Genomic DNA, 72,089 nt, shown 5'->3' on the forward strand with positions numbered 1-72,089 from the left:
TTATGTGACATTATATGCTAGCTTGAAAAATGGGTGTCTGATTATTTCTGGCTGGGTACCATGCTGACATAATCTAATGTTTTGCTTTCGTTGTAAAGCCTTTTTGAAATCGGACAGTGTGGTTAGATTAACGAGAGTCTTGTCTTTAAAATGGTGTAAAATAGTCATATGTTTGAAAAATTGAAGCTTTGAGCATTTTTGAAGTTTTTGAATAACGCGCCACGGGATTACACTGGCTGTTACGTAGGTGGGACGATTTGGTGCCACCTACCCTAGAGAGGTTAACCTGTTGGGGGTAGGGGGCAGTATTGACACGGCCGGATAAAAAACGTACCCGATTTAATCTGGTTACTACTCCTGCCCAGTAACTAGAATATGCATATAATTATTGGCTTTGGATAGAAAACACCCTAAAGTTTCTAAAACTGTTTGAATGGTGTCTGTGAGTATAACAGAACTCATATGGCAGGCCAAAACCTGAGAAGATTCCATGCAGGAAGTGGCCTGTCTGACAATTTCTTCCCCTTTTTGATTATCTCTATCCATTACAGAGGATCTCTGCTGTTACGTGACACTTCCTACGGCTCCCATGGGCTCTCAGAAGGCGGCAGAAAGCTGAATCGTGGCTTTGCAGGCTCTGGTTGAAAAAAAGTAGCGCGTTTGGATAGTGGCTGGTTACAGTACTGTGAGACTCAGGCGCGTACCCACGTCGACCGAATGCTTTGTTTTCTTTCCTCTGTTTACCTAAACGCAGATTCCCGGTCGGAATATTATCGCTTTTTTACGAGAAAAATTGCATAAAAATGGATTTTAAACAGCGGTTGACATGCTTCGAAGTACGGTAATGGAATATTTAGAATTTTTTTGTCACGAATTGCGCCATGCTCGTGACCCTTATTTATACTTCGGATAGTGTCTTGAACGCACGAACAAAACGCCGCTATTTGGATATAACGATGGATTATTTTGGACCAAACCAACATTTGTTATTGAAGTAGCAGTCCTGGGAGTGCATTCTGACGAAGAACATCAAAGGTAATCAAACTTTTGTAATAGTAAATCGGAGTTTGGTCAGGGCTAAACTTGGTGGGTGTCTAAATGGCTAGCCGTGATGGCTGGGCTATCTACTCAGAATATTGCAAAATGTGCTTTCACCGAAAAGCTATTTTAAAATCGGACACCTCGATTGCACAAAGGAGTTCTGTATCTATAATTCTTAAAATAATTGTTATGCTTTTTGTGAACGTTTATCGTGAGTAATTTAGTAAATTCACCGGAGGTTTGCGGGGGGTATGCTAGTTCTGAACGTCACATGCTAATGTAAAAAGCTGTTTTTTGATATAAATATGAACTTGATTGAACAAAACATGCATGTATTGTATAACATAATGTCCTAGGTGTGTCATCTGATGAAGATCATCAAAGGTTAGTGCTGCATTTAGCTGTCTTCTGTGTTTTTGTGACATTATATGCATGCTTGAAAAATGGGTGTCTGATTATTTCTGGCTTGGTACTCTGCTGACATAATCTAATGTTTTGCTTTCGTTGTAAAGCCTTTTTGAAATCGGACAGTGTGGTTAGATTAACGAGAGTCTTGTCTTTAAAATGGTGTAAAATAGTCATATGTTTGAGAAATTGAAGTAATAGCATTTCTAAGGTATTTGAAAATCGCGCCACGGGATTACACTGGCTGTTGCGTAGGTGGGACGATTTCGTCCCGCCTAGCCCAGAGAGGTTAAAGTTCAAATTTCTCCCGCTCTCATTCAAGACCCTATCCAGGGCCTGCTTGATCAAGAAACAAGCCCCCGGGCTTTGTCTGTAGACTCTGATACAAAAGTTGCGAAGAAAAAGGTCAAACGCTTCGTTAAAGCCAAGCCCACTCAAAATCGGAAAAGTCAATCTGCTTCCACCTTGAACAGAAAGGGCACATCACGTCGTTGCGAACGACCACTCCACTTTGTGGGGAATATGTCCACTAACCACGAATCTAAATGGCCATACCTGGAAACAGTCCTGGAGGACTGCTTAACTTGTCATGCGCTAATTGATTCGGGTGCGACAATATCACTTATCTCTCAAACATTGTTTGATGATCTCAAAAGGGCTTTGAAGCCAACTAAACGTTGGTTAAAAGTGGAACGATGCGAAACTACACTTCGAGGGGTCACTCAGACTACCTCGCCTCTCACATTGAGAGTCATGCTGAAACTACAGTTCAAGGACGTATCACTCGTTCACCCTGTGTATGTTACCAGCCTCGAAACTGTACCCCTGCTACTTGGAGCAGACTTGATGGATCGATTACTCCCATTGATGGATTGGAAAACCAATCAGGCCACAGTGCCTTCTCCACTGACCACACTGTCTTCCCCTAACGCTAACTGCAACGCAGTCATTCACGAGGGGTATCTGTCGAAAGCACCCCTTGGGAAAAAGACGTTTAGAAACCTCTTGGTGCAGAATCCGATCCAAGGAGATATTACGATATCTCGACACATTCCATCAGCCAATCTGATTGACCATTCTTTTCATGATTTCGAGCCAGCTGTCTCTGTGAATGAGCAACTTCCCTTCTCCTTGCAGTCGTGCAATACGGTAGTTGAGATGAACTTCTCTTGCCCTTCGGACACTTCCGCAAGCACTGCGGCCGTCTCAGCAAGAAAAACATTGATGCGCAGAGTATACTCTGCTTCCGATGATACACCTTCTGCTTTGTTGGGGACTGTCACCCCTTACAATGACACTAATGGCGTCAGTCCAGCAACTGACCCGATGACTCCCACTGGTGAAACACTTTGCGATATCACAGACCGATATCCTCGCCTCAGTTTGCAGGTACTGAAGAGGTTGCCACATGCGGACGTGGTGGTGACTGACATTCCTCGACAGCCACTGAGTGCTTTGAAGCACAAACGCCAGGAGATTTGGTTGAAAGGTTACAGCCATTCTCATAATAACGCGGTCACTGACAACTCGTACATAGGGTCTGAACTTTTCGTTTGCGCCTCGGACACCAACACCACCCGCTGGTGGGGGGGTCCCGAGACACAAAGGGGGGGAATAGTAGCCCAGACCCATGATGAGCCTCATCGAGGCCGGTGGGGGGGTCGAGACTACGGACAACACCGTACGAGGCCGCCAGAGCATAAATCAAATCTAGTTGTAAACTCCCCTATGAGAACAGTGAGGAGCAGACAGGCCCCTAGACAGGGATTATCTTAGAACACACCTAAGATAGTACTGAGGTGTACCCCACTGGTCGTAAAGGAAGTCCAATGGACTTGTCCACCTCCAAAACAAATGGCAACAATAATCATTCCTTGCCATGTGTAGGTTCAACTACAATACAACTAGTAATATGCTCCAATCATGTGTTCTGGTAGATAATATTTCAGAATAAATCGGTAGGACAACTGGACCCCTTGAATACCAGTACCAATACCACAGTCAGTCCAGCAACACTCAGTAAGAGGATTAGTAACCTCACAAGTTAAATTGCTATTGATAATAGCGACATAGGAGTCACTCAGAGTGCAACACGGGGAAGGGAATCTCCATTGCACTCTTCCAATGGTTAACACATGCCACTAATAAATAGAACCCTCCGTTCAGGAGAAAAGTTATTAGAAGTCACGAACCATGATCACACCACGTACGACTGGTCTAATACTTAGAGTACTTCCGTCGTGAGGTTAGCTCCTCCGTGGATAACATAGCTATGAAATAGACTTCATACCTACCGCCACTACAATAGTGGAAGACACCGTGACTTGTAAAAAACTACTACAGACTCCCTTGACACCAATTCTGACTGACCTCCAGGCATTGACCTGAAAATTACCTGACTACGTCAGACTCATTCTGAACAAGTTGTAATCTGCCAGGATACTTGGTTTTCTTCCCTTGACATGCGCGATTGTGTAAGCATAAACGCACATGCGCAACGGAACATCCAATTAGGATTTATGCTAGGATCACTTAAGGGTCCAAGCAAAATACCAGCCTTAGTAAAGTTGAACATTTACTTCTAGGCCTTTGACTCTACAGCACTCACCAGTTTTCTAACCAGAAGTCCATAGGTCATCCCTGTAGACTGCCCAAAACTAGTGCCTTACAGCTGTAGACTTATCATATAGTTGTCAACTTAGGATAGTACCCTTAGCGCCACCCCGCAAATTAGGAAAGGCCTAAATATGACATTAGACAATGCCATGATAGGGTCATTTTGCCAAGACCATGGACATAGATAGAATACAGTCCAATTAGATGATTAAGGTGGCATAACTATATTTTGTTTGTTTATGCTTTCATTCTTTTTGTTTCATTTTCTTCGGCACATAGAAAGTGATAAAGCCATAAACAACTCCCCCATACAACCATCAGTTAGTGCCACAACGCCGCTCATTTGGGAGGAAATGTAATGATATATTTCATGAGTGTGTGTGCGTTGTTAACATCTGCCTAAGTTACTGCCCAGATATTCCAGTCTGGACGACCAGACGACGGGTTCGGAACGGCGATCCCAATCCGGACATCCGCTGCCGAGCCATGGAACGGACTTCTTCATTTGCAGAGACCCTACCCGGGTCGACCACCAGAGGGGGGACTGAAATAGCAACCACCAACTGGACATCTGCTGCCCAGCCTTGGAGCGTACTTCTTCATTTGCAGACACCCTACCCGGGTCGACCGCCAGATGGGGACCACAACGATGATCCACAACCAGGACAACCCACATTCATTTTTATGTTGGTTTACAACATGCAGGTTAATCGCAAGATTGAACCCAACATGGGGGGACTGTCATGACGTTGGCCTGTGGGTAAGGTTTATGACCCCCCATAAATACCTTTCTCCCTTCCCCTCTCTTTTTGACCCTACTTAAGGACTTGAATAGCCTGTGTTAAATATAGAGAGTCTGGGAACATCAAACAAATGGGGAAAAGGAACCATATTTTGGTAATAAAACCAGTTGGAAATATGCTTGGGAACGTAATGAGTATGGATGTCAGTTCGGTTGTCATCTGAGACATTATGACTGATGACAGGACGACATAAACTGTACCTGAGAAAGTATACACCCTCTAGTTATCAGAGTAACATGGAATTGTTATGCAATTGAAATGTTTGATATTGAAATTGTTTGTTAGGAGATTAAATGTAATTTTAGCTTCCAAATGAGAGAATTGGGTTTTCATAAGGAAAGTGCCCTGCTTGATCAGTGGCCCACCCCTGTGAAGAGACAGGGGTTATAAACGATGAAACACATCCTTCCCCCTCTCCACTATATAAGCCTTTGACGAAAAGATAACCACATGTTCCAGTACGTGAGGTCTGCAGCCTCTACGTTAGAAGGACACACGTCAAGTACAGAACTAAGCCAACCTCGGCGTGAGCTTTAGTGGCGAATGGTATGAACTTTGAGCTTATTCACTACAGAAGTGATACTTCCTAGCCGTTGAGTTAGCAGCGGCCGCTGTAGATGGGGGCTAGGAAAGGACGGACGACGGATCCAGTCTAACAGACAGACGAAGATACCACCACGTATCCAATTTACCACCAGAGCCATTCTTCCAAGGACAGGAAGATCTGTTGGCCAACCCGGCCAGCATCTACGACCAATCTACCGAAGCGCAGCTCAGAGTAAATATGTATTGCATTTTCCTTTTCCAAATGGCCGGTAATTTAGAATGCATAAGATAATGTATTTACGATAGCATAGCTGCTGTTTCTTTATTCCTAAGTCTTCCCGCTCTTTCACTCAAGCCCAATCCCCTTTCCTTTGTGTAACCAGCCATCATGTATGACATCATTTGTATTCTGTGTATTTGTAATTCTGTGTGATCTGTTTAGGTATTTAGTAAATAAATAATTAAACCCAATTTTGTATTGCTGATTCAACTTGTTAGCCAGGGTTCGTGAAGATAGCCAAGAATTTACAACTTTCATTATGAGACTGAAAATAAGATAAGGGGTAATATTGACTGCTATCGATGTAAAATATTACTAAGTATTTTAAGAATTCATTCGGAAGATAACGGCTCTATAAACGTTCTTCCGTGGTGCCCCGACTTTCTAGTTAATTACATTTACATGATTAGCTCAATCAGGTAATATTAATTACAGAGAAAGGATTTTATAGGTTAGCATGTCATATCACTTAATCCGGCATAGCCAAAGACACGACAATGGGGCACTCTGTTTACAATGTTGACATCAGCAAACCGCTCACCCACACGACGCCATACTTGCTGTTTGCCATCTGCACGGTACAATTGAAACTGGGATTAATCTGTGACGAGCATACTAGCCTGCCAGGCATACTAGCCTGCCAGCATACTAGCCTGCCAGTGACCATTGAAGTGAGCATTTTCCCATTGAAGTTAGTTAGAACGCTGAACTGCAGTCAGGTTAAGACCCTGGTGAGGATGGCGAGCACGCTGATGAGCTTCCCTGAGGTGGTTTCTGAAAGTGAAAGTGCAGAAATTCTTTGGTTGTGCACAGCCTCAGTTTCATCAGCTGCATGCAAATTGCACACTCCCTCAACTTGAGACATCTGTTGCTTGTGTTGTGACAAAATTGCACATTTTAGAATGGCCTTTTTATTGTCCCCAGCACAAGGTGCACCTGTGTAATCGTCATACTGTTTAATCAGCTTCTTGATATGCCACACCTGTCAGGTGGATGGATTATCTTGGCAAAGGAGGAATGCTCACTAACAGGGATGTAAAGAAATTAGCTTTTTCTGCATATGGAGAATTGATGGGATATTTTATTTCAGCTCATAAAACATGGGACCAAGACTGTATATTTTTATTCAGTGTACAATCCATAGATGGCCGTTCCCATTCAAGCCAGGACTGGCATCCACCCATGAGTTTAACAGTCAAATTGCCAGGGTAAGAGATTCCAAATCCCTTCTGTGGATTATATACCTATGGCCACAATGCAACAATCTGTATATTTGACATGCATTCTGCCCAAATTGCAGCCTTCCCAACTGTAGGCAACCGGTAACTGCCAAAATAAAGGAAACACTTGAGTAAATGAGGGCTACAAATAATGTCATGGTGTGGGGTGCATTTTCCTGGCATGGTTTAGGTCCACAAGTAGAATCTATGCCAAGGAGCATTGAATCTGTTCTGGCAGCTTGTGGTGGCCAAACACCTGTAAGACACTACAGTGCATTCGGAAAGTATTCAGACCCCTTCACTTTTTCCACATTTTGTTACATTACAGCCTTATTCTAAAAATTAACCTAACAAAATGTGGAAAAAGTCAAGGGGTCTGAATCAAGGGGACAACCATTACATTTACATTTAAGTCATTTAGCAGACGCTCTAATCCAGAGCGACTTACAAATTGGTGCATTCACCTTATGATATCCAGTGGAACAACCACTTTACAATAGTGCATCTAAATATTTTAGGGGGGGGGGGGGTTAGAAGGATTACTTTATTTTATCCTAGGTATTCCTTAAAGAGGTGGGGTTTCAGGTGTCTCCGGAAGGTGGTGATTGACTCCGCTGTCCTGGCGTCGTGAGGGAGCTTGTTCCACCATAGGGGTGCCAGAGCAGCGAACAGTTTTGACTGGGCTGAGCGGGAACTGTGCTTCCTCAGAGGTAGGGGGGCCAGCAGGCCAGAGGTGGATGAACGCAGTGCCCTTGTTTGGGTGTAGGGCCTGATCAGAGCCTGAAGGTACAGGAGGTGCCGTTCCCCTCACAGCTCCGTAGGCAAGCACCATGGTCTTGTAGCGGATGCGAGCTTCAACTGGAAGCCAGTGGAGAGAGCGGAGGAGCGGGGTGACGTGAGAGAACTTGGGAAGGTTGAACACCAGACGGGCTGCGGCGTTCTGGATGAGTTGTAGGGGTTTAATGGCACAGGCAGGGAGCCCAGCCAACAGCGAGTTGCAGTAATCCAGACGGGAGATGACAAGTGCCTGGATTAGGACCTGCGCCGCTTCCTGTGTGAGGCAGGGTCATACTCTGTGAATGTTGAAGAGCATGAACCTACAGGATCGGGTCACCGCCTTGATGTTAGTGGAGAACGACAGGGTGTTGTCCAGGGTCACGCCAAGGTTCTTAGCACTCTGGGAGGAGGACACAATGGAGTTGTCAACCGTGATGGCGAGATCATAGAACGGGCAGTCCTTCCCCGGGAGGAAGAGCAGCTCCGTCTTGCCGAGGTTCAGCTTGAGGTGGTGATCCGTCATCCACACTGATATGTCTGCCAGACATGCAGAGATGCGATTCGCCACCTGGTTATCAGAAGGGGGAAAGGAGAAGATTAATTGGGTGTCATCTGCATAGCAATGATAGGAGAGACCATGTGAGGATATGACAGAGCCAAATGACTTGGTGTATAGCGAGAATAGGAGAGGGCCTAGAACAGAGCCCTGGGGGACACCAGTGGTGAGAGCACGTTGTGCGGAGACAGATTCTCGCCACGCCACCTGGTAGGAACGACCTGTCAGGTAGGATGCAATCCAAGCGTGGGCCGCCCCGGAGATGCCCAACTCGGAGAGGGTGGAGAGGAGGATCTGATGGTTCACAGTATCAAAGACAGCAGATAGGTCTAGAAGGATGAGAGCAGAGGAGAGAGAGTTAGCTTTAGCAGTGCGGAGAGCCTCCGTGACACAGAGAAGAGCAGTCTCAGTTGAATGACCAGTCTTGAAACCTGACTGATTTGGATCAAGAAGGTCATTCTGAGAGAGATAGTAGGAGAGCTGGCCAAGGACGGCACGTTCAAGAGTTTTGAAAAGAAAAGAAAGAAGGGATACTGGTCTGTAGTTGTTGACATCGGAGGGATCGAGTGTAGGTTTTTTCAGAAGGGGTCTCGCTCTCTTGAAGACGGAAGGGGCGTAGCCAGCGGTCAAGGATGAGTTGATGAGCGAGGTGAGGTAAGGGAGAAGGTCTCCGGAAATGGTCTGGAGAAGAGAGGAAGGGATAGGGTCAAGCGGGCATGTTGTTGGGCGGCCGGCCGTCACAAGACGCGAGATTTCATCTGGAGAGAGAGGGGAGGAAGAGGTCAAAGCACAGGGTAGGGCTGTGTGAGCAGGACCAGCGGTGTCGTTTGACTTAGCAAATGAGGATCGGATGTTGTCGACCTTCTTTTCAAAATGGTTGACGAAGTCATCCGCAGAGAGGGAGGGGGGGAGGGGGAGGAGGATTCAGGAGGGAGGAGAAGGTGGCAAAGAGCTTCCTAGGGTTAGAGGCAGATGCTTGGAATTTAGAGTGGTAGAAAGTGGCTTTAGCAGCAGAGACAGAAGAGGAAAATGTAGAGAGGAGGGAGTGAAAGGATGCCAGGTCCGCAGGGAGGCGAGTTTTCCTCCATTTCCGCTCTGCTGCCCGGAGCCCTGTTCTGTGAGCTCGCAATGAGTCGTCGAGCCACGGAGCAGGAGGGGAGGACCGAGCCGGCCTGGAGGATAGGGGACATAGAGAGTCAAAGGATGCAGAAAGGGAGGAGAGGAGGGTTGAGTAGGCAGAATAAGGAGATAGGTTGGAGAAGGTTTGAGCAGAGGGAAGAGATGATAGGATGGAAGAGGAGAGAGTAGCGGGAGAGAGAGAGAGCGAAGGTTGTGACGGCGCAATACCATCCGAGTAGGGGCAGAGTGAGAAGTGTTGGATGAGAGCGAGAGGGAAAAGGATACAAGGTAGTGGTCGGAGACTTGGAGGGGAGTTGCAATGAGATTAGTGGAAGAACAGCATCTAGTAAAGATGAGGTCAAGCATATTGCCTGCCTTGTGAGTGGGGGGGGGGGGGGGGAAGGTGAGAGGGTGAGGTCAAAAGAGGAGAGGAGTGGAAAGAAGGAGGCAGAGAGGAATGAGTCAAAGGTAGACGTGGGGAGGTTAAAGTCACCCAGAACTGTGAGAGGTGAGCCATCTTCACGAAAGGAACTTATCAAGGCGTCAAGCTCATTGATGAACTCTCCAAGGGAACCTGGAGGGCGATAAATGATAAGGATGTTAAGCTTTAACCTCTTACATCTAGACGTTCCGCTAGCGGAACACCTGCTCCAATATCCAATGATAGGCGTGGCGCGAATGACAAATTCCTCAAAAATACAAAAACTTCAATTTTTCAAACATATGACTATTTCACAGCATTTTAAAGACAAGACTCTCCTTTATCTAACCACACTGTCCGATTTCAAAAAGGCTTTACAGCGAAAGCAAAACATTAGATTATGTCAGCAGAGTACCAAGCCAGAAATAATCAGACACCCATTTTTCAAGCTAGCATATAATGTCACAAAAACCCAGAAGACAGCTAAATGCAGCACTAACCTTTGATGATCTTCATCAGATGACACACCTAGGACATTATGTTATACAATACATGCATGTTTTGTTCAATCAAGTTCATATTTATATCAAAAAACAGCTTTTTACATTAGCATGTGACGTTCAGAACTAGCATACCCCCCGCAAACTTCTGGTGAATTTGCTAACAATTTACTAAATTACTCATGATAAACGTTCACAAAAAGCATAACAATTATTTTAAGAATTATAGATACAGAACTCCTCTATGCACTCGATATGTCCGATTTTAAAATAGCTTTTTGGTGAAAGCACATTTTGCAATATTCTAAGTACATAGCCCAGGCCTCACGGGCTAGCTATTTAGACACCCGGCAAGTTTAGCACTCACGAATATCAGATTTACTATTATAAAAGTTTGATTACCTTTTGTTGTGTTCGTCAGAATGTACTCCCAGGACTGCTACTTCAATAACAAATGTTGGTTTGGTCCAAAATAATCCATCGTTATATCCGAATAGCGGCGTTTTGTTCGTGCGTCCCAGACACTATCCGAATGGTAAAGAAGGGTCGTGCGCATGGCGCAATTCGTGACAAAAAAATCTAAATATTCCATTACCGTACTTCGAAGCATGTCAACCGCTGTTTAAAATCCATTTTTATGCCATTTTTCTCGTAAAAAAGCGATAATATTCCGACCGGGAATGTCCATTTAGCTAAACAGAGGAAAGAAAACAAAGCTTTCGGTCGACGCGGGCACGAGCCTGAGTCTCACAGTACTGTAACCAGCCACTACCCAAACGCGCTACTTTGTTTCAGCCAGAGCCTGCAAAGCCACGATTCAGCGTTTTGCGCCTTCTGAGAACCTATGGCAGCCGTAGGAAGTGTCACGGGACAGCTGAGATCCTCACTCTTCAATAAACAGAGACAAGAACAACGACACCTTGTCAGACAGGCCACTTCCTGCATGAAATCTTCTCAGGTTTTTGCCTGCCATATGAGTTCTGTTATACTCACAGACACCATTCAAACAGTTTTAGAAACTTTAGGGTGTTTTCTATCCAAAGCCAATAATTATATGCATATTCTAGTTACTGGCCAGGACTAGTAACCAGATTAAATCGGGTACGTTTTTTATCCAGCCGTGAAAATACTGCCCCCTAGCCATAACAGGTTAAAGGGCTGGTAACTGTGACAGCATGGAATTCAAAGGAGGCGATAGACAGATGGGTCAGGGGAGAAAGAGAGAATGTCCACTTGGGAGAGATGAGGATTCCAGTGCCACCACCCCGCTGGCCAGATGCTCTCGGGGTATGCGAGAACACGTGGGCAGACGAGGAGAGAGCAGTAGGAGTAGCAGTGTTATCTGTGGTAATCCATGTTTCCGTCAGCGCCAAGAAGTCAAGGGACTGGAGGGTAGCATAGGCTGAGATGAACTCTGCCTTGTTGGCCGCAGACCGGCAGTTCCAGAGGCTGCCGGAGACCTGGAACTCCACGTGGGTTGTGCGCGCTGGGACCACCAGGTTAGAGTGGCAGTGGCCACGCGGTGTGAAGCGTTTGTATGGCCTGTGCAGAGGGGAGAGAACAGGGATAGACAGACACATAGTTGACAGGCTACAGAAGAGGCTACGCTAATGCAAAGGAGATTGGAATGACAAGTGGACTACACGTCTCGAATGTTCAGAAAGTTAAGCTTACGTTGCAAAAATCTTATTGACTAAAATGACTAAAATGATACAGTACTGCTGGCTGGTGAAGTAGGCTAGCTAGCAGTGGCTGCGTTGTTGACTTTGTTTGAAAGTGTAGCTGGCTAGGTAACCTCGATAGTTTCAGTACTACACCTTATCATGATACAAAGGCAACTATGTAGCTAGCTAACATAACACTAATCAAGACATTCCTTTGTAATGTATTTAGTTTCTACAATGCTGCTCATCGGTAATAGTGGGATAGGTTTGGAAAATGGCGTCGCGGGGGACGAAAATAGCTGGCTAGCTAACCTCGATAATTACTCTAAACTACACAATTATCAAACTATGACAAAGACAACTATGTAGCTAGCTAACACTACACTAATCAAATCGTTCCGTTGTAATGTATTAGTTTCTACAGTGCTGCTAGTCGGTAAAGGTTGGCTAGCTAGCAGGGGGTTTGATGTTGACAAGGTGTGTTGACTAAGTTAGAATGGCGGCGCGGCGGACGAAAATAGCTGGCTAGCTAACCTCGATAATTACTCTAAACTACACAATTATCTTTGATACAAAGACAGCTATGTAGCTAGCTAAAAAATTGCTCAGATCAAACAAATCAAACCGTTGTAATGTAATGAAATGTAATATTACCTGCGGAGCGAAGTGTAGCACGACTATTCGCACCAAACCCGGAATCTCTGCAGCACTCCACCAATCAGGCCTTTATGGTAGAGTGGAATCTCCGATGAAATCAAGAACTGAACTCTTTGGCCTGAATTCCAAGTGTCACGTCTGGAGGAAACCTGGCACCATCCCTACGGTGAAGCATGGTGGTGGCGGCATCATGCTGTGTAAAATCCAGTGATTGAAAGTTGTTGAGATTTATATTTTAAGCCTTATCCAAACCTTTTTCCTTACCTTAACCTTTTGTAGGTCATGCCTAAACTAAACCCTAACATAAAATTCAGAGTTAATGCCTAAACTTAACTTTTTGACGTTTGCAACAACTTTGAAATTTGACGTTTGAGAAACATGGATGAAAGTCTAATTCTGATGTGAGACTGTGAGAGAGAGTTCTATATTTAGCAATGAATCCGCCAATCGGAACATGGCTGAAACACGTCCAATGGCTCTATCAAACAAGGACAACCATGTCTACACCCACAAAAATATATAGTGTGATCAGTATAACATAGAGCCTTATAGTGTGATAAGTATAACTGTCACGGTTGTCGTCGGAAGGAGCAGACCAAAGTGCAGCGTGTGTGTCGTTCCACATTTTATTTTCACTGTGAAACTATGCAATACATATAAATAAACTGAATAACAACCCAAACCGTGACGCAGAGGTGAAACATACACTAACTCTGTAACGGCTGTCTTCATAAATGGACCAAGGCGCAGCAGGTATATGAATACTCATATTTAATTACAAATAAGGAGTAAAGCATCCACTTAACACAATAAAGGTGACAACAGCAACAGTTCTGCAGGCTAGAAACGCAGTGCAAAAACAACCACCCACAACCCCAAAGAAAAACACACACACCTATATAGGACTTCCAATCAAAGGCAACTCAACACACCTGCCTTCAATTGGAAGTCCCAATCAACAATACAAACATTCCCATACACAAAACTGTCACATCCTGACCCCAAAACTAAAACAATAGCTCCATCTGCTGGTCAGGACGTGACAGTACCCCCCCTCAAGGTGCAGACCCCGGAATGCACCTACCAACAGAAAACACCAACAAAAAACCCATAAACAATAACCCCTAAACAATAAGGGAGGGAAGGGAGGGTGGCTGCCGTCACCGACGGCACTGTGCTACACCCTCCCTCCCCGACCCACCTATCCTGGAGGTGGCTCAGGTGCAGGACGTGGACCTTGCTCCACCTTCGGCGTCGCCCACTTTGGTGGCGCCGATAGCTGCGCCGGGCAGACGGACCACTCGGGCTGACCCTGGCAGACGGACCACTCGGGCTGGGCCGGAGGGCAGGAGGGCCACTCGGGCTGGGCCGGAGGGCAGGAGGACCACTCGGGCTGGGCCGGAGGGCAGGAGGGCCACTCGGGCTGGGCCGGAGGGCAGGAGGGCCACTCGGGCTGGGCCGGAGGGCAGGAGGGCCACTCGGGCTGGGCCGGAGGGCAGGAGGGCCACTCGGGCTGGGCCGGAGGGCAGGAGGGCCACTCGGGCTGGACCGGAGGACAGGAGGGCCACTCGGGCTGGACCGGAGGACAGGAGGGACACTCGGGCTGGACCGGAGGACAGGAGGGCCACTCGGGCTGGACCGGCGGACAGGAGGGCCACTCGGGCTGGACCGGAGGACAGGAGGGCCACTCTGGCAGAACCGGGCAGTCTGGCCACTCTGGCGGAACCGGGCAGTCTGGCCACTCTGGCGGAACCGGGCAGTCTGGCCACTCTGGCGGAACCGGGCAGTCTGGCCACTCTGGCAGAACCGGGCAGTCTGGCCACTCTGGCAGAACCGGGCAGTCTGGCCACTCTGGCAGAACCGGGCAGTCTGGCCACTCTGGCAGAACCGGGCAGTCTGGCCACTCTGGCAGAACCGGGCAGTCTGGCCACTCTGGCAGAACCGGGCAGTCTGGCCACTCTGGCAGCTTCTGACTAGCGGGCAGCTCTGGTGACTTGACTGGCGGGCAGCTCTGGTGACTGTTGACTGGCGGGCAGCTCTGGTGACTGTTGACTGGCGGGCAGCTCTGGTGACTGTTGACTGGCGGGCAGCTCTGGTGACTGTTGACTGGCGGGCAGCTCTGGTGACTGTTGACTGGCGGGCAGCTCTGGTGACTGTTGACTGGCGAGGCTGGGCTGACACACTAGACTCCTGATGCGTGGGGCTGGTATTGGACGTGCCAGCCTGGAGACACGCACCTCCATGCTAGTGCGTCTAGCTGGAAACACCGGACCGAAAGGGCGCACTGGCGGTCTTGAGTGCTGGGTTGGCATCACCCCTTCCGGCTCGATGCTCACCTTGCCCTGGCACCTGCGGGGCGCTGGTACTGGGCGGACTGGGCTGTGCGTCCGTATAGGCGAGATGGTGCGTACCTCAGCGTAACATGGCGCCCTCCACCTCATACGCACCTCCCTGTAGTCACGGGTAGCTGGCTTACGGCTCTTCCCTGGCCTGGCCAAGCTACCCGTGTGCCCCCCCCCAAAAAATTCTTGGGGGTGCCTCTCGGGTTTCCTACCCAACCGTGTTCCAGCATAACGTTCCCGTTGGTTCCTCTGTCCAGCTGCCTCCACTCTCCTGAGTGCCTCCACCTGTTCCCATGGGAGGCGATCCCTTCCGGCCAGGATCTCTTCCCAGGTGCAGGCTCCCTTGCCGTCCAGGACGTCCTCCCATGTCCATTCCCAACCCTTTTTTTCTCCTGTGGCTTCCTCCTCTTCTGCTGCTTGGTCCTGGTTTGGTGGGTGGTTCTGTAACGGCTGTCTTCATAAATGGACCAAGGCGCAGCAGGTATGTGAATACTCATATTTAATTACAAATAAGGAGTAAAGCATCCACTTAACAACACAATAAAGGTGACAACAGCAACAGTTCTGCAGGCTATAAACGCAGTGCAAAAACAAACACCCACAACCCCAAAGAAAAATACACACACCTATTTAGGACTTCCAATCAAAGGCAACTCAACACACCTGCCTTCAATTGGAAGTCCCAATCAACAATACAAACATTCCAATACACAAAACTGCCACGTCCTGACCCCAAAACTAAAACAATAGCTCCATCTGCTGGTCAGGACGTGACAAACTCAAAGACAATCTCCCACAAACCCAGGTGGAAAAACACCTACCTAAGTATGATCTCCAATTAGAGACAACGAGTACCAGCTGCCTCTAATTGGAGATCATCCCAAACAAAACCCAACATAGAAATACAAAACTAGAACATAGCAACATAGAAAAACTAAACTAGAAACCCCCCGTCACGCCCTGACCTACTCTACCATAGAAAATAACAGCTTTCTATGGTCAGGACGTGACAATAACATTATAGTGTGATCAGTTTAACTTAGAGCCTTATAGTGTGATCGGTATAACATAGAGCCTTATAGTGTGATTGGTATAACATAGAGCCTTATAGTGTGATCGGTATAACTGTAACGCCCTGGCCATAGAGAGGGGTTTTTTGTTCTTTATTTTGGTTAGGCCAGGGTGTTACATTGGGTGGGCATTCTATGTTCGTTTTCTAGGTTTTTTGTATTTCTTTGTTTTGGGCCGTGTGTGTGGCTCCCAATCAGGCACAGCTGAAGTTCGTTGTTGCCGATTGGGAGTCACACATAAGGAGCATGTTTTTCCTTTGGGTTTTGTGGGTAATTGTTTCTGTTGAGTGTTTTGCACCTGACAGGACTGTTTGGCTGTCAGTTTTCTCGTTTTGGTTTGTGTAGTGTTCTTTATTAAATTAAAATCATGATGAACACTAACTCCGCTGCACCTTGGTCTACTCTCTCTTCCGACAGCCGTTACAATATCACAGAGCCTTATAGTGTGATCGGTATAACAGAGCCTTATAGTGTGATCGGTATAACATAGAGCCTTAGCGAAATGCCACAAAACAGGACTACATGCACTTTTAGATCTCACTAGCCTGTGGTGATTTTAGTTCGAGACGTGGCGACGCAGTCATGGGTGAACAGGGAGTACAGGAGGGGGCTGAGCATGCTGAGTGGCGATTTTAGCATATAAATGTTGGTGGGGAAACTCAAACACTTTTTAATGCATGCCAGCAAAACCAATAAACAACACAACACTAAACAATACATGAATTGTGTTATATTGGTGACAAATGGTTCCCACAAACTGTTAGGGCCTACATAAAGCTGTCCCAACAGCAGAGCTTTCTATTCAGCACCATGGAGGGAATCCTTACCACTGCTGAACCTGGTTATCAGAGGAGCCTTGTCTGGCAGCAAAACAGTGAATTTATCCTCATTTACTGCCTTTTAAAAAAACATAGCTGATATGGCTGACTTGCTTAAATAAATGTGGTTTCTACTGACAATTGAGATGTACAAACTATTGCATAAGGGAACAATGAGCAGATAAGAGGCAATCCAAAATTTTGATTAAGACATTAATGAGCGTGCAAGGATGGTTGTAGTCAATAAAACTATTTGTTCAGCACTTTTGAAATATTTATTTTATTTTTTATTTCACCTTTATTTAACCAGGTAGGCAAGTTGAGAACAAGTTCTCATTTACAATTGCGACCTGGCCAAGACAAAGCAAAGCAGTTCGACAACATACAACAACACAGAGTTACACATGGAGTAAAACAAACATACAGTCAATAATACAGTAGAAAAATAAGTCTATATACAATGTGAGCAAATGAGGTGAGATAAGGGAGGTAAAGGCAAAAAGGCCATGGTGGCAAAGTAAATACAATATAGCAAGTAAAACACTGGAATGGTAGATTTGTAGTGGAAGAAAGTGCAAAGTAGAAATAGAAATAATGGGGTGCAAAGGAGCAAAATAAATAAATAAATACAGTAGGGGAAGAGGTAGTTGTTTGGGCTAAATTACAGATGAGCTATGTACAGGTGCAGTGATCTGTGAGCTGCTCTGACAGCTGGTGCTTAAAGCTAGTGAGGGAGATAAGTGTTTCCAGTTTCAGAGATTTTTGTAGTTCGTTCCTTCACACTCAGCTAAGGAACAGGTTCAAGGTCCACGAAAAGCTGATGTACCTTGCCGTTCTTCACCCAACAGTTCCCCAGATATAGGGAAACCTTCCCCAATACTGTGTTCACAAGTCTCGAGGAAAGTCCAGGAACACCACTGGACAGGCCCGACTGTCAGCCTTGGCTTTGATCACAATGGAGAAAGTACTTCTCTCGGATATAAAATCATAAGGACAAACCATGTGACCCGGCCAATGCACATTTCATAAAGGAGGACCGTTGTCAAATGATCATTATCTGAAGAGTGGCACAGCTTCTCATTTTATTGCATTGCAGTTCATTTGATGTTGCTATTCATCTTTTTAAAATAATACATGTGAGAAAATAAAATTCATTTGAACTTTAGTTCACCGGTTATTTTGTGTGGTGAACGTGATAATATATGTTTGCAATGGGAAGTAATAGCTGGCTTGTTGCTGGCAGGAGAGTAGCTCCTAGTCTGAGTTTATGGCAGGGGGTGAAATAACTTAAGTTAGGGAGCAAATAAACCTACTGAAGCCGTTGATGTTTGAGTCGATCGTTGCCCCAGACCAGAGTTCAACCTCGTAGCAGTAACACAGATATGCCACCTGAAACACCTCAGCTAGAGGGTCGGAGTAGCGGTGACACAAACTGGTGTGAGTGCGGATACTGACAGATAATGGCTAGGGAGTATGAGTGTGTGAGTTGTAGAGAGATGGCAGCGATGCAGTACAAAATCCCAGTGGATGGTGGCTGTTTTACATCCAGTCAGAGGTTCCTGTCAATCTGTCTGGATGGCAAAGCATTGGACTAATCCTTATGAAGGACTTCCTGGCAGAAGAAGTTACTCGACCAATCAGCAGCAGGTATGCCAGTTAAATAATTGCAGAAATGTTGCTTGATTATAAATCGTTTAAAGCTAACATCAGTAGTGGGTGAGTGCTCAATATATATAAAATTGGTTACCTATGACGATAATTATCATAATGTAACGATCGTCGTCGGGTGATGAGGAAGCGGACCAAAACGCAGCTGGGAGCGAACACATGTTTATTCTTTACACTTGAAATAAACACGTACACAAAAACAAGAAAATGCCGATACGTTAACTGCTCTTAACACAAAGAGACAACACCCCACAAACAGCGTGGGGGAAAAAGGAACTTAAATGTGATCCCAATCAGAGACAACTAGCGACAGCTGTCTCTGATTGGGAATCGACAAAACCCAACATAGAAATACACCACATAGAGCTCACACAAGGCTGTAACGTAAACATAGAAAACAAACCAAGGAAAAATACCCAACATGACACACCCTGACCCAAAATACCCGAGTTCACCTGGTCAGGGCGTGACAGTACCCCCCCCCCCCCCCCCCAACGGTGCGTACTCCCGGCGCACCAAACTGGACCCGGGTGGGCGCCTCACCCTCGGTGGAGGCTCTGGCCCCGGGCGTGTTCTTTCCCCCGCCTCCACCTTAGCCCTACCCCTCTGGCCTGGACTGGACCACTGTGGAGCGGCATGCTCAGGCTCCGGAGCGGAGCCGTCGACCGGAACAGGATTGGGCACCGGTGGACCGGACACGGGCTGTGCCGGACTGGGAACACGCACCACTGGCTTGGTGCGGGCAGCAGGAACGGGCTGGGCCGGACTGGGAACACGCACCACTGGCTTGGTGCGGGGAGCAGGAACGGGCCGGGCCGGACTGGGGACACGCACCACTGACTTGGTGCGGGGAAAAGGGACGGGCCGGGCCGGACTGGGAACACGCACCACTGGCTTGGTGCGGGGAGCAGGGACGGGCCGGGCCGGGGACACGTACCACTGACTTGGTGCAGGGAGCAGGGACGGGCCGGGCCGGACTGGGAACACGCACCACTGGCTTGGTGCGGGGAGCAGGAACGGGCCGGGCCGGACTGGGGACACGCACCACTGACTTGGTGCGGGGAGCAGGGACGGGCCGGGCCGGACTGGGGACACGTACCACTGACTTGGTGCGGGGAGCAGGGATGGGCCGGGCCGGACTGGGGACACGCACCACTGACCTGGTGCGGAGAGCAGGGACGGGCCGGACAGGACTGTGGACACGCACCGTGGGCTTGGTGCGGGGAGCAGGGACGGGCCGGACAGGACTGTGGACACGCACCGTGGGCTTGGTGCGGGGAACAGGAACGGGCCAGACAGGACTGTGAACACGCACTGGTGAACTGAAGCATGGAGCCGGTTTAGCCACTCGTCCTGGCTGGATGCCCATCCTAGCACGGCATGTGCTGGGCATGTCCACCGGACGCCCCGGGCTGTGCGGGCGCACTGGCGACACAGCGCGCAACTCCGCATCCCATGGCTCCTCCTCCAGATCTTCCCTCAGCAGGTCCTCAATCAACCGCCTCATCTCCGTCTCATCCTCCGCCGTCATCCCCCACGAGAGCAGTGGTCTGGGCTCTTCCTCTGCCCTTCCGGACCACCCCATTAGCCCCCCCAAATTTTTTTATTGGGGGTGTCTTCCGGGCCTCCTCGACCGCCGCCTGCTACTCCGTCCACCGGCTGGCTTTACCTCCTCGACCTGGGAATCCTTTCGCCAGGGTCCTTTCCCCGACATGATCTCCTCCCAGGTCCAGAACTCCTTCCCCTCGCGAGCCCATCTCTCGCGCTCCTTATCCTCCCGCTGCTTAGTCCTGGTTTGGTGGGGTGTTCTGTAACCATCATCGTCGGGTGATGAGGAAGCGGACCAAAACGCAGCTGGGAGCGAAGACATGTTTATTCTTTACACTTGAAATAAACACGTACACAAAAACAAGAAAATGCCGATACGTTAACTGATCTTAACACAAAGAGACAACACCCCACAAACAGCGTGGGGGAAAAAGGAACTTAAATGTGATCCCAATCAGAGACAACTAGCGACAGCTGTCTCTGATTGGGAATCGACAGAACCCAACATAGAAATACACCACATAGAGCTCACACAAGGCTATAACGTAAACATAGAAAACAAACCAAGGAAAAATACCCAACATGACACACCCTGACCCAAAATACCCGAGTTCACCTGGTCAGGGCGTGACACATAAGCTCTGTTTGGCGTGATGGTAAAGCATTGACCTTTTGATTAGATGCCGGAGTTGGAATCGCAGACAGAAATATGATTCATTAAATCTTATTCTAACCAATAATGGGGCGTGCTCAACATGAATACAATATGACTTAGTGTCGGTATCAGACTAATTTTGCTTATGATTTTGTTTTCAGAGCATACAGGCTGGCAGCTTATCGCTAGTTCACCCTACTATGGGCACAAGGGAGAATTGGACGAGGTGTACGGCGTGTCATCGCTGCGTGTGTCGTTTCTTCCATAAGGCGAGCATACCCAGAAGCAAGTGGCATTTACATTGACTGAGTTTGAATAAAACCAGTTAATTTATTAAATCTAGCCTGCTGTATTATTTAAGACATGTGCCTAATGTCTGTGTAAAAACAGCAGTAGTTAGCTTGTCCACTATAATAACAGGTTCAAGGGTAACCAGAGAAACTTGCTTTGAAGATAAAACTACTTTCAACACGCACTAAGCCTGTCCCTGTTGCTATAGTGACTTCAACTAGCTTTGGCTGCCTTATATTGGAAAGGAAAGGTAACTACTGTCGAGTCACGTCAATTCGAATCTGGTATTAGAACAAATTATTTGTCAAAGAGTAACTCAAGTTTTCTTTGTTCTTTAACTATTGCAAACACTTGAATGGTAAATATGTTGTTCGTATATATACGGTCTCACTGTGACACCACGCAGGGCAGACAGAGAAGAGAGAAACACATCCTTTTGTTCTCTCTTATATACTCTGACAGAGATAGTTCCCGCTCAATGCTCGCCTGTCAGGGCGAGGATGAGCGTGGTTTAAACTTGCTCATCCTAACGTCGGCGTGCAGGCTGGTCCCAGCCTCATGACGCACTTCCTGTCGCCGGATGTAGTTCTTGTCTTCAGCAGTTGTCTTAACCGTAGTTTATATACTTAATATTGTAGAATAGCTTCCCCGGTATATTATATAGGTTATGCAAACAAATAGCCAGTTCAACCCTAACACTACACTGGGAAGCTAGAGTCAAAGGAGACTTTAATAATACATGCCAGTTAGCAGATGTCTTTATCCAAAGCAGACTGGGTTACATTTTAGTGGAAACAGGTCATAGAAACAGGATTACAAAAATACATAGTAAATTACAGGGTTATTAATGTGTTTTTACAAGTTCCAATGAAACAAGAAGAGGATTCGCATGAAAGTCTTTGCCTCATGCACAATATCAATACAGCAGTAGCTTAAATTATAGCTTACCTTACAATCAGCAGTTGCTACATCCATTTTTGTACCTAATGATATGTAACCATTGATTCTAGAAGAATGTAACTTATAAATGCCTCATTCGTACCCGAACAGAACCCAAAATATAAGCTTGTTTAACTCCAATATTTGTAAACAAAGGAAACGTAAACAAACACAATACAGCCTCAAAGGCCACAACCAACAGCTTGATCCACTGGGGAAGAAGATGTGCCGTGTTGCATAAGGCAGCGCAAGACTGGTTTTCTGATCCACACCCATTTTTTGTTTTGAATGAGCATATCTGTATTCCCAGTCATGTGAAATCCATAGATTAGAGCCTCATTTATTTATTTCAGTTGACTGATTTCCTTATATGAACTGTAACTCAGTAAAGTCTGAAATTGTTGCATGTTGCGTTTATATTTCTGTTCAGTATATTTCTATGACTGGTTGCAACTGTCGGTTTGCCTTTTGCCGATTTCAAAATACAATCCTGGGAAAAATGTAGTTTGGAAAGCAAATGCCTACTGCTGAAAAGAGAAGACTAATCTATATGTTAAAACAATACAAAAAAATAAAAAATAAATCTACTCCCAATTTCTAGCTAACAGCAGCACTGTTATTCAAAGCCGCTCATCTTGAGATGGACTATTGCCACAGCAAGCACAATGGCCATCACCGTGGGTAGCCTATGGCTTCATCTCCATCATTATGTACGTCAGTGTGCATTATTTCAAAAAACAAAGCCCCGGGGCCTATGATTTCTAAATCCGGCCCTATTTTCACAAAATGAACTAGAACCTACAATTATAAAAACACAATAATCAAATCATTATTTAATATTTCCTTACGACAAAAAAAATCTGTTTATGAATTGTTTGATTTCAGAATAAAATCAAATGAACTAGGAACGACCCTTTACTATTTTTTTTAATCTTGTCATGTAATAAGAAGTATCAATTGGCAAAAAATACACAGACCTCTGTGTTCTCATATGTAGTTAAGGCCATGCTTCCATGCGCGATAGCTACACAATTGCGCCCAGTCGACTCTGTCCAATAAAACTTTAACTCATTACCTTGACTCGTTCTCTGTTCAATCTATCGTGACCCTGCTGTAAATCAAGCAGACAGATGATCAACATCAATTATCTGCTAGGGATGTTAGATCTAATATGGACCACGGCACAATGGTCTTCATCAGGTTAATGAAGGAGACAAAACATTATGGACATTCCTACCAATATTTCCCTGCACTTTGGCTGTTGCATCGAGTGCTGTATCACAACAGCTGTTTGTCACTTGACTGTCATTCAGAAAATACATTTGATGTGTGAAAATATCACAATGTAATTAAAACAGCTGGACAAATGCGCACCCAACAAGTATTATGCAGAATTATTGAAGAACCACATTAATTTTTATTTCTTTTTATTTTAATTCACCTCTATTTAACCAGGTAGGCAAGTTGAGAACAAGTTCTCATTTACAATTGCGACCTGGCCAAGATAAAGCAAAGCAGTTCGACAACATACAAAAACACAGAGTTACACATGGAGTAAAACAAACGTAGTCAATTATACAGTAGAAAAATAAGTCTATGTACAATGTGAGCAAACGAGGTGAGATAAGGGAAGTAAAGGCAAAAAAGGCCATGGTGGCAAAGTAAATACAATATAGCAAGTAAAACACTGGAATGGTAGAATTGTAGTAGAAGAAAGTGCAAAGTAGAAATAATGGGGTGCAAAGGAGCAAAATAAAATAAATAAATACAGTAGGGGAAGAGGTAGTTGTTTGGGCTAAATTATAGATGGGCTATGTACAGGTGCAGTGATCTGTGAGCTGCTCTGACAGCTGGTGCTTATAGCTAGTGAGGGAGATAAGTGTTTCCAGTTTCAGAGATTTTTGTAGTTCGTTCCAGTCATTGGCAGCAGAGAACTGGAAGGAGAGACGACCAAAGGAGGAATTGGCTTTGGGGGTGACCAGAGAGATATACCTGCTGGAGCGCGTGCTACAGGTGGGTGCTGCTATGGTGACCAGTGAGCGTAGATAAGGGGGGACTTTACCTAGCAGGGTCTTGTAGATGACCTGGAGCCAGTGGGTTTGGTGACGAGTATGAAGCGAAGGCCAGCCAACGAGAGCGTACAGGTCGTAGTGGTGGGTAGTATATGGGGCTTTGGTGACAAAACGGATGGCACTGTGATAGGCTGCATCCAGTTTGTTGAGTAGGGTATTGGAGGCTATTTTGGAAATGACATCGCCGAAGTCGAGGATCGGTAGGACTGTCAGTTTTACGAGGGTATGTTTGGCAGCATGAGTGAAGGATGCTTTGTTGCGAAATAGGAAGTGAATATCGATTATGGTTTTAAATATCAAGTTAAGAATATATCAGTTAGAAGCATTCGATTTTGTAATCACATACATTTTGGATTTGTGTGCCCATAAAAACTATACTCACACCGTGACATAAGGAAACACTAAATGTTACATAAGCCTAGTTACAGTGCATTTCCAAAACCGCCAAACAAAGAACTGTCCGAGCAAGATCCAGGATTCTTACCGGGTTCAAGTTCAATGTCTCATTTAACTGATAAATGCTTAATATATGATATAACAAAAAACACAGCCATGAATGCAAGGTAAGAAATGTAATGTTTTATGTCACATGATTTTGGCCAAATTTGTCAAGACACCAACCATGAGAAAGGGTTAAACTGAGTTTGTTAAATTAACTCGTGAATTGTATTGAATGTTCCTTATATCAATTACATATCAACAGCTGTATCTGTCAGTTGTCTACCGCAGGAAATCCTCACTGGTACTCTAGCTTATAGGAAGACCCGTAGGCGATGTCAGAGGTGTTACTGTGTTGTAGCTGTCAAATCAACAAGCGTTTCCCAGCGTTACACCTATCGCTATCGCGGACATTGCCATTTGATACACTGAGTCTCATTATTAGAAATCTCATTGAGCCGTTTGACAAGGTTGAACATAGGAATGTGTGTTGTAATACACAGTACACCTCCATTAGGATGAGATCAATCCTTATTCTTTCATTTAATCATTTTCAACGTGTCATTATTTCTATATAGCCTACACTTTCTCCTTCTGAACTTCTAACATGGGTAGGATGGGTGTGGCTTTGTGACAATGACCACAAGAACAGCCACTCAGAGATTTGATGCAGTTACACCTCTGACATAGCCTGAACAAAAACAATGATTTTCTATGCAGTTCTGATTTACTCTAGGCCCTAATTTTTGTTAAATTACCTTGGGGTGGACAAATTAACATAAGGCTTTAGACAAGGCTAAGAGTTTTAATACAAATCCAATGAACCCCACATCTCAGTTGGCTCTACTCTACTCAGTAAACGCAAACGTATAGGCTCCAATTGTACATGTAATCCTATGATTATGCCCATAAAAATGTTTGGTGCACGCGGGCACATATAGGAAGTCCCTTACCAGGCAGAAGGGAATTTCACTTTAACCCCTGCATCGGAGAGTTACAATGTTGCTATCACTATGCAGCCAACTACCTGTAGTAGGAAACCGAGTTTCTTATTAATAATATGCCACCTGTTATCATACATGGCACGACTACATAATTGTTACAATTACAATAACACTTATATAAGATATTTATTTATTTATTTTTGTCATTCTCCACACAGGCTTCCTGGTAGTTGTCGTCTCTTAGACATGGTAGCAAATTGTTTCAAATCTCTATAGATTACTTTTAGCTAAAATTAAATCCACTAGTAGTAGCTAGCTAAGGTTAACAGGCTAGGTTAGGCTACTGCCTTAATCGCTAATCATCTTTGTCACTCACAAAATACAAAACAATACAATAATTTCATTGGCAGATTCCTTTTTATTATTGTTTCACAATTGGATAATCCCACATAAAACACACACGTCAACATAGCTACCAAGGATAGTGGGAATGCACTTCAGGAGAAGCGGGAATGGGGTGGGGGCGGGAACTGCAGCAACGCTAATGAGCTGGTGGCTGGGGTGCCGCTGGCGATGTAGTAGCCGATCAGGGGCGCTGGAGGGCAGCAGCCAATTGTCAAAATGCCACCCCAAAATCAAGTGCCGCCTAATCTTGCCTAATGGGAGGGCCAGCCCTGCACCTCTGACATTGCCTAAACAAAACCAATGATTTTCTATGCAGTTCTGATTTAATCTAGATCTAAATTAGGCCCTCATTTTTGTTCAGTTACTTTGAGGTGGACAAATTAACATACGGCTTTACACAAGGCTGAGTTTTATTTACAAATCCAATTAACCCCACATCTCAGTTGGATCTTCCCAACAAACGCAAACGTTCCTACAATATTGGGAAGCTTGATGTTCAAATAGAGACCCAATTTTGTTTCCGGATAATGTTAGCAGGACAACATCCCTGACTTATGTTGGAACCTCCTGCCGACTATCCTTTTTATCCTTCATGAATTTTCGCTCATTTGGGAGTAAATCTTCTCCTTTTGCAATCTTATCCAGAATCTCAGGCTCTCCCTTCATTTTCTTCAACTCTACGATCCGATCCTCAAAGCCTGGCTTGCGTTCGTCCTCCTCTGTGCGAATGAGTATCTCAATGTACTCCACAGTGGACTGAGAGCTTGGTTTCAGGGCAACATCATTAAGTCTTTTGAGACAGTCAGAAGACTGCTTGATCAAATTCATCAGCGCGTCCTCAATCATATGAAACTCATCCTCACGTTTATCCAGCATCTCCTTGGTTTCATTAGACTTGTCCCATGCCTTCATGAAGTTGTCCTTCAGTTCTTGAATAGTCCTTTTCTCAGTCTTTGTTTCATATGTCAACAAGACTTTTTCCCTGTCGTGGTCAGTGGAAGAGCATTTTCCTGGACATTCGGTACAGTTGCCATCATCATCCATCACGGCACAACTTTTGATTTCATCCTCATTTGGGAGGAAACAGCAGGTGTGACATGTGAAATTGCATATCTTGCAGTTTGTTGCAAAGTCTTGGGATAATTTGCTTCTCTTCACCTGCAGCACATTTACCTCAGATTCAAAATCTTTGTTCTGTTTCATGTTCTCGTCCTCGTTCTCCAGACACTGTTTGAAGCTTTTGATCTCACTTAGCTTTGACAGACCTGCTGTGATCTGAGGGGTCAGGTGTGTCAATGTCTTCTCCAGAAGCTCACGTTCTTCCAGAACTTTCTTTGTCAGGGTCAGATCTTTACTCTCAATGCTTTCCAGTGCTTGGAAAAATTTCTTCATCTCCTTGAAAGTTGAACTCCATTGATCTGGACACTGGGCCTTATGATCATCATTGGAATCATCCTCTTCAGAGCTGCTCTCCGTCTCCTTTGAGAACACAAATGAACTGTTGAATTTGAAATGGGTTGGTAGCCCCTTCTTGTTTTTCTTACAAGGCAGATTTGCAGCTTTGATGGCCTCTAGCACCGGTATTTGCTTCCCATCTACAAATGTCACAAGCATCAGGATGTTTTCAGCAACATCCTTTCCAAAGATGGACAGGATGGAATCAAAGATGTATCTCTGGGAAGGACTGAGACGAACAAGTGTTGCCTGCACTACAAAGCAGACTGCATCAATGTGATCAATCCCTAAAGGATTACACAAGAAATCCTTCAACATCTGGGTGAGCAATTTATCTTGAGCCATTCCTCTGGTGTCTCCGAACCCTGGTGTGTCAATGATGGTCAGAGAATAAGGAATCTGAAAGCCTGGCTGGTTGTAGAGCTCGTATGATGTCACAACCACAGTCTGGCTCTCAGCCTGTGACCTGTTGGTCACCTCATGGATGAGCTTAAAGCGGTAACGTTCTTCCCACTTTACCCCGAGAATGTAGTTTATCATGACATTGACCAGAGTTGTTTTTCCTGCACCTGTGGCCCCCAGAAGCAATATCACCTTGTTATTACCTTGCTCAACTTTCTTCCCAAATCTGTACTGGTCAAAACTGTCACTTACACCCAACTTCTGTTCCAGATTCAGCCAGTGGATTGAGGGGTTGCCCTTTTCCACCTTCTGGGATTTTGTGAGGAACTCCTCACTTTTTGCTCTGGTTGATTTGCTCGTCTTCGGTTGGGGATCAGAGACCCTAAGGGTAGTCAGCACAGTCTCAGAACTGGGTAGACTATTCCCTGCTTCGCCACAGTTAGCAAAGACTCTGATGCTGTATGCAGTGTCAGGCTCAAGTCCTTCCAGTGTACTCTCTCTAGTGGTGGTTTTCATGGTGTGCCACATCTGATTGTCTATAGCCTTTACATTCTTTCTGTATTCAACCACATAACCAATGACTTCAACATCATCTCCCGCTATGGTAGGAATGTCCCAGTTCACTCTGATACTTCCCGATTCTATCCTCTTCTCTGTGGGTGGTCCAGGGGGGCTACATGGGCGGGTCCTGAAATATTCTGTCCAGTCACTGGAGAGGCTCACACCAGGTCTGCACACTGCCTTGCAGCTAAAGCGGTACTTTTTGTAAGGGTCCAAACGACTGATGGTGACCTGGTTAGTTGTAGCATCCGATTTCACCTCTGTCCACTCAGAGTCAGCCTGCTCAGCCTGGTACAAAACCTGGTACGACTCCACACAGGTAACACCAAGGTTGGGAGGGTTGACTTGCAAGTGGACACAGTCATGCTCCAGACTCTTGATGGTGGGAACACCTGGCTTTGATGGCAGCTCAAACTGTTGACTCAAAAGTGTCCCTCTTTCATAGACATGGATGGAGGATGCAGTGAGGACTTTGTTTGGAATTGATGCAATGCAGAATGCAAGATTTTCTCTGCCTTTGTTTGAATCTTTGAAGTCTAGGAACAGATTTATGGTTTGCCTAGTTAGGGTCGTTACCTCCCCCGAGCGAAACCACTTTTCTGCTGTAGTCTTCCCGGCTGCGTTGGGATTGTAAGGTATCAGTGAAAAATCACTTTTTGATTCTTCCAGCAAGTAGTTCTCCAAGTCTAACACATACTCTTCTTTCTCCTTCAAATAGGAAAATGCTAAACACACTACAAAATCATTAGCTTTATCAAGCACTATTCCATCCAATTCACTGCTTGAGCACACAACTTGTACCTCTTTCATTATGTCAAGGTAAGAGCGAACAACATTCATCTCTCTCTCTCTGTCGTCCAGGTACGTGATCATGAGGTTATTCTGGAATGGAGAACGTTCTTTGCTGTTGAGCATTTTTATCAGCTCTTCCTCCTCCATTCCTCCTCCTCTTATGTTGGGAAGAACCTTGCAGAGACCTTTCTGGAACACCAGCTTGTACTCTGAGCACAAGTCCCTGAACTTGTTGATTTTGGCTTTGAGTTCAGGGAACTTGATAGCCATGTCTTCCTTCATCATGTCCTGGCATTGTACATCAGTATTGTCGAGTCCGTCCAAGAGTCGCTGTGCGCGACGCACCAGGCAAACACTGATCTGCCTGACTAGCTGGGCAGCTGCAGAGTCCAGGTTCTTGAGAGGATAGAGCCAGGCGGTCATGGGCACAGCATGTTCTCCGTTCTCCCCTAGCAGAAATGGCAGGCCAGCATACACCTTGATGGCATCTTCAAATGTGACAGGGTTGTTTTCTAGTGCCAAATCACCATGGAAAGTGCAGTTGAATTTATTGGTCTCTCTCTGCTCTTCCTCACTCATCTTCAAATTTGCCTGCCCTTCTATTGACATTTGAGGGATCTTTTTTATTGTGGCCTGCAGGTTTCCCTGGATGTCCTGGTGGTTCTCTCCTGAGGAAACCTCTTGGTCAAAAACGAAAAAGGCCTGCGCTCCAAACAGCAGGGCAGTCACCACATGGGTTGCAGAGCCCTCTTGTAAGACATTAGAGTATTTCACATTTCCTACCCCCAGGTGGTCCATGGTCAACTGCTCGAAGCGAGTGGTGGTACGGTACTGCAGAGAAACCCTAGACTGACGCTTTGAGGTCTTTTTGTCATGTAGGAATTCAGCAGAACCCTTCACACTGACTAAGCCACCAAGGAAACTGGCGTCAAGAGATGCAGACACATTCAAAGCCTCTGACTTGGCTTCACTTGAGTCTGAAGCAATGATTTTGAAGTCAGTGTTTGGTTGTGGACGGACATTGATGTGTTTCTGCAGCATCTCAGAATCCCAGAGAGTGATACCTGCAGTTTAAAGAGAATGACCAAAGAACGTTTATTGTGAAAATTATACTCCAACGTGTACATGTGTAAATATTTCTATATGTAAACATGGTTAAATTCAAATAACTAATTGAAGGTAAATATTTAATTCAAAGTAAATATTCTAGGTGTCAACCCATAGTTAGAAAACCTACACCTCCTACACTCAGAAGTAAAAAATGCTCTGTAGCACCATTTGAACCAGTCTGGAAATGGGTTCTATCTGAAGCTTCTTTCAGGTCAAATAGAATCTGGGTACCAAATAAAGGGTGCTATTTGGAACCAGAAAGATTCGAGATAGAACTCTATCTAGAATGTTCCCCTACAGCAGTCCTTCTCAAATAGTGGGGCGCGCCCCCCTGGGGGGGCTCGGAGCGATGCCAGGGGGGCGCATGACCCCGGGGAACATGCTTTTTCTTGCCGCGGGGAGTATTTTTTTTTAACCGAACAAGAGCACACAGCACAGAGCAGGAGATATGAAGTGCAGATAACAAACCCTTAAGAGACACCATGGAAAAATATTTAACGGGGATGAAAAGAAAGATGGAGAGAGACGGAGATAATGAGACAAACGTAAGTCTCCCGAAAGCTAAGACGAGGAAATATGACGAAGCGTATGTAGCGCTTGGCTTCACTGTGACTACGGTGGGAGACGAGGAAAGACCGGTATGTTTACTGTGTCTAAAAATGTTGGCAGCGGACAGCATGAAGCCAAATAAATTAAGGCGTCACTTATAGACATTACACCCCAATCACGCTGATAAGCCGCTTGAGTTTTTTCAGCGAAAACGTGCCGAATATTGTCAACAATCGTCCCGCTTTGTGAATGCTTCTTCAGTAAACCAGCGAGCACTGTTAGCATCATATAAGGTGGCGTACCAAATTGCTCAGTGCAAAAAAACCCACTCCATAGCAGAGGAGCTGATACTGCCTGCAGCATTAGACATGGTCTCTGTCATGCTGGATGACGCAAGTGCTGCAAACGACCAGTCCAATGACACTGTCGCCAGACGTATAAATGACATTGCTAACAATCTTAAAGAACAGCTGGTAGATAAACTCAAAGACAAACGTTTTGCCTTACAGTTCGATGAAGCAACTGACAGCAACAAAGACTGTTTGTTTATCACTTATGTACGTTTTGACATGACAAACTCCCTGTGTGAGGATCTACTTTTTTGTAAATATGTCAGAGACAGAGCCACAGCTGAACAGCTGAAGAGCTATTCAAAATGCTGGACTGCTTTCTGACTGAGAATGGGCTAAAGTGGGAGAACTGCATTGGTGTTTGCAGTGATGGTGCACAGACCATGGCAGGGATGAGAAAAGGACTTCGGGCACTCATCAAGAAGGCCTCACCTAATGCTGAGTGGACACACTGTTATACACAGAGAAGCACTGGCATCAAGGCACCTTTCCTCTGAATTAAGTGAGGTTATGACTGACATTGTAGGTGTAGTCAATTGTATAAAGACCAGACCACTAAAAACAAGAGTCTTCTCTGCCATCTGTGAGGAGATGGGAGCTGAACATCAAGCTGTGCTGTTTCACAGTGAAGCAAGGTGGCTGTCACGAGGAAAAGTCTTGTCCCGATGATTTTGAGCTCAGAGAGCAGATAAGAATGTTTTTGGAGCAGGAGCACAAGTATGACATCACAGAAACCTTTAGTGATGAGAACTTCCTGGTAAAACTGGCCTACCTGAGTGACATATTTGGAAAGCTAAATGAACTAAATCTACAGCTTCAAGGGAAAGATAAACACCTCCCTCAGGTCACAGACAAGATCAGCTCTTTCACTCGAAAGCTTGCAATGTGGGGCAGGCGACTTGATGAAGGAAATACTGATTCATTCCAGAACCTGCATGAATTTGTTGACACTACTGACTATGATGCCACCTCAGTGATTCCATATATTAAGGAGCATATTTCATCACTGATGGGATTCTTTAAAAAGTACTTCCCTGAAAACAGTTCCCAATATGACTGGGTGAGAGATCCTTTCAATGCACCAGCTCCAACTGGTTTCAGCTCTGCAGAGGAGGACCAGTTCATTGATATGACGTCTGACTCCACATTCAGACTGAGGTTCACATCACAGACACTGAGTGAATTCTGGCTGAGTGTAGAGAGGTAGTATCCACTCTTAGGGCAGAGGGCCATGGGCATTCTTCTTCCTTTTGCAACATCTTATCTTTGTGAGACTGGCTTCTCTGCTGTTGCTGCACTGAAGACCAAGTACAGGTCCCAGCTAAACATTGAGCAGGAGCTGAGAGTTGCAGTATCATGCTTCAAACCCCGCTTGGAAAAGCTAAGCTCTGCAAAACGTGCTCATTGTAGCTATTAATCCTGACTTCCTCATTTTGATTTAAAAAAAAAAATCAGCACAATTGTTTTATTCATTTTTGTTTTATAGGTCAAAATGTTTCATATATTGTGCTCCTGAGTTAATGTTGCTGATCAATTTGAATTTATTATTATTTATTGATTATATTTAATTTTATTTTTCAGTATCAAATGGTCAAAAATGTTTACAGTTTAAATAAGGGCTGAATTTTTTTTTACATTTCAGGCAAATTGATGCACTTGAAGTCTTTTCTGTTACAAACTAAAAAAAACAATGTTAATAAAGTTATTCTTTGTTGTAAGTTGATCTATATATATATTTTTTTTTTCTTTAATGTTAATAAGGATACAATGTTATGCAGAGGTGTACTTATAACAATTTTATAGACAAATGATACTATTTAGAGTCGCGGCGGAGAGTTGGGGGGCGCGAAATGTTTACTTCTTCCTAGGGGGGGGTGTAACAGAAAATAATTGAGAAGCACTGCCCTACAGGGACAAATAGTGCCACATTACACTCTCAGAAGGAAAAAAAAGGGTAATCTTTGTCATTGACAGCATTACTACAATATGAACACTTCAAAAACAACCTGCATGACATCACTCTTTTGTCCCAAGTGCGTCCTCTAGCTTTTCTTACTCTGTGGTAACCATAGAGATGCACCAGAAAGCTAATCTCTCTCTGCAATGGCCGATTCTGTGACAGCATCATAGAGGACTTTATTGCCCAAAAGCCTGTTTTAGCATGGGCAGCTCCATTCAGGACTTTCACCATTTTGAAGTATTCAACTGGGAGATACTTCCTTTGGGTTAAGGAAGGATTACATAATTCAATCTGGGTCCTCTGGAGGGATCAGACAGAATATAATCGCTGCCAACTGGTGAGGTTAGCATAGCGCTAACTTATGCCATGTTATCTGATGGGACCAGCTACAATTTAGCATTCTGTCACGTGCAAGTAAATCAACAATTTTAATTAGCTGAGACTCATTTTGACCTGGAGAAACTGTTTAAATTTAAATGGTTGCTTATGTTCACAAGTATGTCCCCAATGTCTTCAACTTCTATGAGTGTATTAGCAGTTTGTAAATAAACTGAAAAGGTGCATATCACCACCTACTGTGTGAAGTGTGTACAGTATAGTCTGAACAGGTATAAAGCCAAGGTTGGTGATTTACTGACATCTGCAGTTATGGAATGTCTGTTCAGGAGTGCAATTCATTGGCTGACCCCTCCTGCTCATTCTTCCTAAATCCGTAGAAACTACTTTAAAATGGTGAAAGCCCTCAATGGTGTTCTCTGTGCTAGAACAGTGTGCCCTCTATCCAACTCAGTGGTGGAAACACTGTCAATGAATTCAAGATGATGCACACTGATTACCTCCAAACCAAAGAGGAATAGTTTCCTGTACCTGGAATGAGGACATCTCTACGACAGTCATACAGCATCCCCAGCTGGAAGGGTCGGCCCAGAGCGGCTAGCTCGATGGTCTCCGAGTCAGACATGACTCAGTGTTCTGAAAACATATCAGAACTGGGGTTACTTCAGCAGCCCCGGTATTAGAAAATTGCAACAGATAATATGGCTGTCAACATAAAAATCATAGTTCTTTTGCTCATTGCCCAGACAATGCAGCGTGTGTAAATTATCACTGATACAGTATGTTATGCAAACATTTGAGTCACTCACATCTTTGTTCTCCAGTCTTGTTGTTCTTTCTGAACAGGAAGAGGACTCTGGAGCCCTAACGATTGGTGCTCTTATTTCTTTGGGGGAAAAAAACAAAGACACTGAACATGTTGATGGTTTTCTGGTGGACATAATACAGTCTTAATTAAAACAATCCACCTTAAGTTGACTTAAGTAATGTACCAAACTGAAAAAAATAGAGGACATATATTACAAATGTGAGTAGAAAATACAGAAGTTTCTCTACACTCTGGATTTGTTTTTCAGCAAAACAGCAGCCACACCTCTTGTTTTGGCATACAGCTTAGCTTTTTGATGAGGCTGGTAACCCTCAAATTCTAGAAGGACTGTCAGTCAGCGCTCTAGATGATATTCACAGGAGTTTTGAAAATGTATTTGGAAGCTATATATGGTTTACATGTTAACAGAATAACCTACAATGTTTTTTCAGCTTTACTCACAGGACAATGGCATACAACCCAGCGTAGGCATGGCGTATAGGCCTAGTGTTTTCATTTTTTGTTGAAATGTTTTTTTGTATTCATTCAGGTTCACAGTGCGGACCAAACCAAGGTTTGGTAGGTATACCTGTACCGTTACAGCCCTATCCTAGTATACAGACACAACCAGGTCAACTCAACTGTAAAGAAACATTTTAAATGTTCACATAACAACGCAACACAACTCCAAACACGACAGATAAGAAGCTACATAGCCCCCTAGGCTATATGAATATAAAGAGACTTGAGCCAAAGAAAAATGGACTTGTGGAATGGAATGAGTTATCAGACCTCGTCAATTCTACCATTACGTAACATTTGAGGACACAATTTAAAGGCCTATGTATTTCATGTTTTGTTCACTGTACAATATAACCACAAGGCTGACCATCTTTCCCCCCTCTTTCTGGCTGCCCTCCCCCTTCTTGCAGGTTCACCTCTCAAAAATGCAACAATAGAAAAAGTAGCTAAATGAATAAAGAGTAAAAATAAAAGCACAATTACATTATTTCACAAATTTAATAATGGGCAGTTCTTCACAAATAGTCACATAGACTATATGGAAATAACACGAGCCAAGCATGTTTACATGTAGAATGATATAGGTTATAAGACCTATGATTCATTTCATTAGTTCTACTACCTCAGCATTGCTCATTTTATAAAGGGTTAAATATGTTGTAGTGAAGTTCAGCTTCAGTCCACAGGGTGGCGCTGTGTCACTGTCAGAAGATATGTGCTTCAGTCAGAAAAACATTTGCTCAGCTCTTCGTTCTCAGCTAGCTACAGAAGCTAGCTAGCTACAGAAACGAAACCCATCAAATACACTTGCTGGAAATAACTACTTTTCCTAATATCATGACTTCTATCAACATTCTTAGCTTGCCCATTCACTAAATATACTGTTAAATAACTCAGACTGACATCCAATACCTTTAGGATACTGAACGCTAACTTATTAGCATTAGCCTACCCTTATGCTGATGGGGACTAGTTAGCTACCGCCAAACATGCAGCCAACTCTGCTGCACTGCCTTTCTGGCTGTTCTACCCTCTCCACCTCATTCACTACTAACTCAACCTGATCACTTTTTTTTGCCTCTTTAAGAAGAATTTCTGGAGTATCCATATTTGCTGTTTTATGCTGAGGTGTTTTACTGAGTGATGACATTGACATCTAACCGGTGCTGTAGAGGTGGGGGTTAAGGGACAGGAGTGGTCCACTGTGTTATATCTCTACCAAACACAGCAGACACTGAGTCACACCAGGGGCTTCTTGCAGTGCCTGCTACTGCCTAGCAAAGTATATTGGATAGTTTATTTTTGTCATTAAAATGTGCATAGCGCAAGTGATGAATCCTGAATAAAATGTGTGGATTTTTCTGTGTCAGAAGAGATCCGGCAACAAGGCATCAATAGAATCTATTTATTGCAAAGCTACAGATTCTCAGATATTGACAGGCATTGGTTTTGAAAAGCATTTGATGGCAGCAGCCAGGTAAACAAAACCAAAGACTGCTAACAGGGCTATTAAAATCATTGTCATTTGTGTGAACTATCCCTTTAAGCACATCATTTGAGGAAAATAAAACAGGCAGTGCAATTGTAGATATTAAAAGTACACAATGATTGTGTACTTTCTCCAATAATTCATTGTGGATAAATTAACTGTTTATGCCCTTGTCTCTTAATATTTGAATACATTTATACAGTTCTGTGATCTCCTTTTGCATTTTCTTTTTCCTGCTTTATCCTGGTCCTTTCATCCTTCTCTCGCTGTCTACTGTGTTCTATTAATTTTAGTCTTTGGATCTCGATCTCCCGTCTTCGTTTTTCTTCCATCTTTTTTTCTGTTTCCATTCTCACTTTCTCAGCAAGGAGTTGCTTGTTTTCCTCTTCAGTCCTCCTCTTTTCCTCCTCCACTTTCTGTTTTTCAGTTTTGGCTTGATCGAGGTCTCTCTCTGCCTTATCCGCTCGATCTTTTGACCAGTCTCCACCAATTCGCTTGTTGGTCTCTGACTTTCTTAGAGATGATATGAAAATAACAACAAAAATAGACAGTGAATGCTTTTGCTCGCAAAGCAGTAATTTTGTACTGTCTGATTTGTGAGTTGACCTTCGTGCCTGCTCCCATACCCTAATATTCTGTATTTCTTTTGACTCATTTGAATACAGTCAGACCAGAAAAGCCACATCCCAGAAGGGCAGATAAGCGGAAACCCTGATTAGAAGCACCTGCTGCTCATCTGTTTCTTTACAGATGTTGTCACTACACACTGAAGGCTGTAAAGCCGACACATCTGTGTGCAGTGAAAATTACTAAAAACATAGAATAATGAAGAAAGATTTATGCGACAACTTACACCAGCGGGTTTTACGCACCAGCCAAGCCTCTGGGAGAGCGCGATGGTTCTCTTTTGTTCAATAAAGCATACACATTATTACAGCTATTGTCCGGGATTGGTACATACATATTTAAAAAATATATATAATTACATTTAAATTAATGACACAGTATAACCAGCAATTTGAAGAATACAACTTATAAATACGTCATGAGCTTACGATTGTTTATTTTGGGTTCTAATGGGGAAAAAGACACTTATTTTACTCCATTGTTTATAAATATAAAAAAGCTATGTATAGATTCAAAAGATGGTTAAAACTATAATGCAGATGTCATGGACTGTCAGTCCTGGCATCTGGAGCACATTCTTGAATTTGAGAGGGGTTACATTTCCCTAGCCCCATCCCTCAGCTGCGGACCACAATAAGTGGTGGGACGGACAATGTTATTTCTCAACTATCAATTCAAGTAACAATTAAAGCTACAATTAAAACTACATTTGGTGAAACAGCGCCTTTGATATTGTTTTAGTGATGAAACGCAGGAGACAAGTTGTGTCAGATGGAAGAAAGGTGTTCTTCCTTTGAAGTAACTTCGTTGTTGTAATATTCCAAACGGACGTGCCAGTTTCACCAAATGCGGATTGTAGCTTTAATGATTGGACAGTAAAGGTTTTGCTTAGCAACCATTTAGGCTTATCGAAATGAAATAAGGGTTAGTAGCCTACCTTAAATCAACGAAGCTTTCCGATGGATGTCAACCAGACAGAAATCACAAGTAGATGTACAAAATAGAAGCCAAGTAGAGCCCATAGGTCGGGATGTATCTCTACCAAGATGTAGACCGGGAGTGACACCCTGTTTTATAGACCAAATCACAGAGTTTCTAAACCCAGAGGTGCAACATCACGAGACTTCCAGGAACGCTTGTGAAACAGACTGAACAGAACATGCCGGGATTTGGTGCTTGAGAAGTCAATGACAGAAGTGAAAATATCTTCCTTAGTTGTTCATTTTCACAAAATCAAAAGGAAAAATCTAGATTCGAGACAATTTCTTAAGTAGTTGAACATGTTATTTCACCAATCTCGTGAAAGTAATAAACTGACACGTTTTAATTTTAGTCAAAAACAAGTTTATATCGAAGGACTACCTTTGATTTTCCTGCTTGCACATGCGCAATTCGGCGCAAGATGACCATTAGACCCGATGACTTGCTTCTACGCCTGAGCTTTGACAGCCAACGTCGCCATGACATCACCTACAAGTGTAGTCGCGGATTTGAATAGGATAATCAGTTTTAGCTTATCTTCATACTGTATTGTCTTTGACCAAATCTCTCTTTCTTGTAATATATGTGACCACCCCACCCAAACACTCTTCTTGTAAATCACATGACTAAAGGTAAGCCTCTGACTGCAGTCCGAATTCAAAGGGTGCATTCCAAACATGTAAAAAACACCCTCTCCCCTCAAATTAAGTGGACACTTCAAATCAAATCAAATGTATTTGTCACATACACGTGTTTAGCATATGTTATTGCTGGTGTAGCGAAATGGGTTGTTTTTACAGGGTCAGCCATAGTAGTACGGTGCCCCTGGAGCAAATAAAGGTTAAGTTCCTTGCTCAAGGGCACATCGACCGATTTTTCACCTGGTCGGCTTGATTATTCAAACCATCAACCGCTCGGTTACTGGCCCAACGGTCTAACCGCTAGGCTACCTGCCGCCCTGATGACATATCATGACGAATGATGAGTTGACACTTGCAGGGCAAGGGGCGAGGGAAGAATGAATACATTTTAAATGGACGCCGCCCTTGCCCAGAAATGTGTCACTAGTTCGTCCCACTGTTGTGTTTTCTGTCATCATGGAACCACCGGTAGCTGTTGTGTGTGCCTTATATGCGACACAGTGAATGATGATTGCATTTCATGTTTTGGCTAGAAGACAACACATCCGCAGATATCGAATGCTAGCCATCGGAGGATATCAGGTAAATCGAAAACTACAATGTATAAATGTGATGCCAGGACAAGTTGTATGCTCTAGCTAACGTTTCCAAAAGCTAACCAGACAAAAACATCATTACTTTTCCGATATGTGCTTGTGCTGTCGTGAATTAGTAGCACAATTTCTAACTTATTTACATTCATTTTTACTTATACTTGTATTTTGACCTCTCCATTTTGATGTTGGTTTCACGTTTTGGCTGCCTTTTCTTAGCGGATGATTAATCATCACAAATTTAATAGTGGCTACTCCATCACTCGAGGTGCTAAGTGGTTTTTAGAGGGCGTATACCTCTCCACGTGCATATTGTCACTTCTCCGCACGTTCCTGCTGTGTCAGAGGTGAACTGGACTGCTGTACCTAATTATTCTATATCGACATTATCGAAAATGAATCTAAACGTTTTTATATCGTTATTGAGGGATATTGATTTATCGCCCAGCCCTAGCCTACATCATATCAAATTCAAAAATGAAGAAAAATTACAGAAACAGAGCATCACTTAAAAGGGGAATGGAAACACTTCAGGAAGTACAGTTGAAGTTGGAAGTTTACATACACTTATGTTGGAGTCATTAAAACTAGTTTTTCAACCACTCCACACATTTCTTGTTATCAAACTATAGTTTTGGCAAGTCGTTTAGTACATCTACTTTGTGCATGACACAAGTAATTTTTCCAACAATTGTTAACAGACAGATTATTTCACTTATAATTCACTGTATCACAATTCCAGTGGGTCAGAAGATTACATACACTAAGTTGACTGTGCCTTTAGTCGGCTTGGAAAATTCCAGAAAATGATGTCATGGCTTTAGAAGCTTCTGATAGGCTAATTGACATCATTTGAGCCAATTGGAGGTGTACCTGTGGATGTATTTCAAGGCCTACCTTCAAATGCAGTGCCTCTTTGCTTGACATCATGGGAAAAATCTAAAGAAATCAGCCAAGACCTCAGACAAATATTGTAGACCTCCACAAGTCTGGTTCATCCTTTGGAGCAATTTCCAAACACCTGAAGGTACCACGTCCATCTGTACAAACAATAGTACGCAAGTATAAACACCATGGGACCATGCTGCCGTCATACCGCTCAGGAAGGAGACGCGTTCTGTCTCCTAGAGATGAATGTACTTTGGTGCGAAAAGTGCGAATCAATACCAGAACAACAGCAAAGGACCTTGTGAAGATGCTGGAGGAAACAGGTACAAAAGTATTTCTATCCACAGTTAAACGAGTCCTATATCGACATAACCTGAAAGGCCGCTCTGCAAGGAAGAAGCCACTGTTCCAAAACCGCCATAAAAAGCCAGACTATGGTTTGCGACTGCACATGGGGACAAAGATTGTACTTTTTGGAGAAATGTCCCCTGGTCTGACAAAACAAAAATAGAACTGTTTGGCCATAATGACCATCGTTATGTTTGGAGGAAAAAGGGGGAGGCTTGCAAGCCGAAGAACACCATCCCAACCGTGAAGCATGGGGGTGGTAGCATCATGTTGTGGGGGTGCTTTGCTGCGGGAGGGACTGGTGCACTTCACAAAATAGATGGCATCTTGAGGATGGAAAATTATGTGGATATATTGAAGCAACATCTCAAGACATCAGTCAGGAAGTTAAAGCTTGGTCACAAATGGGTCTTCCAAATGGACAATAACCCCAAGCATACTTCCAAAGTTATGGTAAAATTGCTTAAGGACAACAAAGTCAAGGTATTGGAGTGGCCATCACAAAGCCCTGACCTCAATCCGATAGAAAATTTGTGGGCAGAACTGAAAAAGCGTGTGCGAGCAAGGAGGCCTACAAACCTGACTCAGATACACCAGCTCTGTCAGGAGGAATTCACCCAACTTATTGTGGGAAGCTTGTGGAAGGCTACACAAAACGTTTGACCCAAGTTAAACATTTAAAGGCAATGCTACCAAATATTAATTGAGTGTATGTTGTCATTGTCTCCGACCGTGGCCCCCAATTCACATCACGAGTATGGAGGACCTTTGTGGAGAAGCTCGGGGTCACGGTCAGCCTCACTTCCGGGTACCGGCCTCAGTCAAACGGGCAGGTGGAGAGTTTGAACCAGGAGCTCGTGAGGTTCCTGAGGATTCACTGTCAGGACCGGCAGGATGAGTGGGCACGATTTCTTCCATGGGCAGAGTACGCCCAGAACTCACTACGTCACTTCTCCACTGGGTTGACCCCCTTCCAGTGGGTTTTGGGATTTCAGCCGGCTCTGGCTCCGTGGATCCCGGGCCAGACTGAAGCTCCTGCGAAAGATGAGTGGTTTCGGCGCGCAGAAGAAGTGTGGAGCGATGCTCACGTAAGACTCCATCATCCCGCTCCAGAGTACAGGCCTCGGTGTAACGCTCATTCCTTTGACGATAAATGATGCAGAATAATGTATCCACGCTTTTGGCACTTCTAGATTAGTCGACTGCAATGCTCTACTTTCCGGCTACCCGGATGAAGCACTAAATAAACTTCAGTTAGTGCTAAACACGGCTGCTAGAATCTTGACTAGAACAAAAAAAAATGTATCATATTACTCCAGTGCTAGCCTCTACACTGGCTTCCTGATTAGGCTAGGGATGATTTCAAGGTTTTACTGCTAACCTACAAAGCGTGACATGGGCTTGCTCCTATCTATCTTTCTGATTTGGTCCTGCCATACATACCTACACGTATGCTACGGTCACAAGATGCAGGCCTCCTTATTGTCCCTAGAATTTCTAAGCAAACAGCAGGAGGCAGGGCTTTCTCCTATAGAGCTCTATTTTTAAGGAATGGTCTGCCTACCCATGTGAGAGATGCAGACTCGGTCTCGACCTTAAGTCTTTATTGAAGACTCATCTCTTCAGTAGGTCCTATGATTGAGTGTAGTCTGGCCCAGGGGTGTGAGGTGAACGGAAAGGCACTGGAGCGACGAACCACCCTTGCTGTCTCTGCCTGGCCGGTTCCCCGCTCTCTGCCTCTAACCCTATTACGGGGACTGAGTCGCTGGCTTACTGGTGCTCTTTCATGTCGTCCCTAGGAGGGGTGCATCACTTGAGTGGGTTGAGTCACTGACGTGATCTTCCTGTCCTGGTTGGCACCCACCTCGGGTTCGTGCCGTGGGGGAGATCTTCATGGGCTATACTCGGCCTTGTCTCAGGGTAGTAAGTTGGTGGTTTGAAGATATCCCTCTAGTGGTGTGGGGGCTGTGCATTGGCAAAGTGGGTGGGGTTATATCCTGCCTGGTTGGCCCAGTCCGGGGGTATAGTCAGATGGGGCCACAGTGTCTCCCGACCCCTCCTGTCTCAGCCTCCAGTAATTATGCTGCAATAGTTTGTGTCGGGGGCTAGGGTCAGTCTGTTATATCTGGAGTATTTCTCCTGTTTTATCCGGTGTTCTGTGTGAATTTAAGGATGCTCCCTCTAATTCTATCTCTCTCTTTCTCTTTCTCTTCTCTTGGAGGACCTGAGCCCTAGGACCATTCCTCAGGACTATCTGGCCTGATGATGCCTTGCTGTCCCCTGTCCATCTGGTCGTGCTGCTGCTCCAGTTTCAACTTTTCTGCCTGCGGCTATGGAACCCTGACCTGTTCACCAGACGTGCTACCATGTCCTGGAACTGCTGTTTCAGCTCTGTCTCTCTACCGCACCTGCTGTCTCTACCTCTGAATGATCGGCTATGAAAAGCCAACTGACATTTACTCCTGAGGTGCCGACCTGTTACATCCTCTACAACCGCTGTGATTATTATTATTTGACCCTGCTGGTCATCTATGAACGTTTGAACATCTGGGCCATGTACTGTTATAAACTCCACCCGTCACAGCCAGAAGAGGACTGGCCACCCCTCAGAGCCTGGTTCCTCTCCAGGTTTCTTCCTAGGTTCCTGCCTTTCTAGGGAATTTGTCCAAGTCACCGTGCTTCTACATCTGCATTGCTTGCTGTTTGGTGTTTTAGGCTGGGTTTCTGTATAGCACTTTGTGACATCGGCTGATGTAAAAAGCGCTTCTTAAATACATTTGATTGATTGAAACACAAAAGACACACCCTCCTCCACTTACCCTCGGGGGAATCCCTGCAGCCATCTTTGCCTTCGGTCCAAACAATTAGCCAAGCAAGGGAAGTTGACAACGTAAACGCCCCATAATTCAATTTGTGATGATTATACATCCGCTAAGAAAAGTCTGCCAAAACATGAAACTAACATCAATATGGAGAGGTCAACATACAAGTAAAAATGAATGTAAATAAGTTAGAAATGGTGCTACTAATTCACGACAGCACAAGCACATATCGGAAAAGTAATGATGTTTTTGTTTGGTTAGCTTTTGGAAACGTTAGCTAGAGCATACAACTTGTCCTGGCATCACATTTATACATTGTAGTTTTCGATTTACCTGATGTCCTCTGATGGCTAGCATTCGATGTCTGCGGATGTGTTGTCTTCTAGCCAAAATATGAAATGCAATCATCATTCACTGTGTCGCATATAAGGCACACACAACAGCTACCGGTGGTTCCATGATGACAGAAAACACAACCGTGGGACGAACTAGTGACACATTTCTGGGCAAGGGCGGGGTCCATTTAAAATGTATTCATTCTTCCCTCGCCCCTTGCCCTGCAAGTGTCAACTCATCATTCGTCATGATATGTCATCAGGGCGGCAGGTAGCCTAGCGGTTAGACCGTTGGGCCAGTAACCGAGCGGTTGATGGTTTGAATAATCAAGCCGACCAGGTGAAAAATCGGTCGATGTGCCCTTGAGCAAGGAACTTAACCTTTATTTGCTCCAGGGGCACCGTACTACTATGGCTGACCCTGTAAAAACAACCCATTTCGCTACACCAGCAATAACATATGCTAAACACGTGTATGTGACAAATACATTTGATTTGATTTGAAGTGTCCACTTAATTTGAGGGGAGAGGGTGTTTTTTACATGTTTGGAATGCACCCTTTGAATTCGGACTGCAGTCAGAGGCTTACCTTTAGTCATGTGATTTACAAGAAGAGTGTTTGGGTGGGGTGGTCACATATATTACAAGAAAGAGAGATTTGGTCAAAGACAATACAGTATGAAGATAAGCTAAAAATGATTATCCTATTCAAATCCGCGACTACACTTGTAGGTGATGTCATGGCGACGTTGGCTGTCAAAGCTCAGGCGTAGAAGCAAGTCATCGGGTCTAATGGTCATCTTGCGCCGAATTGCGCATGTGCAAGCAGGAAAATCAAAGGTAGTCCTTCGATATAAACTTGTTTTTGACTAAAATTAAAACGTGTCAGTTTATTACTTTCACGAGATTGGTGAAATAACATGTTCAACTACTTAAGAAATTGTCTCGAATCTAGATTTTTCCTTTTGATTTTGTGAAAATGAACAACTAAGGAAGATATTTTCACTTCTGTCATTGACTTCTCAAGCACCAAATCCCGGCATGTTCTGTTCAGTCTGTTTCACAAGCGTTCCTGGAAGTCTCGTGATGTTGCACCTCTGGGTTTAGAAACTCTGTGATTTGGTCTATAAAACAGGGTGTCACTCCCGGTCTACATCTTGGTAGAGATACATCCCGACCTATGGGCTCTACTTGGCTTCTATTTTGTACATCTACTTGTGATTTCTGTCTGGTTGACATCCATCGGAAAGCTTCGTTGATTTAAGGTAGGCTACTAACCCTTATTTCATTTCGATAAGCCTAAATGGTTGCTAAGCAAAACCTTTACTGTCCAATCATTAAAGCTACAATCCGCATTTGGTGAAACTGGCACGTCCGTTTGGAATATTACAACAACGAAGTTACTTCAAAGGAAGAACACCTTTCTTCCATCTGACACAACTTGTCTCCTGCGTTTCATCACTAAAACAATATCAAAGGCGCTGTTTCACCAAATGTAGTTTTAATTGTAGCTTTAATTGTTACTTGAATTGATAGTTGAGAAATAACATTGTCCGTCCCACCACTTATTGTGGTCCGCAGCTGAGGGATGGGGCTAGGGAAATGTAACCCCTCTCAAATTCAAGAATGTGCTCCAGATGCCAGGACTGACAGTCCATGACATCTGCATTATAGTTTTAACCATCTTTTGAATCTATACATAGCTTTTTTATATTTATAAACAATGGAGTAAAATAAGTGTCTTTTTCCCCATTAGAACCCAAAATAAACAATCGTAAGCTCATGACGTATTTATAAGTTATATTCTTCAAATTGCTGGCTATACTGTGTCATTAATTTAAATGTAATTATATATTTTTTGTTAAATATGTATGTACCAATCCCGGACAATAGCTGTAATAATGTGTATGCTTTATTGAACAAAAGAGAACCATCGCGCTCTCCCAGAGGCTTGGCTGGTGCGTAAAACCCGCTGGTGTAAGTTGTCGCATAAATCTTTCTTCATTATTCTATGTTTTTAGTCATTTTCACTGCATCAGGGATAGCGCACACAGATGTGTCGGCTTTACAGCCTTCAGTGTGTAGTGACAACATCTGTAAAGAAACAGATGAGCAGCAGGTGCTTCTAATCAGGGTTTCCGCTTATCTGCCCTTCTGGGATGTGGCTTTTCTGGTCTACCTGTATTCAAATGAGTCAAAAGAAATACAGAATAGTAGGGGATGGGAGCAGGCACGAAGGTCAACTCACAAATCAGACAGTACAAAATTACTGCTTTGCGAGCAAAAGCATTCACTGTCTATTTTTGTTGTTATTTTCATATCATCTCTAAGAAAGTCAGAGACCAACAAGCGAATGGGTGGAGACTGGTCAAAAGATCGAGCGGATAAGGCAGAGAGAGACCTCGATCAAGCCAAAACTGAAAAACAGAAAGTGGAGGAGGAAAAGAGGAGGACTGAAGAGGAAAACAAGCAACTCCTTGCTGAGAAAGTGAGAATGGAAACAGAAAAAAAGATGGAAGAAAAACGAAGACGGGAGATCGAGATCCAAAGACTAAAATTAATAGAACACAGTAGACAGCGAGAGAAGGATGAAAGGACCAGGATAAAGCAGGAAAAAGAAAATGCAAAAGGAGATCACAGAACTGTATAAATGTATTCAAATATTAAGAGACAAGGGCATAAACAGTTAATTTATCCACAATGAATTATTGGAGAAAGTACACAATCATTGTGTACTTTTAATATCTACAATTGCACTGCCTGTTTTATTTTCCTCAAATGATGTGCTTAAAGGGATAGTTCACACAAATGACAATGATTTTAATAGCCCTGTTAGCAGTCTTTGGTTTTGTTTACCTGGCTGCTGCCATCAAATGCTTTTCAAAACCAATGCCTGTCAATATCTGAGAATCTGTAGCTTTGCAATAAATAGATTCTATTGATGCCTTGTTGCCGGATCTCTTCTGACACAGAAAAATCCACACATTTTATTCAGGATTCATCACTTGCGCTATGCACATTTTAATGACAAAAATAAACTATCCAATATACTTTGCTAGGCAGTAGCAGGCACTGCAAGAAGCCCCTGGTGTGACTCAGTGTCTGCTGTGTTTGGTAGAGATATAACACAGTGGACCACTCCTGTCCCTTAACCCCCACCTCTACAGCACCGGTTAGATGTCAATGTCATCACTCAGTAAAACACCTCAGCATAAAACAGCAAATATGGATACTCCAGAAATTCTTCTTAAAGAGGCAAAAAAAAGTGATCAGGTTGAGTTAGTAGTGAATGAGGTGGAGAGGGTAGAACAGCCAGAAAGGCAGTGCAGCAGAGTTGGCTGCATGTTTGGCGGTAGCTAACTAGTCCCCATCAGCATAAGGTTAGGCTAATGCTAATAAGTTAGCGTTCAGTATCCTAAAGGTATTGGATGTCAGTCTGAGTTATTTAACAGTATATTTAGTGAATGGGCAAGCTAAGAATGTTGATAGAAGTCATGATATTAGGAAAAGTAGTTATTTCCAGCAAGTGTATTTGATGGGTTTCGTTTCTGTAGCTAGCTAGCTTCTGTAGCTAGCTGAGAACGAAGAGATGAGCAAATGTTTTTCTGACTGAAGCACATATCTTCTGACAGTGACACAGCGCCACCCTGTGGACTGAAGCTGAACTTCACTACAACATATTTAAACCTTTATAAAATGAGCAATGCTGAGGTAGTAGAACTAATGAAATGAATCATAGGTCTTATAACCTATATCATTCTACATGTCAACATGCTTGGCTCGTGTTATTTCCATATAGTCTATGTGACTATTTGTGAAGAACTGCCCATTATTAAATTTGTGAAATAATGTAATTGTGCTTTTATTTTTACTCTTTATTCATTTAGCTACTTTTTCTATTGTTGCATTTTTGAGAGGTGAACCTGCAAGAAGGGGGAGGGCAGCCAGAAAGAGGGGGGAAAGATGGTCAGCCTTGTGGTTATATTGTACAGTGAACAAAACATGAAATACATAGGCCTTTAAATTGTGTCCTCAAATGTTACGTAATGGTAGAATTGACGAGGTCTGATAACTCATTCCATTCCACAAGTCCATTTTTCTTTGGCTCAAGTCTCTTTATATTCATATAGCCTAGGGGGCTATGTAGCTTCTTATCTGTCGTGTTTGGAGTTGTGTTGCGTTGTTATGTGAACATTTAAAATGTTTCTTTACAGTTGAGTTGACCTGGTTGTGTCTGTATACTAGGATAGGGCTGTAACGGTACAGGTATACCTACCAAACCTTGGTTTGGTCCGCACTGTGAACCTGAATGAATACAAAAAAACATTTCAACAAAAAATGAAAACACTAGGCCTATACGCCATGCCTACGCTGGGTTGTATGCCATTGTCCTGTGAGTAAAGCTGAAAAAACATTGTAGGTTATTCTGTTAACATGTAAACCATATATAGCTTCCAAATACATTTTCAAAACTATCCTGTGAATATCATCTAGAGCGCTGACTGACAGTCCTTCTAGAATTTTAGGGTTACCAGCCTCATCAAAAAGCTAAGCTGTATGCCAAAACAAGAGGTGTGGCTGCTGTTTTGCTGAAAAACAAATCCAGAGTGTAGAGAAACTTCTGTATTTTCTACTCACATTTGTAATATATGTCCTCTATTTTTTTCAGTTTGGTACATTACTTAAGTCAACTTAAGGTGGATTGTTTTAATTAAGACTGTATTATGTCCACCAGAAAACCATCAACATGTTCAGTGTCTTTGTTTTTTTCCCCCAAAGAAATAAGAGCACCAATCGTTAGGGCTCCAGAGTCCTCTTCCTGTTCAGAAAGAACAACAAGACTGGAGAACAAAGATGTGAGTGACTCAAATGTTTGCATAACATACTGTATCAGTGATAATTTACACACGCTGCATTGTCTGGGCAATGAGCAAAAGAACTATGATTTTTATGTTGACAGCCATATTATCTGTTGCAATTTTCTAATACCGGGGCTGCTGAAGTAACCCCAGTTCTGATATGTTTTCAGAACACTGAGTCATGTCCGACTCGGAGACCATCGAGCTAGCCGCTCTGGGCCGACCCTTCCAGCTGGGGATGCTGTATGACTGTCGTAGAGATGTCCTCATTCCAGGTACAGGAAACTATTCCTCTTTGGTTTGGAGGTAATCAGTGTGCATCATCTTGAATTCATTGACAGTGTTTCCACCACTGAGTTGGATAGAGGGCACACTGTTCTAGCACAGAGAACACCATTGAGGGCTTTCACCATTTTAAAGTAGTTTCTACGGATTTAGGAAGAATGAGCAGGAGGGGTCAGCCAATGAATTGCACTCCTGAACAGACATTCCATAACTGCAGATGTCAGTAAATCACCAACCTTGGCTTTATACCTGTTCAGACTATACTGTACACACTTCACACAGTAGGTGGTGATATGCACCTTTTCAGTTTATTTACAAACTGCTAATACACTCATAGAAGTTGAAGACATTGGGGACATACTTGTGAACATAAGCAACCATTTAAATTTAAACAGTTTCTCCAGGTCAAAATGAGTCTCAGCTAATTAAAATTGTTGATTTACTTGCACGTGACAGAATGCTAAATTGTAGCTGGTCCCATCAGATAACATGGCATAAGTTAGCGCTATGCTAACCTCACCAGTTGGCAGCGATTATATTCTGTCTGATCCCTCCAGAGGACCCAGATTGAATTATGTAATCCTTCCTTAACCCAAAGGAAGTATCTCCCAGTTGAATACTTCAAAATGGTGAAAGTCCTGAATGGAGCTGCCCATGCTAAAACAGGCTTTTGGGCAATAAAGTCCTCTATGATGCTGTCACAGAATCGGCCATTGCAGAGAGAGATTAGCTTTCTGGTGCATCTCTATGGTTACCACAGAGTAAGAAAAGCTAGAGGACGCACTTGGGACAAAAGAGTGATGTCATGCAGGTTGTTTTTGAAGTGTTCATATTGTAGTAATGCTGTCAATGACAAAGATTACCCTTTTTTTTCCTTCTGAGAGTGTAATGTGGCACTATTTGTCCCTGTAGGGCAGTGCTTCTCAATTATTTTCTGTTACACCCCCCCCTAGGAAGAAGTAAACATTTCGCGCCCCCCAACTCTCCGCCGCGACTCTAAATAGTATCATTTGTCTATAAAATTGTTATAAGTACACCTCTGCATAACATTGTATCCTTATTAACATTAAAGAAAAAAAAAATATATATATAGATCAACTTACAACAAAGAATAACTTTATTAACATTGTTTTTTTTAGTTTGTAACAGAAAAGACTTAAAGTGCATCAATTTGCCTGAAATTTGAAAAAAATTCAGCCCTTATTTAAACTGTAAACATTTTTGACCATTTGATACTGAAAAATAAAATTAAATATAATCAATAAATAATAATAAATTCAAATTGATCAGCAACATTAACTCAGGAGCACAATATATGAAACATTTTGACCTATAAAACAAAAATGAATAAAACAATTTGTGCTGATTTTTTTTTTTAAATCAAAATGAGGAAGTCAGGATTAATGGCTACAATGAGCACGTTTTGCAGAGCTTAGCTTTTCCAAGCGGGGTTTGAAGCATGATACTGCAACTCTCAGCTCCTGCTCAATGTTTAGCTGGGACCTGTACTTGGTCTTCAGTGCAGCAACAGCAGAGAAGCCAGTCTCACAAAGATAAGATGTTGCAAAAGGAAGAAGAATGCCCATGGCCCTCTGCCCTAAGAGTGGATACTACCTCTCTACACTCAGCCAGAATTCACTCAGTGTCTGTGATGTGAACCTCAGTCTGAATGTGGAGTCAGACGTCATATCAATGAACTGGTCCTCCTCTGCAGAGCTGAAACCAGTTGGAGCTGGTGCATTGAAAGGATCTCTCACCCAGTCATATTGGGAACTGTTTTCAGGGAAGTACTTTTTAAAGAATCCCATCAGTGATGAAATATGCTCCTTAATATATGGAATCACTGAGGTGGCATCATAGTCAGTAGTGTCAACAAATTCATGCAGGTTCTGGAATGAATCAGTATTTCCTTCATCAAGTCGCCTGCCCCACATTGCAAGCTTTCGAGTGAAAGAGCTGATCTTGTCTGTGACCTGAGGGAGGTGTTTATCTTTCCCTTGAAGCTGTAGATTTAGTTAATTTAGCTTTCCAAATATGTCACTCAGGTAGGCCAGTTTTACCAGGAAGTTCTCATCACTAAAGGTTTCTGTGATGTCATACTTGTGCTCCTGCTCCAAAAACATTCTTATCTGCTCTCTGAGCTCAAAATCTCGGGACAAGACTTTTCCTCGTGACAGCCACCTTGCTTCACTGTGAAACAGCACAGCTTGATGTTCAGCTCCCATCTCCTCACAGATGGCAGAGAAGACTCTTGTTTTTAGTGGTCTGGTCTTTATACAATTGACTACACCTACAATGTCAGTCATAACCTCACTTAATTCAGAGGAAAGGTGCCTTGATGCCAGTGCTTCTCTGTGTATAACAGTGTGTCCACTCAGCATTAGGTGAGGCCTTCTTGATGAGTGCCCGAAGTCCTTTTCTCATCCCTGCCATGGTCTGTGCACCATCACTGCAAACACCAATGCAGTTCTCCCACTTTAGCCCATTCTCAGTCAGAAAGCAGTCCAGCATTTTGAATAGCTCTTCAGCTGTTCAGCTGTGGCTCTGTCTCTGACATATTTACAAAAAAGTCGATCCTCAAACAGGGAGTTTGTCATGTCAAAACGTACATAAGTGATAAACAAACAGTCTTTGTTGCTGTCAGTTGCTTCATCGAACTGTAAGGCAAAACGTTTGTCTTTGAGTTTATCTACCAGCTGTTCTTTAAGATTGTTAGCAATGTCATTTATACGTCTGGCGACAGTGTCATTGGACTGGTCGTTTGCAGCACTTGCGTCATCCAGCATGACAGAGACCATGTCTAATGCTGCAGGCAGTATCAGCTCCTCTGCTATGGAGTGGGGTTTTTTGCACTGAGCAATTTGGTACGCCACCTTATATGATGCTAACAGTGCTCGCTGGTTTACTGAAGAAGCATTCACAAAGCGGGACGATTGTTGACAATATTCGGCACGTTTTCGCTGAAAAAACTCAAGCGGCTTATCAGCGTGATTGGGGTGTAATGTCTATAAGTGACGCCTTAATTTATTTGGCTTCATGCTGTCCGCTGCCAACATTTTTAGACACAGTAAACATACCGGTCTTTCCTCGTCTCCCACCGTAGTCACAGTGAAGCCAAGCGCTACATACGCTTCGTCATATTTCCTCGTCTTAGCTTTCGGGAGACTTACGTTTGTCTCATTATCTCCGTCTCTCTCCATCTTTCTTTTCATCCCTGTTAAATATTTTTCCATGGTGTCTCTTAAGGGTTTGTTATCTGCACTTCATATCTCCTGCTCTGTGCTGTGTGCTCTTGTTCGGTTAAAAAAAAATACTCCCCGCGGCAAGAAAAAGCATGTTCCCCGGGGTCACGCGCCCCCCTGGCATCGCTCCGAGCCCCCCCAGGGGGGCGCGCCCCACTATTTGAGAAGGACTGCTGTAGGGGAACATTCTAGATAGAGTTCTATCTCGAATCTTTCTGGTTCCAAATAGCACCCTTTATTTGGTACCCAGATTCTATTTGACCTGAAAGAAGCTTCAGATAGAACCCATTTCCAGACTGGTTCAAATGGTGCTACAGAGCATTCTTTACTTCTGAGTGTAGGAGGTGTAGGTTTTCTAACTATGGGTTGACACCTAGAATATTTACTTTGAATTAGATATTTACCTTCAATTAGTTATTTGAATTTAACCATGTTTACATATAGAAATATTTACACATGTACACGTTGGAGTATAATTTTCACAATAAACGTTCTTTGGTCATTCTCTTTAAACTGCAGGTATCACTCTCTGGGATTCTGAGATGCTGCAGAAACACATCAATGTCCGTCCACAACCAAACACTGACTTCAAAATCATTGCTTCAGACTCAAGTGAAGCCAAGTCAGAGGCTTTGAATGTGTCTGCATCTCTTGACGCCAGTTTCCTTGGTGGCTTAGTCAGTGTGAAGGGTTCTGCTGAATTCCTACATGACAAAAAGACCTCAAAGCGTCAGTCTAGGGTTTCTCTGCAGTACCGTACCACCACTCGCTTCGAGCAGTTGACCATGGACCACCTGGGGGTAGGAAATGTGAAATACTCTAATGTCTTACAAGAGGGCTCTGCAACCCATGTGGTGACTGCCCTGCTGTTTGGAGCGCAGGCCTTTTTCGTTTTTGACCAAGAGGTTTCCTCAGGAGAGAACCACCAGGACATCCAGGGAAACCTGCAGGCCACAATAAAAAAGATCCCTCAAATGTCAATAGAAGGGCAGGCAAATTTGAAGATGAGTGAGGAAGAGCAGAGAGAGACCAATAAATTCAACTGCACTTTCCATGGTGATTTGGCACTAGAAAACAACCCTGTCACATTTGAAGATGCCATCAAGGTGTATGCTGGCCTGCCATTTCTGCTAGGGGAGAACGGAGAACATGCTGTGCCCATGACCGCCTGGCTCTATCCTCTCAAGAACCTGGACTCTGCAGCTGCCCAGCTAGTCAGGCAGATCAGTGTTTGCCTGGTGCGTCGCGCACAGCGACTCTTGGACGGACTCGACAATACTGATGTACAATGCCAGGACATGATGAAGGAAGACATGGCTATCAAGTTCCCTGAACTCAAAGCCAAAATCAACAAGTTCAGGGACTTGTGCTCAGAGTACAAGCTGGTGTTCCAGAAAGGTCTCTGCAAGGTTCTTCCCAACATAAGAGGAGGAGGAATGGAGGAGGAAGAGCTGATAAAAATGCTCAACAGCAAAGAACGTTCTCCATTCCAGAATAACCTCATGATCACGTACCTGGACGACAGAGAGAGAGAGATGAATGTTGTTCGCTCTTACCTTGACATAAGGAAAGAGGTACAAGTTGTGTGCTCAAGCAGTGAATTGGATGGAATAGTGCTTGATAAAGCTAATGATTTTGTAGTGTGTTTTGCATTTTCCTATTTGAAGGAGAAAGAAGAGTATGTGTTAGACTTGGAGAACTACTTGCTGGAAGAATCAAAAAGTGATTTTTCACTGATACCTTACAATCCCAACGCAGCCGGGAAGACTACAGCAGAAAAGTGGTTTCGCTCGGGGGAGGTAACGACCCTAACTAGGCAAACCATAAATCTGTTCCTAGACTTCAAAGATTCAAACAAAGGCAGAGAAAATCTTGCATTCTGCATTGCATCAATTCCAAACAAACACCTCACTGCTTCCTCCATCCATGTCTATGAAAGAGGGACACTTTTGAGTCAACAGTTTGAGCTGCCATCAAAGCCAGGTGTTCCCACCATCAAGAGTCTGGAGCATGACTGTGTCCACTTGCAAGTCAACCCTCCCAACCTTGGTGTTACCTGTGTGGAGTCGTACCAGGTTTTGTACCAGGCTGAGCAGGCTGACTCTGAGTGGACAGAGGTGAAATCGGATGCTACAACTAACCAGGTCACCATCAGTCGTTTGGACCCTTACAAAAAGTACCGCTTTAGCTGCAAGGCAGTGTGCAGACCTGGTGTGAGCCTCTCCAGTGACTGGACAGAATATTTCAGGACCCGCCCATGTAGCCCCCCTGGACCACCCACAAAGAAGAGGATAGAATCGGGAAGTATCAGAGTGAACTGGGACATTCCTACCATAGCGGGAGATGATGTTGAACTCATTGGTTATGTGGTTGAATACAGAAAGAATGTAAAGGCTATAGACAATCAGATGTGGCACACCATGAAAACCACCACTAGAGAGAGTACACTGGAAGGACTTGAGGCTGACACTGCATACAGCATCAGAGTCTTTGCTAACTGTGGCGAAGCAGGGAATAGTCTACCCAGTTCTGAGACTGTGCTGACTACCCTTAGGGTCTCTGATCACCAACCGAAGACGAGCAAATCAACCAGAGCAAAAAGTGAGGAGTTCCTCACAAAATCCCAGAAGGTGGAAAAGGGCAACCCCTCAATCCACTGGCTGAATCTGGAACAGAAGTTGGGTGTAAGTGACAGTTTTGACCAGTACAGATTTGGGAAGAAAGTTGAGCAAGGTAATAACAAGGTGATATTGCTTCTGGGGGCCACAGGTGCAGGAAAAACAACTCTGGTCAATGTCATGATAAACTACATTCTCGGGGTAAAGTGGGAAGAACGTTACCGCTTTAAGCTCATCCATGAGGTGACCAACAGGTCACAGGCTGAGAGCCAGACTGTGGTTGTGACATCATACGAGCTCTACAACCAGCCAGGCTTTCAGATTCCTTATTCTCTGACCATCATTGACACACCAGGGTTCGGAGACACCAGAGGAATGGCTCAAGATAAATTGCTCACCCAGATGTTGAAGGATTTCTTGTGTAATCCTTTAGGGATTGATCACATTGATGCACTCTGCTTTGTAGTGCAGGCAACACTTGTTCGTCTCAGTCCTTCCCAGAGATACATCTTTGATTCCATCCTGTCCATCTTTGGAAAGGATGTTGCTGAAAACATCCTGATGCTTGTGACATTTGTAGATGGGAAGCAAATACCGGTGCTAGAGGCCATCAAAGCTGCAAATCTGCCTTGTAAGAAAAACAAGAAGGGCTACCAACCCATTTCAAATTCAACAGTTCATTTGTGTTCTCAAAGGAGACGGAGAGCAGCTCTGAAGAGGATGATTCCAATGATGATCATAAGGCCCAGTGTCCAGATCAATGGAGTTCAACTTTCAAGGAGATGAAGAAATTTTTCCAAGCACTGGAAAGCATTGAGAGTAAAGATCTGACCCTGACAAAGAAAGTTCTGGAAGAACGTGAGCTTCTGGAGAAGACATTGACACACCTGACCCCTCAGATCACAGCAGGTCTGTCAAAGCTAAGTGAGATCAAAAGCTTCAAACAGTGTCTGGAGAACGAGGACGAGAACATGAAACAGAACAAAGATTTTGAATCTGAGGTAAATGTGCTGCAGGTGAAGAGAAGCAAATTATCCCAAGACTTTGCAACAAACTGCAAGATATGCAATTTCACATGTCACACCTGCTGTTTCCTCCCAAATGAGGATGAAATCAAAAGTTGTGCCGTGATGGATGATGATGGCAACTGTACCGAATGTCCAGGAAAATGCTCTTCCACTGACCACGACAGGGAAAAAGTCTTGTTGACATATGAAACAAAGACTGAGAAAAGGACTATTCAAGAACTGAAGGACAACTTCATGAAGGCATGGGACAAGTCTAATGAAACCAAGGAGATGCTGGATAAACGTGAGGATGAGTTTCATATGATTGAGGACGCGCTGATGAATTTGATCAAGCAGTCTTCTGACTGTCTCAAGAGACTTAATGATGTTGCCCTGAAACCAAGCTCTCAGTCCACTGTGGAGTACATTGAGATACTCATTCGCACAGAGGAGGACGAACGCAAGCCAGGCTTTGAGGATCGGATCGTAGAGTTGAAGAAAATGAAGGGAGAGCCTGAGATTCTGGATAAGATTGCAAAAGGAGAAGATTTACTCCCAAATGAGCGAAAATTCATGAAGGATAAAAAGGATAGTCGGCAGGAGGTTCCAACATAAGTCAGGGATGTTGTCCTGCTAACATTATCCGGAAACAAAATTGGGTCTCTATTTGAACATCAAGCTTCCCAATATTGTAGGAACGTTTGCGTTTGTTGGGAAGATCCAACTGAGATGTGGGGTTAATTGGATTTGTAAATAAAACTCAGCCTTGTGTAAAGCCGTATGTTAATTTGTCCACCTCAAAGTAACTGAACAAAAATGAGGGCCTAATTTAGATCTAGATTAAATCAGAACTGCATAGAAAATCATTGGTTTTGTTTAGGCAATGTCAGAGGTGCAGGGCTGGCCCTCCCATTAGGCAAGATTAGGCGGCACTTGATTTTGGGGTGGCATTTTGACAATTGGCTGCTGCCCTCCAGCGCCCCTGATCGGCTACTACATCGCCAGCGGCACCCCAGCCACCAGCTCATTAGCGTTGCTGCAGTTCCCGCCCCCACCCCATTCCCGCTTCTCCTGAAGTGCATTCCCACTATCCTTGGTAGCTATGTTGACGTGTGTGTTTTATGTGGGATTATCCAATTGTGAAACAATAATAAAAAGGAATCTGCCAATGAAATTATTGTATTGTTTTGTATTTTGTGAGTGACAAAGATGATTAGCGATTAAGGCAGTAGCCTAACCTAGCCTGTTAACCTTAGCTAGCTACTACTAGTGGATTTAATTTTAGCTAAAAGTAATCTATAGAGATTTGAAACAATTTGCTACCATGTCTAAGAGACGACAACTACCAGGAAGCCTGTGTGGAGAATGACAAAAATAAATAAATAAATATCTTATATAAGTGTTATTGTAATTGTAACAATTATGTAGTCGTGCCATGTATGATAACAGGTGGCATATTATTAATAAGAAACTCGGTTTCCTACTACAGGTAGTTGGCTGCATAGTGATAGCAACATTGTAACTCTCCGATGCAGGGGTTAAAGTGAAATTCCCTTCTGCCTGGTAAGGGACTTCCTATATGTGCCCGCGTGCACCAAACATTTTTATGGGCATAATCATAGGATTACATGTACAATTGGAGCCTATACGTTTGCGTTTACTGAGTAGAGTAGAGTAGAGCCAACTGAGATGTGGGGTTCAATGGATTTGTATTAAAACTCTTAGCCTTGTCTAAAGCCTTATGTTAATTTGTCCACCCCAAGGTAATTTAACAAAAATTAGGGCCTAGATTAAATCAGAACTGCATAGAAAATCATTGTTTTTGTTCAGGCAATGTCAGAGGTGTAACTGCATCAAATCTCTGAGTGGCTGTTCTTGTGGTCATTGTCACAAAGCCACACCCATCCTACCCATGTTAGAAGTTCAGAAGGAGAAAGTGTAGGCTATATAGAAATAATGACACGTTGAAAATGATTAAATGAAAGAATAAGGATTGATCTCATCCTAATGGAGGTGTACTGTGTATTACAACACACATTCCTATGTTCAACCTTGTCAAACGGCTCAATGAGATTTCTAATAATGAGACTCAGTGTATCAAATGGCAATGTCCGCGATAGCGATAGGTGTAACGCTGGGAAACGCTTGTTGATTTGACAGCTACAACACAGTAACACCTCTGACATCGCCTACGGGTCTTCCTATAAGCTAGAGTACCATTGAGGATTTCCTGCGGTGGACAAAACACAGATACAGCTGTTGGTATGTAATTGATATAAGGAACATTCAATACAATTCACGAGTTAATTTAACAAACTCAGTTTAACCCTTTCTCATGGTTGGTGTCTTGACAAATTTGGCCAAAATCATGTGACATAAAACATTACATTTCTTACCTTGCATTTATGGCTGTGTTTTTTGTTATATCATATATTAAGCATTTATCAGTTAAATGAGACATTGAACTTGAACCCGGTAAGAATCCTGGATCTTGCTCGGACAGTTCTTTGTATGGCGGTTTTGGAAATGCACTGTAACTAGGCTTATGTAACATTTAGTGTTTCCTTATGTCACGGTGTGAGTATAGTTTTTATGGGCACACAAATCCAAAATGTATGTGATTACAAAATCGAATGCTTCTAACTGATATATTCTTAACTTGATATTTAAAACCATAATCGATATTCACTTCCTATTTCGCAACAAAGCATCCTTCACTCATGCTGCCAAACATACCCTCGTAAAACTGACAGTCCTACCGATCCTCGACTTCGGCGATGTCATTTCCAAAATAGCCTCCAATACCCTACTCAACAAACTGGATGCAGCCTATCACAGTGCCATACGTTTTGTCACCAAAGCCCCATATACTACCCACCACTACGACCTGTACGCTCTCGTTGGCTGGCCTTCGCTTCATACTCGTCACCAAACCCACTGGCTCCAGGTCATCTACAAGACCCTGCTAGGTAAAGTCCCCCCTTATCTACGCTCACTGGTCACCATAGCAGCACCCACCTATAGCACGCGCTCCAGCAGGTATATCTCTCTGGTCACCCCCAAAGCCAATTCCTCCTTTGGTCGTCTCTCCTTCCAGTTCTCTGCTGCCAATGACTGGAACGAACTACAAAAATCTCTGAAACTGGAAACACTTATCTCCCTCACTAGCTTTAAGCACCAGCTGTCAGAGCAGCTCACAGATCACTGCACCTGTACATAGCCCATCTATAATTTAGCCCAAACAACTACCTCTTCCCCTACTGTATTTATTTATTTTATTTTGCTCCTTTGCACCCCATTATTTCTACTTTGCACTTTCTTCTACTACAATTCTACCATTCCAGTGTTTTACTTGCTATATTGTATTTACTTTGCCACCATGGCCTTTTTTGCCTTTACTTCCCTTATCTCACCTCATTTGCTCACATTGTATATAGACTTATTTTTCTACTGTATTATTGACTATGTTTGTTTTACTCCATGTGTAACTCTGTGTTGTTGTATGTTGTCGAACTGCTTTGCTTTATCTTGGCCAGGTCGCAATTGTAAATGAGAACTTGTTCTCAACTTGCCTACCTGGTTAAATAGAGGTGAATTAAAATAAAAAGAAATAAAAATTAATGTGGTTCTTCAATAATTCTGCATAATACTTGTTTGGTGCGCATTTGTCCAGCTGTTTTAATTACATTGTGATATTTTCACACATCAAATGTATTTTCTGAATGACAGTCAAGTGAAAAACAGCTGTTGTGATACAGCACTCGATGCAACAGCCAAAGTGCAGGGAAAATATTGTTAGGAATGTCCATAATGTTTTGTTGTCTCCTTCATTAACCCGATGAAGACCATTGTGCCGTGGTCCATATTAGATCTAACATCCCTAGCAAATAATTGATGTTGATCATCTGTCTGCTTGATTTACAGCAGGGTCACGTTAGACTGAACAGAGAACGAGTCAAGGTAATGAGTTAAAGTTTAATTGGACACAGAGTCGACTGGGCGCAATTGTGTAGCTATCGCGTATGGAAGCATGGCCTTAACTACATATGAGAACACAGAGGTCTGTGTATTTTTTGGCCAATTCATATATTTTATTGCATGACAAGATAAAAAAAAATAGAAAAGGGTTGAAAACTCGTTTATTTTATTTTAATCTAAAATCAAACAATTCTAGAACTGTTTTTGTCAAAAGGAAATATTAAATAATGATTTGATTATTGTGTTTTTATAATTGAAGGTTCTAGTTCAAGCCGTGAAAATAGTGCCGGACCCCGGGGCTTTGTTTTTAAAAATAATGCACACTGACTTACATAACGATGGAGATGAATCCATAGGCTACCCACGGTGATGGCCATTGTGCTTGCTGTGGCAATAGTCCGTCTCAAGATGAGCAACTTTGAAAAACAGTGCTACTGCTAGAAATTGAGAGTTGAGATTTTTTAAAATATTGTTTCTACATACAGATTAGTAATCTATTTTCAGAAGTAGGAATTTGCTTTCCAAATTATACATTTTTCCCAGGATTGTATTTGGAAATCTGCAAAAGGCAAACCGACAGTTGCAACCAGCCATAGCAGTATACTGAACAAAAATATAAACGCAACATGCAACAATTTCAGACTTTACTGAGTTACAGTTCATATAAGGAAACCAGTCAACTGAAATAAATAAATTAGGCTCTAATCTATGGATTTCACATGACTGGGAATACAGATATGCACCTTTGCAGCGAGACACATCGCCTTCCCATAGAGTGGATCAGGCTGTTGACTGTGGCCTGTGGAACGTGGTACCACTCCTTTTCAAAGGCTGTGCGAAGTTGCTGGATATCAGATATGAAGGTAAGACACAGATGCAGACTACATCGAATAAACAATGGCTTAATAATCCAACAGGGGCAGGCAATAGACCGGTCAAGGCAGGCAGGTGTCAGTAAACCAGAGGTGGGGCAGAAGTACTGGACGGCAGGCAGGCTCAGGGTAGGCAGAGGTCAATAGTCCAGAGTTGGTGCAAAGGTACAGGTCGGCAGGCAGGCTCAGGGTCAGGCAGAGTGTTCAGGAAGGCGGGGTCCGAGTCAGGATGGGCAAGGGTCAAAACCAGGAGAGCGATAAAAAGAGAGACTGGGAAAGCAGGAGCCAAGACAAAAAATGCTGGTTGACTTGACAAACAAGATGAACTGGCAACAGAGAACACAGGTAGAAATACACAGGGGATAATGGGGAAGATGGGCGACACCTGGAGAGGGATGGAGACAATCACAAAGACAGGTGAAACAGATCAGGGTGTGAGACGGGAACTGGAACACGTCGATCCAGAGCATCCCAAACATACTCAATGGCTGTATTGTCTGGTGATTATGCATTCAAATACTAGCCTGCCAGCATACTAGCCTGCCAGTGACCATTAAAGGTGAGCATTTTCCCATTGAAGTTGGTTAGAACGCTGAACTGCAGTCAGGTTAAGACCCTGGTGAGGATGACGAGCACGCTGATGAGCTTCCCTGAGGTGGTTTCTGAAAGTGAAAGTGCAGAAATTCTTTGGTTGTGCACAGCCTCAGTTTCATCAGCTGCATGCAAATTGCACACTCCCTCAACTTGAGACATCTGTTGCTTGTGTTGTGACAAAATTGCACATTTTAGATTGGCCTTTTTATTGTCCCCAGCACAAGGTGCACCTGTGTAATCGTCATACTGTTTAATCAGCTTCTTGATATGCCACACCTGTCAGGTGGATGGATTATCTTGGCAAAGGAGGAATGCTCACTAACAGGGATGTAAAGAAATTAGCTTTTTCTGCATATGGAGAATTGATGGGATATTTTATTTCAGCTCATAAAACATGGGACCAAGACTGTATATTTTTATTCAGTGTACAATCCATAGATGGCCGTTCCCATTCAAGCCAGGACTGGCATCCACCCATGAGTTTAACAGTCAAATTGCCAGGGTAAGAGATTCCAAATCCCTTCTGTGGATTATATACCTATGGCCACAATGCAACAATCTGTATATTTGACATGCATTCTGCCCAAATTGCAGCCTTCCCAACTGTAGGCAAACGGTAACTGCCAAAATAAAGGAAACACTTGAGTAAATGAGGGCTACAAATAATGTCATGGTGTGGGGTGCATTTTCCTGGCATGGTTTAGGTCCACAAGTAGAATCTATGCCAAAGAGCATTGAATCTGTTCTGGCAGCTTGTGGTGGCCAAACACCTGTAAGACACTACAGTGCATTCGGAAAGTATTCAGACCCCTTCACTTTTTCCACATTTTGTTACATTACAGCCTTATTCTAAAAATTAACCTAAAAAAATGTGGAAAAAGTCAAGGGGTCTGAATCAAGGGGACAACCATTACATTTACATTTAAGTCATTTAGCAGACACTCTTATCCAGAGCGACTTACAAATTGGTGCATTCACCTTATGATATCCAGTGGAACAACCACTTTACAATAGTGCATCTAAATCTTTTAGGGGGGGGGGGGGTTAGAAGGATTACTTTATCCTATCCTAGGTATTCCTTAAAGAGGTGGGGTTTCAGGTGTCTCCGGAAGGTGGTGATTGACTCCGCTGTCCTGGCGTCGTGAGGGAGCTTGTTCCACCATTGGGGTGCCAGAGCAGCGAACAGTTTTGACTGGGCTGAGCGGGAACTGTGCTTCCTCAGAGGTAGGGGGGCCAGCAGGCCAGAGGTGGATGAACGCAGTGCCCTTGTTTGGGTGTAGGGCCTGATCAGAGCCTGAAGGTACAGGAGGTACCGTTCCCCTCACAGCTCCGTAGGCAAGCACCATGGTCTTGTAGCGGATGCGAGCTTCAACTGGAAGCCAATGGAGAGAGCGGAGGAGCGGGGTGACGTGAGAGAACTTGGGAAGGTTGAACACCAGACGGGCTGCGGCGTTCTGGATGAGTTGTAGGGGTTTAATGGCACAGGCAGGGAGCCCAGCCAACAGCGAGTTGCAGTAATCCAGACAGGAGATGACAAGTGCCTGGATTAGGACCTGCGCCGCTTCCTGTGTGAGGCAGGGTCATACTCTGCGAATGTTGTAGAGCATGAACCTACAGGATCGGGTCACCGCCTTGATGTTAGTGGAGAACGACAGGGTGTTGTCCAGGGTCACGCCAAGGTTCTTAGCACTCTGGGAGGAGGACACAATGGAGTTGTCAACTGTGATGGCGAGATCATGGAACGGGCAGTCCTTCCCCGGGAGGAAGAGCAGCTCCGTCTTGCCGAGGTTCAGCTTGAGGTGGTGATCCGTCATCCACACTGATATGTCTGCCAGACATGCAGAGATGCGATTCGCCACCTGGTTATCAGAAGGGGGAAATGAGAAGATTAATTGGGTGTCATCTGCATAGCAATGATAGGAGATACCATGTGAGGATATGACAGAGCCAAGTGACTTGGTGTATAGCGAGAATAGGAGAGGGCCTAGAACAGAGCCCTGGGGGACACCAGTGGTGAGAGCACGTTGTGCGGAGACAGATTCTCGCCACGCCACCTGGCAGGAGCGACCTGTCAGGTAGGATGCAATCCAAGCGTGGGCCGCCCCGGAGATGCCCAACTCGGAGAGGGTGGAGAGGAGGATCTGATGGTTCACAGTATCAAAGGCAGCAGATAGGACTAGAAGGATGAGAGCAGAGGTGAGAGAGTTAGCTTTAGCAGTGCGGAGAGCCTCCGTGACACAGAGAAGAGCAGTCTCAGTTGAATGACCAGTCTTGAAACCTGACTGATTTGGATCAAGAAGGTCATTCTGAGAGAGATAGCAGGAGAGCTGGCCAAGGACGGCACGTTCAAGAGTTTTGGAGAGAAAAGAAAGAAGGGATACTGGTCTGTAGTTGTTGACATCGGAGGGATGTAGGTTTTTTCAGAAGGGGTGCAACTCTCGCTCTCTTGAAGACGGAAGGGGCGTAGCCAGCGGTCAAGGATGAGTTGATGAGCGAGGTGAGGTAAGGGAGAAGGTCTCCGGAAATGGTCTGGAGAAGAGAGGAAGGGATAGGGTCAAGCGGGCAGGTTGTTGGGCGGCCGGCCGTCACAAGACGCAAGATTTCATCTGGAGAGAGAGGGGAGAAAGAGGTCAAAGCACAGGGTAGGGCAGTGTGAGCAGGACCAGCGGTGTCGTTTGACTTAGCAAACGAGGATCGGATGTTGTCGACCTTCTTTTCAAAATGGGTGACGAAGTAATCCGCAGAGAGGGAGGAGGGGGGAGGGGGAGGAGGATTCAGGAGGGAGGAGAAGGTGGCAAAGAGCTTCCTAGGGTTAGAGGCAGATGCTTGGAATTTAGAGTGGTAGAAAGTGGCTTTAGCAGCAGAGACAGAAGAGGAAAATGTAGAGAGGAGGGAGTGAAAGGATGCCAGGTCCGCAGGGAGGCGAGTTTTCCTCCATTTCCGCTCGGCTGCCCGGAGCCCTGTTCTGTGAGCTCGCAATGAGTCGTCGAGCCACGGAGCAGGAGGGGAGGACCGAGCCGGCCTGGAGGATAGGGGACATAGAGAGTCAAAGGATGCAGATAGGGAGGAGAGGAGGGTTGAGGAGGCAGAATAAGGAGATAGGTTGGAGAAGGTTTGAGCAGAGGGAAGAGATGATAGGATGGAAGAGGAGAGAGTAGCGGGAGAGAGATAGCGAAGGTTGTGACGGCGCAATACCATCCGAGTAGGGGCAGAGTGAGAAGTGTTGGATGAGAGCGAGAGGGAAAAGGATACAAGGTAGTGGTCGGAGACTTGGAGGGGAGTTGCAATGAGATTAGTGGAAGAACAGCATCTAGTAAAGATGAGGTCAAGCGTATTGCCTGCCTTGTGAGTAGGGGGGGGAAGGTGAGAGGGTGAGGTCAAAAGAGGAGAGGAGTGGAAAGAAGGAGGCAGAGAGGAATGAGTCAAAGGTAGACGTGGGGAGGTTAACTTTCTCTTTATCCCTGGTTGATGTACATTACACAGTGTTAACTTTCTCTTTATCCCTGGTTGTTGAACATTTCAGAGCATCTTCAGTGTGGATGGGTATAGCATACATTTTCAACAACAAAGACTGCACTTCCAGTTTGTGTTCTTTACTCTGTTGAACTCTTTTGTCTTCATTCCTAGTTACAGCACATGGAACCACCTGTCACGTTCGTGAGGAGAGACGGACCAAGGCGCAGCGTGATTAGATTTCCACATCTTTAATACAAAGTGAAACTTCAGCAAAACAATAAACGAACACCGAAACGTGACTAAGTGGTGCTACATGCACAATACACAAAACAATATCCCACAAACACTGGTGGGAAAAATGGCTACATAAATATGATCCCCAATTAGAGGCAACGATTACCAGCTGCCTCTAATTGGGGACCATACAAAACACCAACATAGAAAATATAAACTAGAACGCCCCCTAGTCACGCCCTGACCTACTACACCATAGAGAAACAAGGCTCTCTATGGTCAGGGCGTGACACCACCGTTGGCATGCAAAACATTCAATCTACAACAAAACAAAGCATAACACATTATAAATAATATCAAATATCAATGCAGTATGACGAATTAGCCATTGTGTTATATCATAAATTGTCTTACATGCCGTTACTGTTGTCAAAAGATTATAAACATGTTAAATAAAGTTACTAACCCAGTCAGTCTTTGGGCCACATCCAGGTTCTTTATCAGTGACACACAGGAAGCAGTTGTTGGCTTTGTTGAACTCTGAAATCATAGGCATGAACTGAACATATGGCTGTCTCACACAACTACATAAAAATAAAGAATTGTCATTTACTTTTAATTAAATTTCATTACATACCAGACATTTTTAGTATATCCTCAGCCATTTCTTTAGGCAGTTGCTCCATGTGTTTTTGTGAAGGTTCTATGCATTTTGGAGGGGAAGTTGGGGAAGTTCTGTGCAACTTCCTTGGCCATCTACACCAAAAAAGAAAATAGAGTTTTTGACCTAATTGTCACATATCAGCTAACCATTCATTATTGAAAATATAACTATCAAACCTGCATTACAAAGTCCCCACAGCTGAAGGTGTCCTGCTGCATGATGTGAGCTATTTCCCCTCCTTTCCACTTCATGTCCACCCAGCTGTCTTTTCCATGGCAGGAGCTTCTCATTTTGAACTATTCTCTTTTTTTAACTTGGTAAGTCAGTTAAGATCAAATTCTTATTTACAATGACAGCCTAGGAACAGTGCGTTAACTGCCTTGTTTAGGACGACATATTTGTACCTTGTCAGCTAGGGATTCAATCTTGCAACCTTTCGGTTACTAGTCCAACGCTCTAACCACTAGGCTACGCTGCCACCCCATGTAAACATAATGGAATTCTGATTAGTTATAGGCAAATGAATACACAGGCCAAAACTGTATGCTGTTTTCCTTATCAGTATAATCTAGTAGAGGTCATTTCCTTTATGCCCATTCTACACACAGCCTAAATTATAGGCACTGAACCATTTACAGGACAACAATAAAAGTAGCATTGAGGATCCAACCCTATCAGAGTGAATAAATATAGCGTTTGTAGTCTTTAATAAAAAAATATGAAGTGACAGTTTCATCGGAACCTGCTTAAAGAAAGTCATATCACAAAGATCACAAATGACAGTGCCCACCAAATCTATGACAATAGAGAATTAATTGTAAGCACCAATTTAAAGTGTGTTTTGTCTAAATAAAATCTGAAAATGTCAGCTGTTGAACATAATACTTCTATTTGCTATAGCAATTGATGATATATGCAGTTGATGAATATTCCATGTACCAACACTACATGTAGGACGGACATTCCCACATACAGTATACACATACTGTACAAAGAGACATGTTTCAGCTATGTTTTTACCACTCAGAATCCAGAATGGATATGACAATGGGGCCAGCACAGGACGTAATACACCCTTACAACAATCTACTTTTGATCTTCTTGACTTCTTATCTGGAAAACTGCTACTGTGTGTCAAGAAAGGAGCCCCAATTAGGGGTTAGTGTACTCCAGTAAAAAAGGGTTGGTTTAGATTAGAAACTATTGCCCCGGGTCCCCGTTCATAGGGGTATGAGAGACTAGTCAGTGATACAATTGAGTTGGCACTTTATTGGCCCAAACACACAGACCCACAAGGTTGAGGTCAGTCATTGACACATTGTGTCTAACTGTCCAATAATAGGATCCAAAGTGTTAGGAAATATTTGTTCCCATAAATACAAAGGAGGATGTCTCTCCTCAAACCTCTGGCACTTTAGTCAGACTGCCAGACTGTGTAAAAACTTGATGTGGCCGGCAACGGAGTTCCCATTGGCCAAGCACCACGGGGACCAATCAGGAGAATACAGTCAGGTCAAGGGTGCCAACTGAAAATCAAGGGGTGTGTCTGTGCCTTTGGATGACTCTCTCCTTACAGAGAACCCCTGTGGTTCAAGTCAAGAGCTACCTTCCCCCTTTCAGTCTGCTCTGTGCATGTCTGAAAGTGGCAGAGCCAGCAGCCAAGAGAGTTTTTCACAGTGTGTCATAAAATTATTACACTTATGAATGTATGTAAAAGGCTAATATGTGTTAAATCCAGTACAATGTTATAACTAACACCTGAATTTGAATGCAACATGTTCTAATTGTTACACGGAGTGAACCAGGGAAACCCAAGAGCAGACAACAGGATCTGAATAGTAACAAACGGCTAGAAACGTAGACTGACTGAGCAGAGATTACGATCTGGCAGCATGGAAGTGGCAGGGCGGAGTATTTGTAGAGGTCTTGATTATGGAACAGGTTGCAGCTGGTGGGGATGTGCTCTGACTCCAGCACACCTGTCTCCGCCCATACAATCACACACACACACACAGAGGGAGAGAGCACTGGGGGAGTGGCGGCAGGTCAAGGAGACACAGGATGAGCAGTAGAGGGTGTTGCAGGAGCAGATGTGACATTGATTCTTCCTTCTCTTTCTGTCCAGCAGGGTCAACCAAAAACACTTGGCCTGATGGTTCGTGCAGATAGTGGGGAAGCAATATAGAAATGTATTGATCCCTTAAATTATTGTACTATTAAATCACACATATCACAACCCCCTCTTACCAAAAATGTACCTAAATTAATTTTGGGAAAAGGATTTTACTCACAATGAACTTCCAGTGCTTCTGAAAGTGCTGATCCTTTCAGCACTGAAGTTACCGAAGTTCACATGAAATAAATAATTTCACCTGGCACTAAGCCCCCCAAAAAGTATCAATAGTCTATGCTTTAACAATTCCACTAACAGATTGTATTAGTACCTTGGGCAGACTTGCGCACTAAAATTCTTTCTCCATTTAGAATGACTTGGGCTGAGTAATGTAGCCATCTTTTTGTGGCTGTTTGAAAGTACCATTTGAATGTCTGTATAAGGAGAGAAAGTAAAACCACAAATGCTTTGAATGTGAAGAACATTATACAAATAATTAAGCATAAACTAAAATATATAGACACTTCAGAGAATATTGGTTAGTTAGAACGATTGTTTATCGATATTTAAAACAAAAATGAATTACATTTGCCTTTGTTTTTATTTTTCTAATATATTCTGGCTACATGCAACTTAATGGGTCATTATCACACACACATATATATATATATATATATATGTATGCCTTGTTAGGGAGATTAAGTATCATACATAAGGTGTTATGTAGTCAGAAAAGTGTTATTGCTGACAATACTGTGTTTACGTGATGACACATTTTCACCATTGTCTTTAAAGTGACAGAATAAGGGCCATAAATATTAAAGTGTATGTCATCAGAAACATTCAACTCCAATTCCTGTTAAATACATAATTAAATCAAATCAAATGTTATTTGTCACATACACATGGTTAGCAGATGTTAATGCGAGTGTAGCGAAATGCTTGTGCTTCTAGTTCCGACAGTGCAGTAATATCTAATAAGTAATCTAACCTAACAATTACCTTATACACACAAGTGGAAAGGAATTAATAAGAATATGTACATAAAAAAATATATGAATGAGTGATGGAATAGAACGGCATAGGCAAGATGCAGTGGATGGTATAGAGTATAGTATATACACATGAGATGAGTAATGTAGGGTATGAAAACATATAAAAGTGGCTAGTGATACATTACATAATGATATTACATGTCCTTGGACTTTGGTATGTGCACATCTAATGTACGTCTATGTTTATCATTCATACTGTATGAAATGTTTTTTCCCCCAAGATATGTTTAGAATTGAAAAAATGCTTATTGTCATGTTATGACTAGTATTTATTACCTCACCCACAAGCCATTTGTGGGGTTGCAGAGTTTTAAACTCTGAGTGATGGAGTAGGAAAGAGGACTTTTTGTCTGTAGACCTCACAACAGCAACCACCACCTCGCAATTCTTTCTTCGCCACAGAGCTGTGACCGGCAATAAGCTTAAACATGAACTGAAAACAATCACAATCAAATCAAATGTATTTATAAAGCCCTTCTTACATCAGCTGATATCTCAAAGTGCTGTACAGAAACACAGCCTAAAACCCCAAACAGTAAGCAATGCTGGTGTAGAAGCACGGTGGCTAGGAAAAACTCCCTAGAAAGGCCAGAACCTAGGAAGAAACCTAGAGAGGAACCAGGCTATGAGGGCCAGTCCTCTTCTGGCTGTGCCGGGTGGAGATTATAACAGAACAAATCCTTTAACAAATAAAATAAAAACCACACCTGGCCTAGTTGTCTAGTTCTAGGTGATGTTGCCTCATCCCTGCTTTCATCTTTCTTGTGATGTTGCCTCATCCCTGCTGGTTTCTTTTTATCCTTCTTCTTTGGCTCAGGTAACTTGTCAGGTGAGTCTTTTCTTTGTCTCTTGGCCCACTGCTCCTCTTCCTGGTCCAACAACTTCTTGCGGTAGGGGTGACCAGTGATTCTGGCAGTCCCTATACCTTCCTTGGAGGGTGGCATACATTTTCAAAATGAATTCAGTTGGACGGAGGAATTTCTTCTTTTCTCAAATGGAAAGCTTCAGGATCCAGAACCACTGTTCCACATAGCAGTTGGTGTCCTGTGATTTCACTGATTGCGATGTTGTGATGGTCACATTACAATATCTTGTAAGGTCACCCAGAAGTATCCCACTCCATAGAGGGAAAATGGCCATGTAAGTGTCCATTAGAACATTGATTATCCCAGGGCAGAAAAGGCGTATTTTCAGGCCCTGTCTGTCTCCTCCAGAAGACTCTGCGAATGTTTAAGAACTGATACGAAGTCATGTGTGAAGGGAGATTGTCCACATATTGTTCCGTTTTTTTTGCTGACATTGCACATTCTTCATAACTGTCATCTCTCATCACGTCCTCCACTTTCACCTTCTCTGACTTCAGAATACTCTCATCTAAATGCTTTTGCGATTCATCCACAAGATTACTTTTATGTTGTGATTTGAAAAGCACACACACACACGTGTCTAAAGACATCGAGTGCCTCGAAGAAAGAGGTGATGTTGAGAAACAAGGCAAAGCAAAAAGTTGCAATCTCTTTGAGCCCATTGTTAATTGTTTTCTTCCCAAATCCCTGGCCGACAGCCTTAAGGATGTGGGCAGAGCACAGATGGAGCACTGTGAAGTCTTCGCAATCTTCTTCTTCCTCCAAGGAAACTATGCTGTGGGCTCTGTTTAGATAAGAAGTGATGCTCTCTTTGTTAAATGAGAGAAATACACTTCCAATCATCCTCCACCTGTCTCACCTTGCAGCTTGTCATTTGTGAGACCTTGCGTACTGTCTCCATTAACCAAAAGGTTATTGTTGGGATGGAGTGCTGAACACTAATCATCTCGGATATGGGGATGGGGTAGTTTATCCTTGCCCATTCCGGGCAGAACCAAAGCATTGTACAGAACTCTTTTACTTTGATTGCTAATCTTAGACACAACAACCTCACTAGTGGCATCACAATGAAGAGTCACTGGACTGCGCTTTCTCCGATGTTCAACTAGAATCTTTAAACCCTCTTCTGTGTACAAGTGAACACCAAACGGCTCAACTTGGAGGTGCTGCATGTATCCAGAATAAGTAGCTGAAGTTGTGGCACACTCCTTCAGAACCTTTAGTGCAAGCATGAGCTCTAGCATCATGTCATCGTGCAGCTTTGTGCTCTTTCTGATTTCAGCCCCAATCACTTTGAGAATATCTTTTGAAAGGCTTCTTGTAATGTTGCCTGCCAAAATCTCTTCTGTACGTGTGTTTAACTGTCTGTAGTGGTCGTTGCTGACACCTTTTTTGTAACCTGTTGGGGCTAGGGGGCAGTATTTTCACGGCCGGATGAAAAACGTACCCAATTTGAACAGGTTACTACTCTGGCCCAGAAACTAGAATATGCATATTATTAGTAGATTTGGATAGACACTCTGAAGTTTCTAAAACTGTTTGAATGGTGTCTGTAAGTATAACAGAAAAAAATACAAGCAGGAAATGAAAATCTTGTGGCTGTACTATTTTCAAGTCATTGCCAATGGAACACACAGTGACAAAGCATTCATTTTGCACTTCCTAAGGCTTCCACTAGATGTCAACAGTCTTTAAAAAGTTGTTTGAGCCTTTTGTGGCAAACACAGACCGAAGGAGAACGCTGGGAAGCAGGTCACTGAGAAAACCACTTCAGTTCAAAGGGCGTGTTCACGTGAGAGGATACCTGTGTTCCAAAGCTTTTTTCAAGACATAGCATGGGTCCGGTTGAAATATTACTGAAGCTTCACGTTCTAAAGGCCCTAAAGTTTGATACTATACAACGTTTGACATGTTTGAACGAATGTAAATATCTTTTTTTTTTTTTTTACTTTTCGTCGTGAAATTTTGGGCGCGCTTCCTACATTTGGAGTAGCTAACTGAACGTGCGAACAACAAGGAGCTATTTGGACATAAATTATGAACTTTATCGACCAAAACAACATTTATTGTGGACCTGGGATTCCTGGAAGTGCCTTCTGATGAGGATTATTAAAGGTAAGTGAATTTTTATAAGGCTATTTATGTGTTTAGATGACTCCAAGATGACCGGTGTCTATAATTGCCTGCTGTTTTTTTCTGAGCACAGTACTCAGATTATTGCAAAGTGTGCTCTCCCAGTAAAGTTATTTTGAAATCTGTCAGCGTGATTGCATTCAGGAGATGTTAATCTATAATTCTTTGAATAACAGTTTAATATTTTATCAAGGTTTATGAATAGTATTTTTGTAGATTGTTGTGCTGATTCACCGGAGGTTTTGGGGGAAATACATTTTCTTAACGTCACGCGCCACTGTAAAATGCTGTTTTTATATATAAATATAAACTTGATAGAACAAAAAAATGCATGTATTGTCTAACATAATGTCCTAGGAGTGTCATCTGATGAAGACTGTCAAAGGTTAGTGCATAATTTTAGCTAGTTTTCTGCTTTTGGTGACGCCTGACCTTGCATTGAAAATGGCTGTGTGTCATTTTTTGTCTATGTACTGTCCTAACAATCTAACTTTATGGTTTCGCCGGAAAGCCTCTTTGAAATCGGACAATGTGGTTAGATTAAGGAGATGTTTATCTTTCAAATGGTGTAAAATAGTTGATTGTTTGAGAAATTGAAATTAGATTTTTTGCTGTTTTGAATTTCGCCCATGTATCTTGTCAAGCAATCCCGTTACCGGGATCCGAACGGGAAGGGGTGTCCCCAAGAAGTTTTTATATAATCCATAGAATGGTTTTGGAATCTCTAACCCTGGAAATTCGACTGTTAA

The 72,089-nt window shown here is 43.6% G+C and overlaps 1 protein-coding gene and 1 long non-coding RNA gene across 3 annotated transcripts; one reads left to right on the top strand and one right to left on the bottom strand.

Moving 5' to 3' along the window:
- Positions 1-25,788: 25,788 nt before the first annotated feature.
- On the bottom strand, positions 25,789-37,827 carry LOC123739537 (uncharacterized). 2 transcript variants are annotated; one of them, XM_045713878.2, is made up of 3 exons: positions 37,694-37,827; positions 33,842-33,946; positions 25,789-30,069 (listed from the first exon to the last, which is right to left on the bottom strand). In XM_045713878.2, exons 2-3 carry the CDS (start codon positions 33,933-33,935, stop codon positions 26,348-26,350), a joined length of 3,816 nt encoding a protein of 1,271 aa, XP_045569834.2. In that variant the 5' UTR covers positions 33,936-33,946; positions 37,694-37,827; the 3' UTR covers positions 25,789-26,347. The 2 variants fall into 2 exon arrangements, with proteins under 2 accessions (XP_045569834.2, XP_082830931.1); XM_082974805.1 differs by lacking the exon at positions 37,694-37,827 and adding an exon at positions 34,120-34,288.
- Positions 37,828-44,487: 6,660 nt separating this feature from the next.
- On the top strand, positions 44,488-46,306 carry LOC145850235 (uncharacterized). Its single transcript, XR_006767743.2, has 2 exons — positions 44,488-44,629; positions 45,696-46,306. It is a non-coding gene; the product is annotated as an uncharacterized LOC145850235 (long non-coding RNA).
- The last annotated feature ends 25,783 nt before the right edge of the window (positions 46,307-72,089 follow it).

This window comes from Salmo salar, chromosome 04, assembly GCF_965601325.2.
Source record: "Salmo salar chromosome 04, fSalSal1, whole genome shotgun sequence".
NCBI classification, from domain to species: Eukaryota; Metazoa; Chordata; class Actinopteri; order Salmoniformes; family Salmonidae; genus Salmo; species Salmo salar.

Coding starts and splice junctions, on each gene's coding strand:
- LOC123739537 (XM_045713878.2), bottom strand. CDS start 33,935: ATGTCTGACTCGGAGACCATCGAGCTAGCCGCTCTGGGCCGACCCTTC. Junction 30,070..33,841: donor TAGAGATGTCCTCATTCCAG/GTACAGGAAACT, acceptor TTTAAACTGCAG/GTATCACTCTCTGGGATTCT.